The sequence below is a fragment of the Zea mays genome, chromosome 2 (genome assembly GCF_902167145.1).
Source record: "Zea mays cultivar B73 chromosome 2, Zm-B73-REFERENCE-NAM-5.0, whole genome shotgun sequence".
In the NCBI taxonomy this organism is placed as follows: Eukaryota; Viridiplantae; Streptophyta; class Magnoliopsida; order Poales; family Poaceae; genus Zea; species Zea mays.
The window spans coordinates 229,504,183-229,576,271 of record NC_050097.1 but is presented as its reverse complement, the minus strand read 5'-3'; the positions used below and the strand labels follow the sequence as shown (position 1 = coordinate 229,576,271).

Here is a 72,089-nt window from a genome sequence, read left to right as displayed (position 1 = left end):
TCTTAAGGATCCACTCATAGTAAGCTTTTCTGCAAAAGAGTCTTTGAATCTTGATAAACTTTACCATGATTCCTAAAGGCTAGCATATCCTTGAGAGTCTTTTTCCTTTGACGGGTAAGACTTGTGAAAGTACACTCCGTACTCAGGGTTTTCAAACCCATGTTGTTGTAGGTGATGAAACTGCTGAGTTCTATTGTTTCTGTTCCAAGGTTGTTCCAAAGTAGGAGGAAGAAAACTAAGACCTACCTGGGTAATGTGTTTTGCCTTCCTATGATGTAATAATAAGTTTAAGCACTCAGGACCTGGTTATGTAATAATCAACTCTTTCTATATTTTACTTATGAATGTAAATTATGTTATTATAATCCTTTTCGCTTACTCCGATGATGTGTAATGTCTGCGTTATGGGTTAAGCGCTCTTGGGCGATATGATAGAGATACAGGTAATCGGACCTACCGAGTCTTTGAGCGCACCTGCAGGACTGTCTGAGGTCCTTAGGACAAGGACATATATGGGTGGGCCTAATACCTTGGGAGGTTCCGTGACACTCCTCCCCTAGCACGGTGGGTTCGTCGTCGGAGATGGGCGATGTCTCCACTCTCCCCTGGATGAAGTGGACACCCGAGAAGAAAGGGGTGGGAGCAGCGGTGCATCCTTTCCCATTCTCCCTTGAGGGCATAGTAGCCGGAATGATTGTTGGCGGCGCTCCCTAGCCCCTGTATGGAGCATTCATCTCTCTCTATCGAGTGATTTGTGTCCACACCTTAGTGGGCAAGGTGGACATTGGAGTTCGCCACGCCGGGGAGGCCATGGCCGATCGAGCTTCAGTTACCCGGGGATACCGGGCTTGGCCTTGTGTGGGACCAAGCTCTGTTGCTCCACTGGCGGGGTTCTCACTAGTGTAGTTTCTGGTCTCCCCATGGCTTCCTTTGGTGATCCCAAGGGAGATTTCCTCCCAGGTGGAACCGCTATGTGATGCAGAGTCCCCTCCATGTATACGTGTCACACCCGGATTTAAGGGATAAAGTCGGGTGCGTCTCATATGTGCGCCAAAGAAGAACAACACATATAATGACCAAGCGTATAGAGATAAATGTCACAAATATTATTACATAGCGGAAGTGTCTTACAAAAATAAATGATAACAATAAAGCGAACTAATAATTATTCATTGGCGCCATCAAGCTGACTCGGAGATGCCACCTAGATAAGCTCGTACTCCTCGTTGTAGACTTCCTCTTGGACTACCTGCTCTTCACCTGTGGGGGAGTTTATATATTGCAAGGATGAGCTCACAAAAGATCATAGCTAACAAGTTGTGGGGAATAATGTGCATGAACTCACCAAAGGTGGGAGTTCATGTGTAGTGTAAGGCTGATCAACAATTAATGGTTAAAGCTGAGCATTGCTTTTAATAAGTTGGTCAAATTTTATTAGCAGTTACTAAATATAAGTGTATACCAACCCAAAGTAATAGTAGATCAAAATTAATAATAAACCACAATGCGATGCAAATGACAAATTGAATTTAGTTCCATAAATTAATCATGTGAGTGTCTGAGCCGCTCATGACCATGAGCACGGCTGATATACCAGTTTTACACTCTGCAGAGGTTGCACATCTTTACCCACAAGCCATGGTTAGATGTGGGTGGTGCAACTGTGACTTCAAACCTATCCCCATCAGGACTAGAAAGTTCTACTGTTCCTCTAGCACAATGTATTACTGCATTCCACTGTTTTAACCAGTTCATGCCAAGGATTAAGTCTATTATACTTTCTTCTAGCACTACAGGCATAGCCCAAAACTTTCTTCCTAAAATTGTTAATTCTATTCTATGACTCATATATGTTGCTTCATAAGCCCCTTTAGGTGTAATGACTATCATAGGTCTATGCAGGGCAAGGTAAGGTAGACTATTTGCAAGAACATAACGAGCAGATATGAATGAATGCGAAGCTCCAGAATAAAAAAGTATAGTAGCTAGCATGGAATTAATGAAGAATGTACCAATGACGATGTTAGGACCATCCTCAGTAGCTTCAACATTGATTTGATTAACCTTAGCGATGCTATAGCCACGGTTGCTTCCTAGAGTCTGTGTCTGCTTGACTTGAGAATTACCACGAGCCGGTGTGTTGGGGTTCCTCTTCGGACAAACATTAGCATAGTGACCAATCTCGCCACACTTGAAGCATATGGTGTCTGTAGCAGTGCCCTGTCCTGTAGGTCTCGCCGGGGTGACAGTGGGGGCATCCTGACGAGTATGCGGAGTCTGCGGTGTCGCCTGTGGTGTCTGCTGAGCAGGTCGCTGGTAGGACTGTTGCCCTCCTCCAGGACGAGCTGGTGTACCCTGGGGTGGAACATAGCGACGGCGGACGCTACTGCTCCCCTGTCCCTGGGTAATAGTCTTCCTTTTCATCTCGCCTAGCTGAACACGTTTGTGTTCAACAGCTATAGCCTTGTCCAGAAGCCTCTGGAAAGATGAGAAGGTGTGAGATACCAGCTGGTACTGGAGTGGCCCAATGAGTCCCTCCATGAACTGCTCCTGCTTCCTTTCATCATCAGCAACCTCGTCGGGAGCATACCTTGACAGCTGAATGAATTTATCATGGTATTCACTAACTGTCATGTTGCCTTGCTTAAGTGACAAGAATTCCTTCTTTTTAATTTTCATCAAGCTTGCAGGAATATGATAGTTCCTGAATTGTGTAGAGAATTCTGCCCAGGTGATAGTGTTGGCAGCAGCATGGGCAGCACAGTAAGAGTCCCACCAATCAGCAGCGGGGCCAGTGAGACGACCCGACGCATAGAGCACTTTCTCCTGATCAGTACATTGAGCAATGTTGAGCATTTTATCTACTGTCTTTAGCCAGTCATCAGCCTGAAGAGGATCTGGAGAGTTGGAGAATGTAGGTGGCTTGTGACTCATGAATTCCCGGTGCTTGTCCCGGGGTGGAGCTGGTGGTGGTGGAGGTAGTGGTTGTTGTTGCTGCCGTTCCAGTCGTTCCTGCCGGAGTTCCTGTCGCATTTCCTGCAACTCCTGGCGCATCTCCTGACATTCTTGTCGCATCTGAGCCATTTCTATCATGGTGTTTGCCATTTGTTGCAGCAGTTGCATCTGAGTGGCAGCTACTAGATCTACTCCAGCCGGTGGAGGGTTCGGTGAAGGATTCATCTCTGGTTGAGGTTGGTTAACAATCTTCCTGCGACGGTTATTGGCAGGTAGATCGATTATGCCTCCCTTCCTGCTATTGACCATTTAGGTTAGAAACACATGGTAAAATAGAATTGCAGATAAGACGAGTAATTACGAGACATGATCTTTTGGGGTTTTACTAGCTCAGAAGATTATTGTGTCACCTACTAATACTAATACATTATCTTATGGTGGTACAAGCTAGAATGCCCTGCTATACTATTTCAGTTAATCAAAGAAGCAAATCAAGCATTTATCATCAGAACAAACATCCAAACACTTTAGATAGAGCAAATATTTTTGTCTTAGGTCTCCTATCTCTTTAGGGAGTCTTAGATGTAGGATTCCAAGGTGTGAAATTTGTCTTGTCTTTCTAGAGTTGCAAGATAAGAGTAGTCAGTGTAGAACAGCCAAAGGTGAGAAGGATCAAGAAAAGTATGGAAAGAATCAGAGTAAGGTAAGTAGGTAAGGGTTTTGTCCAGTTCTATCTAGGTTTCATCCTACGGTCAACATTTCCTCCGATACCACTTCTGTCACACCCAGATTTAAAGGATAAAGCCAGGTGCGTCTCATATGTGTGCCAAAGAAGAACAGCACATATATTGACCAAGTGTATAGAGATAAATGTCATAAATATTATTACATAGCGGAAGTGTCTTATAAAAATAAATGATACTAATAAAGCGAACTAATAATTATTCCTTGGCGCCATCAGCCTGACTAGGAGACGCCACCTAGATAAGCTTGTATTCCTCGTTGTAGACCTCCTCCTAGACTACCTGCTCTTCACCTGTGGGGGTTATATATCGCAAGTGTGAGCTCACAAAAGATCATAGCTCAAAAAGTTGTGGGGAATAATGTGCATGAACTCACCAAAGGTGGGAGTTCATGTGTAGTGTAAGGCTGATCAACAATTAATGGTTAAAGCTGAGCATTGCTTTTAATAAATTGGTCAAATTTTATAGCAGTTACTAAATATAAGTGTATACCAACCCAAAGTAATAGTAGATCAAAATTAATAATAAACCACAATGCGATGCAAATGACAAATTGAATTTACTTCCATAAATTAATCATGTGAGTGTCTGAGCCGCCCATGACCGTGAGCACGGCTGATATACCAGTTTTACACTCTGCAGAGGTTGCGCATCTTTACCCACAAGTCATGCTATCCATTTGCCAAGGGGTCTAGAAGTCCCATTCATCTCTACCGAGGAGACGAGGCAGGGTAGCGCTACGAGACCTTTCCAAAGTTCCACTAGTTCGAGAAAACCCGCTACGGATTCAGGAATAAAGAAGCATAGGAATCTGAAAGGGAAATTGGGTTAACCATTTCCTATAATTAATTTTGGGGTTGACGACCAACGCAAACCTATGGACTAACTAGTTTGTCTAGAATTTATGTGTTAAAGGTGCATAAGGTTCAACACAAACCAATAAAAGAATCAAGTTAGGGACACAATTTAATCGGAGCAAAAGGACTTGAGTGTGCTGAAGAATGGCGCACCGGACTGTGTCCGGTGCACCAGGACCGTACAACTCAAACCAGCCACTCTCGAGAAAACGAAGGCGCACTCCGCTATAATTCACCGGACAGTCCGGTGTCCGGTTAGCCAGTGGGCAACGGCTATCTGCACGCAACGGTCGACTCTGCAAAGTGCTACAGTGAGCTACAGTGCATGGCAGAAGTCAGAGCCGCGAAGTCATATGGCACCGGACTGTCCGGTGCCGCAAGAAGACAAAGCTCCAACGGTTGGGTGACGTGGTGGCGCACCGGAAAAGGAACAGTGTCTGTCCAGTGGCGCATCGGACTGTCCGGTGCGCCCATCGCCAGCAGCCTTCCCTAATGGCTACAAGATGGTTGGTGGCTATAAATACCACCCAACCGGCCATTTCAAGGTGTGGGAGCCCAAGCAACATATCAAGGCATATAATTGACATATCCAAGCCCTACCAACCACCTCCATTCATTGATCTATCTCATACACAAGATTTAGGCCACAAAAAAGCCTCACAAGTGCCACAAAAGAGAGATCAAGCAAAAGAGAGCTACTCGTGTGAGTTTAGCGATAGTGCCTTGTGAGAATCATTGAGAGAAAGTGTGTTCTTGTGATCATTTAAGCGTGGAGTTTTGACTCCCATTCATCTTCCTCTAATATTTTGGAGACTTGTAAAGCTAGCAAGAGACACCTAAGAGTGTGGTGGTCCTTGTGGGGTCTTAGTGATCCTTGAGATTAAGAAGAAGAGCTCGCCGGTCTTGGTGATCGGTAGATAGAGGGAAAGGGTTGAAAAAGACATGTCCTTAGTGAACTCCTCAACAGGGATTAGGTTCTTGGTGAACCAAACCTTGGTAAAACAAATCACCCGTGTCACTTGTGTTTATTGCTTGTGATTTGTTTGTATTCTCCCTCTCTAAGTTCTCTTGCATTATTCCTTGCTAATATTATTTTGTGTTGCTTCAAGTTAAATTCTCATTTAGAGAAGCAACTCCTTGTAAGAAAGAACTTGTGTTATTCCTCTTCTTATCCAAGCCCTCTTGCTTTATTTTCCATAAACTTATTAGTTGTACTGATTTGTTAATTTCGCATTCTTTGAAAACAATGCTATTTGCAAGCAAAGGACTTAGTTTTATATTCCGATAATTGTGCATCTTGCTCTAATCACTGATCAAGGGATCAAGTCCGGGTTTAAAGTTATAGTTTTCAGGTTTCGCCTATTCACTCTAGGCGACTTTCAGAATCCCCCGTCCGGAAAGCTAGGCAGTCCGACCCGAGAACCTCCCTATACTCTGCAGCGACGCCTCCCCGCTTGCCTCTTTCCGGTAATGTAATCCTTCCCTAGTTTTCCTAATTACTTGGCCAAGGGTATCCCATTCCACCCTTGTGGTAGCACTGTTTTCCTGGGTGGTTCTCCATGTTCCAATTAACATAGTAATCTTATCATGAACAATAAATAATCAATAGTAATAATAAAGAATGATCATGTGTCAATTTTATATCAACACCTAAAACCACATATAGCAATAGCAAGACTACCCAAAAAAGTTCAGTGGTGAATAAGGCATATGGTAAAGCAGACTAGGGTGACCTATTGGGTCCCATCAAAATTGAGCTTAAACATGCCATAGTGACTATAGAGAACATTATTAGGTAAATAAAAGTGGTCAAGGGCACAACTTGCCTTCAACGAGCACCTGCTCAGTATTTTCCACCTGCTGGGTACGGGGGTCCTCGGTTGCTTGCTCGCCTACTCGCAACAATACAAACAAACATGGTAAAGGAGAAATTAACAACACACCAAACAGAAGAATATAATGCATTATAATATTCTGCGTATCGTAACGAGACCACGAGTTCGAGAACCACTAAATTCGAGCTACGGTTAAAGAGTTATGATTTTCCAAAGTTTTAAGTGGTTGATATAGAATAAACCAAATGAATAATTTTAATCTATATTTCATGATAAAACTGAGTTACCAGTTGATAGACAATATTAATAAAAAATTATTGCAACTAGAATGAATCAAAAAGGAGTTAAATGGATTTACTATGATTTAAACAAGTTTCTAGAATTATTTTAATATAAAAATCATTTTCTGTTTTAATTTATTGAATTCGAGATTAACTTGGATTGCGTCCATAAAAATGAAGAAGTCCAGGGGTTGTTTTATGAATTTCCAGGGCACGGACGTAGCTACTTTACATACAGCGTGGACGACGGGTTAGTTTCTATTTTTCACGGGGGCTCTTACGCAAAGTTACATCCTCGAAGGGATATAACCAGATCTCTAATGCCCGATCAACATTAGACGTCATGGATTAGATCGGTCGTTAATAGAACCGGTATCTTATGTAGACCACACGATCTAAGATCCACGGTCGATGATCGCGCATGACCCTAACCTACCTCGAACCGCTTGATCTCAGACTGATGTCTTGGATTTAATACGATGAAGGGATATCCTTTGATCAAATCACAGCCATAGACCTAGGGTTCAGCTGTGTATATTTTAAATACTCGAGACAAGACTGTACTCGTCCAATCTAGATCGGACGACACAGATTCATCCGTGCTGAAACGTTTCCTCTACCTAATCCGAGCCGACCGCGACCAGATCAACGGTCCGAACCATCACAGATCCCCATCTAATCTCATCCGTCCACTATGGAACGGACGGTAGGCGGCTATCGTCTTCTCCCCGTGGCGGCCGAACGCGCCACCGCCCTTCCCCCCCACAGCGGGGCTCGCCGGCGAGCAACCCAAAATAGCACTACAGGTACTCCCCCGACCGGCCCAAGGATCCAGAAGTACTATAGCAGATTACGAACTAGATGTTGTGCAATTACCGCTAATTATCGCAGGGAATGGTCTGGTCCGCGGCGACGAGCGGCATCACCGTGATACTATGACTCCGGTGAGAAATTCCGGGATCCCCGATTGATTTCTCCGCCCGACGAGGACATAGACAACTTCCCCATGACATGGCTGAGCTCACGAACCCGAGTTTGAGGACCTGACGATGCCAAATACGCGATGGGAGTCCGGCGGCCCAATACCCTCACTGCCTGGCAAACTCGCCGTGACTCTCAACATTCCTGGGTGTGATTCGGGTGGAGGAGTTAGGAGGACGAAGGTTTGGGGGGTTTGTATTCCCATGGATGAAGCAAGAACCCATCCGGGCAGCCCCCAAAGCTCCGGCAACATCGACGAAGGTGGTTACGAGCTCCGCCAGCTTCGGTGGTGACGGCAACCCGCCAAGTGGGCCCAACCGGCAGTGACTGCCCAACCGAGAGGGGCTGGCGAGTGGGCCCTAGCTGCCAGTATAACGCGCGCACGGAAAGAACGGCCGGTGAGGCTGCCATGTAGGACCAGGCTGTCGGCACCACTGCGGGGAGACGAGAGCTGAGCCGCGCGCGTAGATGACTGGGCCAAAAAGTGAAGTGGCGGCCCAGCTGGCTGCTTCTTCCTTTTTTCATTTATAATTTCTATTCTTCCTTTCTATTTCTATTTTCAAAATTCTAATTTTCCAAATTTAAACTTATCTCACAAATTTGAATATAAATGCAAAAATACAAGATCTCAGCATGAGATGCATATTTCATTATTTATTTATTTGTTAATTGCCTAACTTATTCCCATCAATTGTATATACAAACAAAAGAAAATGTAACCAAATAATCTCCTAGGGCTCCATCATCCCAAATTACCAACATGTACATACATTTATTTATTTATTTTATTATTTTTCTCCTATACAAGTTTTGGGCTTTACACTGTGACACCGGAGATGGTTTCGAAGCAGAAGACTGCTCCTGGGTTGAAGGTGATCATGCTCTTGAAAGTGACTGCCATGGAGTCAGCGCTCATCAATGTCGCCCCCCCCCTACCTAGCGCGCTAGCTGTTGGTGTTTGTTACCCGACCGCACACCACGGGGTTACCCTCGTGATGCTTTTGGGCAGGACAGCGTCGTTAATCGTGACTCGATGGTTCGTGCGGTGGCACGATGGGAGAAACACACAAGCTTGTATAGGTTCGGGCCGCGCGAGAGGCGTAACACCCTACGTCCTGCGGGGACCTTGGTATTGTGATGAGATTACAAGCTGTGAACTATGAGAACGGTGGGATGAGGCAAGATGAAATGGTAGGGGTGCTTTTTGGCCATATATACACGGCCAAGGATAGCTATCCCCGCACAAGTGGTAAACGTAATATGTTCGCCAATCTCCCGATTTGTAGCGAATTGTCCTCCTACATCTTAGGAACTCACTACGCTCATCCGCCCAAGTTACCGCCGGAGACTTAGCATGTCGGGTGGGCGCAAACGTCATGCCTGACATACACGTGCTCTCGTGGCACCTAACTCGGACATTGGCCTTTACTAGTTCAGAATGGGCTTGCTTCACCTGGTTACTTTCGGACGGCCCACCACAAGATGCCCCAGGGGATGCCTGCTAGGTGGCCCTAGACGTGTTTTCATGCGCGTGTGGACTCTGTAGATATCCATCCCCCACACCGCCGGACAGGGTCATCTCCCAACTCGCGAGCAACAACCGAGGTGTGAAATCCGATTCTGATTCCCATCTCGTTTGCTCTAGGGTATAAGTTAGGACACCCCCGTTGTCCAACAAACCCTAGCTAGGTACAGAGATAACCAACCACCGAGAATCGAGAAAGGGAGACAAGGGTGTGTAAGCGGTCACTCGTCGATCCGCGCAATCCCCATCGATGTGACCCCGTGGTTGGGTTCGGGGCGATCACTGGTGCATATAGAACCTAGGCATGAGTCGACTAACCGGGAGCATCCATGGAATTGCACTAATTGCTCATCGAAGCGACTTAAAATCTCAGACGTTGATCGTTAATCCAAGATCCTATAGAACATACCAGTTCGTTAATAAGATCAATTGTGCACATATGAGACACACTTGGATTTGCCCCTTAAATTCAAGTGTGACAGATTCCTCGCCATCTCGCTTCTATGCGCAACAATACATACAATCAAGCAAATAATGGATATGGTAACATTACACCAAAGATGAAAACAATTCACACATTATTATTTTACACGTCGCTACGAGATCATAGATTCGAGAACAACTAAAATCGAAGTTATAGTTAAAATGATATGGTTTTTGGAAGTTTTATGTGATTAAGTATTGAACTATGTTATTTTGATTAATACAAATTATGTGTAGAAAAGATATTCTAAATAAATAACAAATTTAACTTTTAATTCAAGTTTTATCTTGATTAGAAATCTTATTTTAGTCAAATTATAGATGGGTCAAATTAAAATACTATACTTAGATTAGAAAAGTGAATCCCATAAACTTAGGTTAAACAAGTATAGTTACTTATTTTTGAAAACATGTTGCGTGATAAAAATAATGTAACTAAAGTTTAGGCAATATTATTACGAACTTAACGCAACTTGAACGAAATAAAACAGAGTTAAAATGAGCAAGATATGATTTATGCAAGTTTTTACGCATTTTTATATTAATTCTATACCTAAAATAACTTCTAGGGTTTATTTTGAAAATACCAAGGATCCATCTGCAATTTATTTGCACACGAATAATCGATGGGTCTATTATGTAAAAACTCAGGGACGCTTTCGTAGTTATAGTCTACTGTTATAACCCTGAGCGGATCTAGAGCCATGCAGCCACCGAACCACGACTCAGATTAGAGACCGAACCGGTAGCACACTCCACCGTTGGATTCCAGATCAACAGACCAGAGACATCCATGTCATTGCCACGATCGTGATCGCACATCCATGATCGAACCACACACATCGCCCCTGTCAAACCATTACCTCTCATCTAATCTGAAACGTTCCGTTTGATTCTAAAATCATAGAGATTGATGAGAATTAGAAGGGATCTAGAGAAATTTGACTTGTACTGAATTTAATCTCGCTCAATCCCTATAAATTAGCACACAACTAACATTGCCTAAATGGAACAGCCTGGGACTCCTCCACTCTGCCCGATTCCGCACTGACGGCGGCGCTGCCCATTGTCGCGACGGTCATGCGCCGGCAGGAAATCACCGCAGTGCCGCCCTTGTGGTCGAACATTCCTATACCGACGAGCATTATATGAAGCGGTGGACAGGGCAAAATAGAAGAACGCATCCATGCCGACAACGAAGTGGAGGCCGAGGCTGGCCACGTCGATGGCGCCTCTGCGGCGGCTTCCGTATTCCGGTGAGCGATTACCCATGCCCTACTGCTCTAAGATGGACACCACGAACTGCTACGCAGGGAGGGGGAAGATGGTAGCGAAGGCCAGGGGAGTACCTGATGGCGCGGAGGCTTCGATTCACGGCGAATCGCGGCACCGGGGCGGAGATCCTGCTCCGTTGAGCAATACCCTGGGTACAAAGTCTTCACCGCGCCTGATTCCTTCGCGTACAGGTTCCTAGCGACCCAGGAGAACTCCGGCTTTTGACGGTGGCGGCGACTTCTTCTCTCTCCGCCCTCTCTGACCGTGGTGAGGCATTCGGAAGAGATGCTCTCTGCGTTTAGATGGCTCGAGAGGAGGCGCAGGCTCGAGTTATATAGGGTGGAGGTGAAGCCCCGGGTGATCGGATCCCGTCCAAATCGAGCGCAACAGTATTCTGTTGGAGATTTTGTTTTCAGGCGAGAAGCGAGAGATGACACGCGGGTCCCTGAGATCATTGACTCATTGAGGTGGCGGAAAAAGAAAAAGAAAGGAGCAAAGTTGGGCCGGCGGGTGAGAGTGAGTTGGGCCGGCCTACAAGGGCGTTAGTGGGTCGAACGGGCGAGCGGCCCACATGGGTGTTGTATAAGGGAAGGGATAGGTCGGCTGAGTGAGGAGGTTTCAGCCTAGAACGGTTGCATTCCTTTTCTTTTCATTTTTTTCTGTTTTCCTTTGCTATTTTCTAATTTCTTACTCAAATTCAAATTTAAGTTCAAGAATCAATATGAATACAAGTCAGTATGAAACAACCAAATAAAATACCAGTATGAAATGCAAAGTTCATTTTATTTATTTATTTTGAGAATTTAATATCAAATGCATAATTCACACAACCAAAATTTAAATAACCTTTCAATCTTGGGAACCACATAAACTTCTTCAAACCTTATTTTAAGGGTTTACAAATCCTACCCCCTTAAAGAGAATCTCGGCCTAGAGATTAGTACAGAGATAAGAGACTCTAATTTTGCTGTTCATTTTCTTCTTCACAGACTTCTTCATTTTGCGAGGAGGACGATGGGACTGGGACTGAAGTCGGTGCCAGGTGGAGGCGGAGCACGATGTCGGAGAGGACGACGATACCGAAGTCGTCTTCCTCATCATAAGAGTCGAAGTCGACCATGCAGAGCTCCACAGTGGAAGTGGGCAGTGGAGTAGTAGCAGTCGTCGAGGTCAAAAGACACGGAGTGGGGCGAGCGCCAATGCACCAGCCTCGGCGGGCACGGGTCCTGCGAGGGTGAGCGTGGCAGAGAGATGGGTGACGGCGAGGTCGAAAGTGGCCCTAGTCGAGCTGCCGCGAGGGTAGGGACGGTCGTGGCTGCCAGAGAAGTGGTCACCGGTGATCGAAGGGAGAGGGAGGTATGTGTTGCGCGAGTGCTTGGCGGTGGGGAGGTCGTGCGGGTAGTGGAGCCACGGGAACCAACGCGGGAGGGAGCAGGAGGGCGGCAAAGCGCGCCGGCCAAAGATGGTGAGTCCTGAAGGCTAGCCAAAGATGGCCAGTGATGGGAAGGCGATGGCGAGCGAGAAGCAATAGCGAGGTTGAAGAAGAGGCTTTTGGAACTTGGAAGCTGTTTGGCACTAGTAGAAAAGAGCTAAAAATCGGCGGTATGTTCAAATTTCCACTGAAAGTTTCGGTTACCAAACGTCAATGAAAACACAAGTGGGGCGACATTTTTTTACACAGAGTTTTTTTTATAGAGCACGAGTCGTTTACCGGGACTGTTGGAGTTGCTCTTATAAAGAGATACTAACAATTCAATTGTTTAAAATTATATTAGTAGCCATAACATATAATTTATGTAGATTATCACTTTAGATATATTTATAAATTTTAACTTAATATTTGACACATATGTGGAACCATAACTGCATATATAATTTGCCAGTCCTTTAAGATTATTTTGTAAAAAAAATCAATTCAAATATTGAAACCCTCGTGAGATTACTATTTTTAATGATTGCTAACGCTATTATAGTAGTTCTGACCAATATTCTATACGACGTAATATCTTTATTTTATGAAAGTGCAAAGAAAGAGTTAATAGAAGATATACTTCCAATTAAACTCCCAGAGAATATATAGGAGTGGTAGTTGGAGTCGATCACGTAACCGCCCCGCGCGGCCGCAGCTGCGTCGTAGATGTCAATATAATCATCCTTCAAGCTAGGGCGTCGCCCTCTAAAAAAGTGAACTTTCGCCAGGATTCGCCGCGTTATATTCAACTTAGGTTAGAGTTCATCTGTTAGCTGTAGGTCAAGCTCATATATGGAGTACGGTACCAGATTGATTGATGCCGGCCTTATTGTCTCGGCAATCGCCGCTGCCGTCGTCTACTTCCTGTACGGCAGCCACTTGCCCAACATGCCGGCGAGGAGACGGCGAGCCGTGGTCGCCGTCGTACTGCTAGTCCAAGTCGGGGTGCTCCTCTCCGCCGACCGCGACTTGACGAACATCGCCCTGCGCCTCGATGTCGAGGAGACGGAGTCGAAACTGTTGCGGATGGAGGAAATCAAGCGTATGTAACATATTCTTGAGATTTTTTTTAGTATATGTATTGATTGTTGGAGGGATGAAAAACGTGTACATATTCTGATATTAATGTTTTAAATTTTTTATAGTGAATAAATATGATATAGAATCTGCTATACAAATTGATATTTTTGTTTCTAGTATTGAGCTTGTACATATTTATAAAACATAAACCTTAAATTTATTTTATATATTTTTAAATAATAAATATAAAATTTGGTATCATTCAGATATGGATATGAATACTTTTTCAATTTTTTTTGTTGTAGGGAGCAAACAACGTATAAATTAATTTATACAAAATTTTGTTTTTATATGTAATAATGTGATTGATAACATAAGAAAAAAATAACATCAAATCCCGTTTATATCTATTTTAAAATATTGGATTTTTTTCTAAGAGTTCGCGTAGCCGTTTTTATCCCAAACTCAACATGTTTCTTTTGACCCTAGACGAGAGCAGAGTAATATTCTAGATCCTTGGATGCATGCAGAGGTTTACGGGAATCGCAATCACGACGTCGTGAGTGACTTGGCTAGTTTGCTGTCTAAGGATCCGACGAACTTCAAGATGAGTTTCACCAAAGCTAGGAGCCCAGACGGCACCGAGAACTCTGAACTGACCGTCACAATGAAAGATGCCCATGTTGATCAGCCTCTGGCAGATGCTGATCTGCAGCAGCCTGCAGCAGATGAGGACCACACGGCGGAAGAAACCATGGTATATATAGATGAGCTTTGCCGTCGATCTTGCGTACAGAAACGCCCAAATATATATGTCAATGTCTTTTGCATTTTAATTTTCTTGTGTTGGCAGAAGGATCGTCCGAAGCTAAACGACCACGAGGTTCCACTGTCGTCGAATGGAGACGGGATCGGGGAAGAGAAGCCCAACCCATAGAGAGTGTTCTCCATCCCCCAAGACCACGTCTTGTTTCTCGACTGCGAGGACGACGCCGAGCTCACGTGTCACACCCAGTTTTAGGAGACAAAAATAAATACATAACATATATGTGTTATTATTCATTTTTCAGACATAGGTTAACGTCACAAGTGTAATATATCAAAAAGACAATGCAATAAAGACGTAAATGAAAGTATAATAACTTTATTACATCATCCAGATTTAAGAGTATTAAACAGTATAATCATCAAAGTACAATAGAAATATCATGACTAATATCCCACAGGAAGATGATCAGAGTGTTACTAGACTCAGTACTCATCGCTATTGTCAAAGTCTTCCTCATCAACTTCTCATCAAAAATTTAGCAAGGGGTGAGCTCACTTACGGTGAGGGCTCAGCAAATGGGGGGAGTATGTCAGGTTAACAAGGTAGACTATGGTTAAGTGATAAGCATTTTAGTTGGTCAATATTTTATTAACAACCCCTAACTTACTAATTGTAAGTTTATCCCAAAATCCCAATTAATTCATGAGCATATGAGTATACATCAAAAGCACTTAAATGAATTCACTTAAGCAAACCACTTAAAAATCACAAGATCGCGATTTAGTCTCCATCTTTAAGTTTAATTATTATATGAGGGTCCGGGTTGCTCTTAACCGTGAGCATGTCTGACATATCAGTTTTACACTCTATAGAGGTGGTACAACTTTATCCACAATCCATGTATCCCCTCTAACCTGGGTTGTACAGACCCTTAAACACTACCAAGGTGAATGGCTAGGGATCCACTAGGAGGCTTTCACAAAAAAACAATTAATACAAAACAACCTGCTAAGGTTTCCAGATTAGTGTGGAGGCCCTCTCGTCGAGGCAGCTTAGCCAAGACTATGTCCACATGTTAACATGAGCTGCCACCATTGTCGCCCCCACCCCCTCTTGCCCATATTTTAGAAAAGGTTGCTAAGCACATTAAGGTAATTACCAAAGATAGAGCCATGATAACACTAGTGGTTGCAATGTTATCTTGGATGGTCACTCCATGTTCCGTTTAATACAACATGATCTTGTTTAATCATCGGATTAACAACAATAGTCCATATTTCATCTCCGGAACAATAGTATCTTTAAAAGAGTGATATCATAATGATAAAGTTGAGCAATAGCATAATTACTAAGCATAGTATTCATCCCAGGTTAATCAAGGAATAAGGTTGGTATTTCTAGGTAATCCTATTTAGGCAAAACCCATCAAAATTATGCACATATCCAAAAGTAAAACTTATTGAATATGTTATTTGGCTACAATAAAAAAATGCAGAGAGAATCAACTTGTCTTGTTCAAAAGTGTCATGCGGGTCGTCCTCAAACGTATTTGGGTCCTCTACCACACAGTCGACTTCTATTAGTGTCGCATATCGCACATACAAAAGAAAACATTCACCAATAAATAAACATACACCATTCCATAAATAAAACATACATCATGCAAATTATGCTTATAGAACGAAAACATCTAAACATAAAATTTCATTCGTAACTATAATGTAAACAAAAATACACTGGTAATCGCTCTATTTGCTTATGACATGAAATATTATTTATTTTACTTCACTATTTCTCTAGAAAAGACCATATGGTAAGTTAACTAGGGAAACCCATACTATATAAATTCATTTATATTAGTATAGATGTAGCGTTAAACAAACTCTATGGGGTAGATTTATTATTTCTACTAGAAAGCACGCATGTTATGAATCCTTTTACTTTTTCATCTAAAAAAACTTTATTAAAACAATATAACGTTGTTTATAAGTCACATAATTTATAGTTTATCATGGGCACTAAGTTAAACTATTATTTAGGTTACAGTATACATGATCACTAATTCTGTTATTTCAACATATTTAGAAAAGCATTACATAACGTTATTTAATATTGCTTAGCATAAGATATATGATCACGAGAAACCTAAATATAAACTAAATCATATTTCATAAGTAAAATATCTAGTTTATATTTTCTCCTAATTTTAATTAAGAAAAGCGTAGTCTACTTTCCTTCTAAATACTTGTTTAGAACATCTATTTTTAAACATCTATAAACAAATTATGAGAACATGAGCTCCAAACAAACATTCTATCATGATCAGCGCATCATTATAAGGCCACTAAAACATCAATCCTTCTATTCGTATTCTAAACAACTAACTCCAAAATAATTTTAACGGTCATAAACAAATTAACATGCACATACGATAAATAACAGAAACAGTAGTTCATCACATACACTCGATATTAAGCGTTCAGTATTCTCATGATTTCGATTTCAAGATATATACAAATTTAAACAACAAATCGCCGCAGGAGATCTAAACTGAATTAAACATAGTTTAGAAAATAGAACAAAATCTATGTCATCTTCAACCTTGCTCCACTAATTCTTGCACAGGGACGAAATCGAAGAGCAAGGGGTCGGCCAGGGAGCAGGGGCGCGGCTAGCGGCAGGGCAGGCGGCTAGCAGGGCAGGCGGTCGGCGTGCTCTGGTCGGTCCTCGATAGTGGCGCTTCGGCGGTCCTGGACGGCGGCGGCGCTCCGGTGGCTCCGGTTGGCGATTAGCAGGGCGTCGGCGAGCGTGGCGAGAGAGGAGAGGGTGTGGGGCGAGCTAGGGTGGCCGGGGGAACAGATTCATGGGGGCTTGGCGTCAATATTTATAGAGAGAAAGGAGAGGGAGAGAGAGAGACGGGAAGGGAGAGGTCGGTGGCCGCCATTAATGGTGTCGTCCGTTTCCTCGGAGTGAATGGGGAGAGGAAGTGGGGGAGAGGAATGGAGAGAGAACGACGCTAGTGCTCCACTTGCGAGGGAAAGGGAAAGGACGGGGAGGTGGAGGGGCACGGTCGATTTGTCTGCCCGTGGCGACGGCACGCTGGGCGTGTGTTCGTGCTGCTGGAGGAAGGGTCCCCTGTGGTGTGTACTGAGCTGGGCGCTGGCCTCCTCCAGTGCGAACCGGTGTACCCTGGGGTGGAACATAGCGAGGACGAACGTTGTTGCTCCCCTGACCCTGGGATATTGCCTTCCTCTTCATGTCCCCCAGCTGAACACGCTTGTGTTCAATTGCTAGGGCCTTATCAAGCAGCCTCTGGAATTATGGAAAGGTGTGAGCCACTAAAGCATACTGCAGAGGTCCATTAAGGCCCTGTTCCAATCTCGCGAGATAAACTTTAGCAGCTATTTTTTAGCTACTTTTAGCCATTTATAATCTAAACATGAGAGCTAATGGTGATAATTGAAACTAAACTTTAGCATTTCAATTCATATAGCTAAAGTTTAGCAGGAAGCTAAAGTTTAGCTCATGAGATTGAAACGGGGTCTAAGTCCTTCGATGAAGTGTTCTTGCTTTCTCTCATCTTCAGCCACTTCATCCGGTGCATATCTGGATAGCTGAATGAATCTGTCGCGGTACTCGCTGGCTGACATACTCCCCTGCTTCAGCGACAGAAACTATTTCTTCTTTATCTTCATCAGTCCAGCTGGTATGTAAAAGTTCCTGAACTGAGTAGCAAATTCCGCCCATGTGATAGTATCAACAGCATCGTAGGCAGCGGTGTAGGAATCCCACCAATCAGCAGCAGGACCAGTAAGACGACCCGAAGAATAGAGAACCTTCTCCCAGTCAGAGCACTGTGCAATAATCAACATCTTCTCCATGGACTTCAACCAATCATCAGCGTGCATAGGATCTGGAGAGCTGGCGAACGTCGGTGGCTTGTGGCTCATGAACTCCCGGTGCTTGTTCCGAGGTGGAACTAGTGGTGGTGGTGGTGGAAGTGGTGCTTGTTGTTGTTGCACCCTTCGCTCTTGGTGCATCTCCTCCCTCTCTTGGTGCATCTCCTGACGCTCCTGTCGCATCTGCGCATGCATATCTGCCATAGTATCAGCCATTTGTTGCATCATCTGCATCTAGGCTGCAACTACTGGATCAGTTCCGGCTAGTGGAGGATTCGGAGGATTCATCTCTGCTTGTTGTTGTTGTCGTCTAAGTACCCTCCGGTTGAATAGGTTGGCAGGTAGATCAATTCTTCCTCCCTTCCTGGTATTGACCATCTGAGTTAGAAACACATGTTACAGAAGAATTGTAGACAAGGCAAGTAATTACGAGACATGTTACTTTGGGGGTATTATTAGCTAAGTAGATTAGTGTGTCACCTACTAAAGCTAATACATTACCTTATGGTGGTACATACTAAGATGCCCAACTATAATGTTTCAATCAATCAAAGAAGCAAATCAAGCATTTATCATCAGAACAATCAACCAACATTTTTAAATAGAGAAAATAGTTTTAATTTTGTCTTAGGTCTCTTATCTCTTAAAAAAGTCATAAATGTAGGATTCCAAGGTGTGAAATACATCTTGTCTTAGAGTAGAAAAGATAAGAGTAATCAGAGTAGAACAACAAAAAGTTGAGACAGGATCAAGATAAGTATAGAAAGAATCAGAGTAAGGTAAGTAGGTAAGGGTTTGTCCATTTCTATCTAGGTTTCGTACTACAGTCAACATTTCCTCTGATACCGCTTCTGTCACACCCGGATTTAAGGGATAAAGTCGGGTGCGTCTCATATATGCGCCAAAGAAGACAACACATATAATAACAGAGTGTATAGAGATAAATGTCACAATATCATAAAAGTATTTATTGCTTGCTAAGGCTAAAGATCTTGATGTTTGCAATGTTACTATTTCCGATCTTAGAGATAAAAATGATATATTGTGTCATAAGATTGTTGAACTTAATTCTTGCAAACCCTCTACATCTATTGTTGAACATGTTACTATTTGCACTAGATGTAGAGATGTTAACATTGATGCTATTCATGATCACATGGCTTTAATTAAACAACAAAATGATCATATAGCAAAATTAGATGCTAAAATTGCCGAGCATGAAATTGAAAATGAAAAATTTAAATTTGCTCGTAGTATGCTTTATAGTGGGAGACGCCCTGGCATTAAGGATGGCATTGGCTTCCAACCGGGAGGCAATGTCAAACTTAACGCCCCTCCTAAGAAATTGTCTAATTTTGTTAAGGGTAAGGCTCCCATGCCTCAAGATAACGAGGGTTACATTTTATACCCTGCCGGCTATCCTGAGAGCAAAAATAGGAGAATTCACTCTAGGAAGTCTCACTCTGGCCCTAATCATGCATTTATGTATAAGGGTGAGACATCTAGTTCTAGGCAACCAACTCGTGCTAAGTTGCCTAAAAGGAAAACCCCTAGTGCATCAAATGATCATGATATTTCATTTAAAACTTTTGATGCATCATATGTGTTGACTAACAAATCCGGCAAGGTAGTTGCCAAGTATGTTGGGGGCAAACACAAGAGCTCCAAAACTTGTGTTTGGGTACCCAAAGTTCTTGTTTCTAATGCCAAAGGACCCAAAACTGTTTGGGTACCTAAAGTCAAGAACTAAACTTGTTTTGTAGGTTTATGCATCCGGGGGCTCAAGTTGGATCATCGACAGCGGATGCACAAACCACATGACAGGGGAGAAGAAGATGTTCTCCTCATATGAGAAAAACCAAGATCCCCAACGAGCTATCACATTCGGGGATGGAAACCAAGGTTTGGTCAAAGGTTTGGGTAAAATAATTATATCTCCTGACCATTCCATTTCCAATGTTTTTCTTGTTGATTCATTAGATTACAATTTGCTTTCCGTTTCGCAATTATGTCAAATGGGCTACAACTGTCTATTTACTGATGTAGGTGTCACTGTCTTTAGAAGAAGTGATGATTCAATAGCATTTAAGGGAGTGTTAGAGGGTCAGCTATACTTGGTAGATTTTGATAGAGCTGAACTCTGCACTTGCTTAATTGCTAAGACTAACATGGGTTGGCTCTGGCACCGCCGACTAGCCCATGTTGGGATGAAGAATCTTTTCAAGCTTCTAAAGGGAGAGCACATTTTAGGATTAACAAATGTTCATTTTGAGAAAGACAGGATTTGTAGCGCATGCCAGGCAGGGAAGCAAGTTGGTGTTCATCATCCACACAAGAACATCATGACGACCGACAGGCCACTGGAGCTCCTACACATGGATCTATTCGGCCCGATTACTTACATAAGCATCGGCGGGAGTAAGTACTGTCTAGTTATTGTGGATGATTATTCTCGCTTCACTTGGGTATTCTTTTTGCAGGAAAAATCTCATATCCAAGAAACTTTAAAGGGATTCTTGAGACGGGCTCAAAACGAGTTCGGCTTAAGAGTCAAGAAAATTAGAAGCGACAATGGGACGGAGTTCAAGAACTCTCAAATAGAAGGCTTCCTTGAGGAGGAAGGCATCAAGCATGAATTCTCTTCTCCCTACACCCCTCAACAAAATGGTGTAGTGGAGAGGAAGAATCGAACTCTATTGGACATGGCAAGAACCATGCTTGATGAGTATAAGACTTCGGATCGGTTTTGGGCCGAGGCGGTCAACACCGCCTGCTACGCCATCAACCGGTTATATCTACACCGAATCCTCAAGAAGACATCTTATGAACTCCTAACCGGTAAAAAGCCCAATATTTCACATTTTAAAGTCTTTGGTAGCAAATGCTTTATACTTGTTAAAAGAGGTAGAAAATCTAAGTTTGCTCCTAAGACTGTAGAAGGCTTTTTACTAGGATATGATTCAAACACAAGGGCATATAGAGTCTTTAACAAGTCCTCTGGACAAGTTGAAGTTTCTTGTGACGTTATGTTTGATGAGACTAACAGCTCTCAAGTACAGCAAGTTGATCTTGATGAGATAGGTGATGAAGAGGTTCCGTGCATCGCGCTAAGGAACATGTCCATTGGAGATGTGTGTCCTAAGGAATCCGAAGAGCCTCCAAATGCACAAGATCAACCATCCTCCTCCACGCAAGCATCTCCACTGACTCAAAATGAGGATGAGGCTCAAGATGATGAAGGAGAAGATCAAGCAAATGAGCCACCTCAAGATGACGGCAATGATCAAGGGGAGATGCAAATGAGCAAGACAAGGAGGATGAAGAGCAAAGACCGCCACACCCAAGAGTCCACCAAGCAATCCAACGAGACCACCCCGTCGACACCATCCTCGGCGACATTCATAAGGGGGTAACCACTAGATCTCGTGTTGCACATTTTTGTGAGCATTACTCTTTTGTTTCCTCTATTGAGCCACACAGGATAGAGGAAGCACTTCAAGATTCGGATTGGGTGGTGGCAATGCAAGAGGAGCTCAACAACTTCACTAGGAATGAGGTATGGCATTTAGTTCCACGTCCTAACCAAAATGTTGTAGGAACCAAGTGGGTTTTCCGCAACAAGCAAGATGAGCATGGTGTGGTGATAAGGAACAAAGCTCGACTTGTGGCCAAGGGACAGGGATGAAAACGGGACGGATACAGCCGGATATAGGGTCATCCCGTATCCTACCCTAATGTATTTATCTCGGATACGGGACCGGATATGGGTACTTCAGATTCGGGACGGATACAGGACGGGACCGGGTAATAATACGGGCGGATAAGAAACCGATAACGGATACTAATCGGGTAGGTACCGGATAGTTGTCGGGTAGTTCGTATCGATGGCATTAATTGCCCAACCATCCAACAAACACATAAATTAAGCAATACATAATCATGTATATGATAGATCAAATGTGGAACCAACAACACAATATTAAAAAAAATCGACAGCATGTCCCCTCTTTTAGGCATAATCCACAAGTATATAACAGATAGATAGTAGATAAATGACATCATTTAACATGTTCAAGTGTTCAACACTTGCACATCACAAAATGAAACAACACAAATCACAATAGATAGAGTCATATGATCATGTCCAGTTCAGAACAACATAACAAGTGAAGAAGTGCAAACAAGAAAATATAGTTCCACAACATTACAACAATAAATAACAAGTTCAACATCATCCATTCCATGGTAACTTGAAGTCGAACATCTCAAGTCCCAATTGCAAAATCATCCTCCAAGTCAACTCCATCCATAGCTTCAGTTAAGGTTTTAATTTCAATCTCCAAATCTGAAATTAATAGAAAACATGTTATTGATCATGATGATGATGTGGATCATTACGCTATAAATATAACAATACCTTTCTCTGAAGCAATCTTCCAATCTTTACAACAAACCAATGCCTCAATAATTTCTGGTTTGAGCCTTGAACGGAATGCATCAACAATGCGTCCACCAGAGCTAAATGCAGACTCTGAAGCAACAGTAGAAACTTGCATAGACAAAACATCACGAGCAAGGGTTGAAAGAATAGGAAAATTTGTGACTTGCCCTTTCCACCATGATAGGACATCAAATGTTGCTTCATTGTCATTGACCTTCACTAGGTCCTCATTCATGTACAAATCCAACTCTGACACCTTCTTGTCATTGCTTGTTGTTACATACAACTCATCAAGATCAACCTCATCATCATCCTCATCCACCAAAGTATTTTTATGTCGAACAAACTCGCTCTCTTTTGAACTAGCACCTTTTGAGGTTTTTGTGGTTGATTTTGCAGTGATGACTGATGAATAATATGTAAATAATTCATTGATAACATTCATGAATACCAACTTCTCTAACTCAGCTTTATCAATGTCATACATCTTAGATATATATAGCTCAACCATCCTATGTTTGTATCTAGGATCAAGAAATGCTCCCACTGCCAAAGCTACATTATTCATTTCCCAATATTTATCAAACTTCTGTCTCATAGAAAATGCCATCGTGAAAATTGTTAGATCACTGCTATCACACCATCTTGCAATAGCCATCTTAATCTCAGAAAACTTGCGAAAGAAATGATTTGCAGTAGGATATGAAGTGCCAGAAAAAAGCAATGTGACATCATAGAATTTTTTCAAACACTTGCTAATATTTGCAGCATTCAACGACTCAGTGCTTGAAGGATTGATATGACCATATTTGTCCTTATCTTTTTTAGCAAGACGATCAAAAGCATTCTTATAGTAAATGGCATCTCTAATCATGATTTATGTGGAGTTCCATCTAGTGGCAACATCTAAGGAAAGAGCCTTTTTAGGGTCACAATCACATTCTTTAGCACACTTCTCAAATGCCTCCAATTGCAAAGGTGATCTTTTGATAATTGTTACAAACTGCCTAATGTTTCCAATGACACTTCCAATGCATGATAACCCATCTCTAGCAACTAGGTTCAGTATATGATTTGCACATCTAACATGAAAAAAATTTCCATCACAGACAAGCAGCTCTTTGCAATTTTGAGTCACTATCTCAACTGCTACCTTGTTTGCAGCAGCATTGTCCAAAGAAAGAGCAAACATTTTCTTATCAAGGTTCCAATTCAACACATTTGCATAAAAGGTATCACTCAATTTTATTCCTCCATGGCTACCTTCTACATGCATAAAGTTGATAATCCTTTTTTGCATATTCCAATTATCATCAATCCAATGTGCAGTAACACACAATGACTTGTTCTGAATAGATGTCCATGTATCCATAGTAAAACTAACACGACATGCAAGTTTACTAAATTGTGCATACAATTGATTCTTTTCCTCCTTATAAAGATCCATGACCTCTTTACGAACAGTAACACGATTCTTCATAGGAAATGATGGCCTTAATGATTTAATGAATTTCACAAAGTACTTGTGCTGAGCAATACTGAAAGGATATTCATGCATGATGATGGCATAATATAGAAGTCTCACACTGACATTCTCATCATATTATATGTTCCTATGGAATTTCCACTCTGAGTAAGGATTTGCTGGCCTTTCAAGATTTGATGCTTCAACTTTAAATGGTTACTAAAAGCCTTTGTACCATTACCACTTTCTGCCTTAGCTTTATGTGTACATCTATTGCATTTAGCCCATGGTTGCTTAATAATCGAACCATCAGATTGTTGAACCTCTAACTCATACCTTGTGAAGTGACCCCAAACCCATGAAGTGAGTTTTTTTTCCATTCTTGACATCATTTTCTTCTTCGTTGTCTCCAATACTTCCTTGAGCAGTTGCACTTGCATTTGCGCATTGGCTACCACTTGGAGTGCTTGCACTTGCATTTGCGCTTTGACTTGCACTTGCATTTGCGCTTTGACTTGCACTTGCATTTGCGCTTTGCACAGCTGTAACAAGTACAAACTAATGTTAATATACAATTACTAGTTGCATAGAGCCTGCGAAACTAATTTGTGCAAATTGAAAATATACAAACCTTTTGCAAATGATGGCACTAAAACAATAGCTCTATCCTTGTTTGATCCTACTGACTTGGATGCCTTAAGCTTGCTCACAGGAGTAGTGGTTCGCTGTTTGACCGCACGATTCTCTACACCCATGAATTTCTTCTTCTTTCCAACAAGAGGGGTAGCAGCAACATTAGCACCATCAGAAGGTTCACCAGCAACTTGGTCATCGCAGCGAGCATTGCCATCATCTATAATTGGGGCTTGCACTTCATTCTCATTAGACCCATTCTCAATATCAACTCTAACATCCACATCCATAGCACTGCAAATCACAAATGAGTACAAAAATTCAGTCCTTGGTGTCGTGTACTCGTGTTTGGCTGTTTGCTACCTCTACTTGGAAATCACAAATGAAGTGAAGTACCTTGTACCTGGCCGGCTGCTCTGCTGTGATGGTGTGGGCGGCCGCTGCGAGGCAGTGAGGTGGGGGGCCAACGGCGAGGCAGTGAGGTGGGGCCGTGGGGGCGGTGGTGTCGACGGCCTTCCCTTCCAGAAGCTGCTCGAGCTCGAGTGCTCGACTGCTCTCGTCCTCGTCCACGCGCCAAGTGCTAGCGCAGCGGTGAGCCGGTGACCGTGGCGGGCGAGAGTGCGTCCACCAGAGCGGCGGGCGGGAGTTCGTGGCGGGAGGCGGCGGCCGGGAGCACAGGAGACGGGACGACGTTCGTGGCGGGCGCCGGCGGCCGGGAGCAGGGAATGGCGTCACGGCGGACCGGCGGTCGACTGGGTGACTCCTGGCCTGGAGGGCTGGGTGTGCGTGTGGCGCTCGGCGGCTGGATTGGATGCCTGGCTAAACTCTAAACACCTGATGCTTGATGGGCCGGCCGATCAAGCAGCCCAACAGCCAACAGGAAGTAGGCCCAAGCTAAATCCAGAAACCGGGTACCCGCCCGAATAATACCCGTATCCTACCCGGGATTTTCGGGTACTGACCGGGTAATAGTGATTCCGTATCCTACCCGTATCCGAGAGCCAATATTCGGGTAGTACCCGTATCCGTCCCGCCAAATAAAATACCCGTTTCCGTATCCGAAAATTCGTCCCGTTTTGGTACCCGTTCCGGGTACTCGTCCCGTTTTCATCCCTACCAAGGGATACTCCCAAGTCAAAGGTTTGGATTTCGGTGAAACCTATGCACCCGTAGCTAGGCTTGAGTCAATTCGTATATTATTGGCCTATGCTACTTACCATGGCTTTAAGCTTTACCAAATGGACGTGAAAAGTGCCTTCCTCAATGGACCAATCAAGGAAGAGGTCTATGTTGAGCAACCTCCCGGCTTTGAAGATAGTGAGTACCCTAACCATGTGTATAAACTCTCTAAGGCGCTTTATGGGCTTAAGCAAGCCCCAAGAGCATGGTATGAATGCCTTAGGGATTTCCTTATCACTAATGGATTCAAAGTCGGCAAGGCCGATCCTACTTTATTCACTAAAACTCTTGAAAATGACTTGTTTGTATGCCAAATTTATGTTGATGATATTATATTTGGGTCTATTAACGAGTCTACATGTGAAGAGTTTAGCAGGATCATGACACAAAAGTTCGAGATGTCTATGATGGGGGAGTTGAAGTATTTCTTAGGATTTCAAGTGAAGCAACTCCAAGAGGGCACCTTCTTAAGCCAAACGAAGTATACTCAAGATATTCTAAACAAGTTTGGGATGAAGGATGCCAAACCCATCAAGACACCCATGGGAACCAATGGGCATCTCAACCTCGACGAAGGAGGTAAATCCGTGGATCAATAGGTATACCGGTCGATGATAGGCTCTTTACTCTATTTATGTGCATCTCGACCGGATATTATGCTTTCCGTATGCATGTGTGCAAGATTCCAGGCCGACCCTAAGGAAGCTCACCTTACGGCCGTAAAACGAATCTTGAGATATTTAGTTTATACTCCTAAATTTGGGCTTTGGTATCCTAGGGGATCCACTTTTGATTTGATTGATTAATCTAATTCTGATTGGGCAGGGTGTAAAATTAATAGGAAGAGCACATCGGGGACTTGCCAGTTCTTGGGAAGATCCTTGGTGTCTTGGGCTTCAAAGAAGCAAAATTTCGTAGTTCTTTCTACCGCCGAGGCCGAGTACATTGCCGCAGGACATTGTTGCGCGCAACTACTTTGGATGAGGCAAACCCTTAGGGATTATGGTTACAAATTAACCAAAGTCCCTCTTCTATGTGATAATGAGAGTGCAATCCGCATGGCGGACAATCCCGTCGAGCATAGCCGCACTAAACACATAGCCATTCGGTATCATTTTCTTAGGGATCACCAACAAAAGGGAGATATCGAGATTGCTTACATTAATACTAAAGATCAATTAGTCGATATCTTTACCAAGCCACTAGATGAACAAACCTTTAACAAACTTAGGCATGAGCTAAATATTCTTGATTCTAGGAACTTCTTTTGTTGATTTGCACACATAGCTCATAAGTATACCTTTGATCATATCTCTTTTATATGCTATGACTAATGTGTTTTCAAGTCTATTTCAAACCAAGTCATAGGTGTATTGAAAGGGAAATTGGAGTCTTCGGCGAAGACAAAGGCTTCCACTCCGTAACTCATCCTTCGCCGTCGCTCCGAGCAACTCTCCATCTTTGGAGGAGAGATCACTCTTCTACTTTGGTATATTCTTCACTCATTTATTTATGACCAAAGGGGGAGAGAATAATTCTAAGGGCTCTAATGACTCCGTTTTTGGCGATTCATGCCAAAGGGGGAGAAAGTATTAGCCCAAAGCAAAAGGACCGCACCACCACCTAATTTTAAAAGAGTTTTTCAATTGGTATGATTCTCAATTGATAAATTTCAAATTGGTATCTTATTGTGTTCAAAAGGGGGAGAGAACGTAGCATTTCAAAATTGATATATCAAAACCCTCTTGAACACTAAGAGGAGAATTTTATTTAGGGGGAACTTTGTTTAGTCAAAGGAAAAGCATTTGAAACAGAGGGAGAAAATTTCAAATCTTGAAAATGCTTCGCAAAATCTTATTCATTTACCTTTGACTATTTGCGAAAGAACTTTGAAGAGGATTTACAAAAGAATTTGCAAAAACAAAACATGTGGTGCAAGTGTGGTCCAAAATGTCAAAAATTGAAGAAACAATCCATGCATATCTTATAAGTATTTATATTGGCTCAATTCCAAGCAACCTTTGCACTTACATTATGCAAACTAGTTCAATTATGCACTTCTATATTTGCTTTGGTTTGTGTTGGCATCAATCACCAAAAAGGGGGAGATTGAAAGGGAATTAGGCTTACACCTATTTCCTAAATGATTTTGGTGGTTGAATTGCCCAACACAAATAATTGGACTAACTAGTTTGCTCTAGTGTATAAGTTATACAGGTGCCAAAGGCTCACACTTAGCCAATAAAAAGACCAAGTATGGGGTTCAACAAAGAGAGCAAGGGATAACTGAAGGCACCTCTGGTCTGGCGCACCGGACAGTGTCCGGTGCACCAGGGGACTTCACGCTGAACTCTTCACTTTCGGGAAAATCCAGAGGCACTCCGCTATAATTCACCGGACTGTCCGGTGTACACCGTACAGTGTCCGGTGCCCCAGGGAAGAGCGGCTCTGGAACTCGCCAGCTTCGAGAATTTGCTCCGCTATAATTCACCGGACATGTCCGGTGTACACCGGACTGTCCGGTGAGCCAGCAGAGCAACGGCTACTTCGCGCCAACGGTCACCTGCAGGCGCATTTAATGCGCGCCAGAAGCGCGCAGAAGTCAGGCACGCGCGAGACGGTGCACCGGACAATCTACAGTACTTGTCCGGTGTACACCGGACAGCTAGGCGGGCCCAGAAGTCAGAAGCTCCAACGGTCGAATCCCAACGGCCTGGTGACGTGGCTGGCGCACCGGACATGTCGGGTGTGCACCGGACTGTCCGGTGCACCATACGACAGTCAGCCACCACCAAACGGCTAGTTTGGTGGTTGGAGCTATAAATACCCCCAACCACCCCACATTCAAGTCATCCAAGTTTTCCCACTTCAACTACTTACAAGAGCTCTAGCATTCAATTCTAGACACACCCAAGTGATCAAAATCCTCTCCAAACTCCACACAACGCCCTAGTGATTAGTGAGAGAGATTTGCTTGTGTTCTTTCGAGCTCTTGCGCTTGGATTGCTTTCTTCTTCCTCTGATTCTTTATTGCGATCAAACTCACTTGTAACTGAGGCAAGAGACACCAATCTTGTGGTGGTCCTTGTGGGAACTTTGTGTTCCAAGTGATTGAGAAGAAAAGCTCACTCGGTCCGAGGGACCGTTTGAGAGAGGGAAAGGGTTGAAAGAGACCCGGTCTTTGTGACCACCTCAACGGGGAGTAGGTTTGCGAGAACCGAACCTCGGTAAAACAAATCCACGTGTCTCACTCCTTATTCGCTTGCGATTTGTTTTGCACCCTCTCTCTCGCGGACTCGATTATATTTCTAACGCTAACCCGGCTTGTAGTTGTGATTATTTTTGAGAATTTCAGTTTCGCCCTATTCACCCCCCTCTAGGCGACTTTCAATTGGTATCAAAGCCCGGTGCTTCATTAGAGCCTAACCGCTCGAAGAGATGTCGGGAGAACTCGCCAAGAAGGAGATGGAGACCGGCGACAAGCTCGCTACAAGCCACGGGAAGGCTTCATCGGGAGAGTCCCGCAATAAGGAGAAGAAGAAGGAGAAGAAGAAGGAGAAGAAGACTTCTTCTCACAAGTCGCATCGGAGTGGCGACAAAATAAAGAAGATGAGGAAGGTGGTCTACTACGAGACCAACACTTCATCACCATCTACCTCCGGCTCCGACGCGCCCTCCATAACTTCTAAGCGCCATGAGCGCAAGAAGTTTAGTAAGATCCCCTTACATTATCCTCGTACCTCTAGACATACTCCATTACTTTCCGTTCCATTAGGCAAACCGCCAACCTTTGACGGTGAAGATTATGCTAGGTGGAGTGATTTAATGAAATTTCATCTAACCTCACTCCACAAAAGTATATGGAATGTTGTTGAGTTTGGAGCACAGGTACCATCCGTAGGGGATGAGGATTATGATGAGGACGAGGTGGCCCAAATCGAGCACTTCAACTCCCAAGCCACAACCATACTCCTCGCCTCTCTAAGTAGGGAGGAGTACAACAAGGTGCAAGGACTAAAAAGCGCCAAGGAAGTTTGGGACGTGCTCAAAACGGCGCACGAGGGTGATGAACTCACCAAGATCACCAAGCGGGAAACGATCGAGGGGGAGCTCGGTCGCTTCCGTCTTCGCCAAGGGGAGGAGCCTTAAGATATGTACAACCGGCTCAAGACCTTGGTGAATCAAGTGTGCAACCTCGGGAGCAAAAAGTGGGATGACCACGAGGTGGTTAAGGTTATTCTAAGATCTCTTATTTTCCTTAACCCTACTCAAGTATAATTAATTCGTGGTAATCCAAGATATACACTAATGACTCCCGAGGAAGTAATCGGGAATTTTGTGAGCTTTGAATTTATGATCAAGGGCTCACGGAAGATCAACGAGCTTGACGGTCCCTCCACGTCCGAAGCTCAACCGGTTGCATTCAAGGCGACGGAAGAGAAGAAGGAGGAATCTACACCAAGTAGACAACCAATCGACGCCTCCAAGCTCGACAATGAGGAAATGGCGCTCGTCATCAAGAGCTTCCGCTAAATCCTCAAACAAAGGAGGGGAAAGATTACAAGCCCCGCTCCAAGAAGGTTTGCTACAAATGTGGTAAGCCCGGTCACTTTATAGCAAAATGTCCTATTTCTAGTGACAGTGACAGGGGTGACGACAAGAAGGGGAGAAGAAGAGGTACTACAAGAAGAAGGGTGGTGATGCCCATGTTTGTCGTGAGTGGGACTCTGACGAAAGCTCTAGCGACTCCTCCGACGACGAGGACGTCGCCAACATCGCCGTCACCAAGGGACTTCTCTTCCCCAACGTCGGCCACAAGTGCCTCATGGCAAAGGACGGCAAAAAGAAGAAGGTTAAATCTAAATCCTCCACTAGATATGAATCCTCTAGTGATGAAAATGCTAGTGATGAGGAAGATAACTTGCATACTCTTTTTGCCAACTTAAACATGCAACAAAAAGAGAAACTAAATGAATTAATTAGTGCCATCCATGAGAAGGATGATCTCTTGGACTCCCAAGAGGACTTTCTAATCAAGGAAAACAAAAAGCATGTTAAAGTTAAAAATGCTTATGCTCTAGAAGTTGAAAAATGTGAGAAATTATCTAGTGAGCTAAGCACTTATCATAAGACTATAGACAACCTTAGAAATGAGAATGCTAATTTGTTAGCTAAGGTTGATTTTATGGCTTGTAATGTTTCAATACCCAATCTTAGAAATAATGATGATGATTTGCTTGCTAAGATTGAAGAATTGAACATTTCTCTTGCTAGCCTTAGAGATGAAAATAAAAAATTGCTTGCTAAGGCTAAAGATCTTGATGTTTGCAATGTTACTATTTCCGATCTTAGAGATAAAAATGATATATTGCGTTCTAAGATTGTTGAACTTAATTCTTGCAAACCCTCTACATCTATTGTTGAACATGTTACTATTTGCACTAGATGTAGAGATGTTAACATTGATGCTATTCATGATCACATGGCTTTAATTAAACAACAAAATGATCATATAGCAAAATTAGATGCTAAAATTGCCGAGCATGAAATTGAAAATTAAAAATTTAAATTTGCTCGTAGTATGCTTTATAGTGGGAGACGCCCTGGCATTAAGGATGGCATTGGCTTCCAACCGGGAGGCAATGTCAAACTTAACGCCCCTCCTAAGAAATTGTCTAATTTTGATAAGGGTAAGGCTCCCATGCCTCAGGATAACGAGGGTTACATTTTGTACCCTGCCGGCTATCCTGAGAGCAAAAATAGGAGAATTCACTCTAGGAAGTCTCACTCTGGCCCTAATCATGCATTTATGTATAAGGGTGAGACATCTAGTTCTAGGCAACCAACTTGTGCTAAGTTGCCTAAAAGGAAAACTCCTAGTGCATCAAATGATCATGATATTTCATTTAAAACTTTTGATGCATCATATGTGTTGATTAACAAATCCGGCAAGGTAGTTGCCAAGTATGTTGGGGGCAAACACAAGAGCTCCAAAACTTGTGTTTGGGTACCCAAAGTTCTTGTTTCTAATGCCAAAGGACCCAAAACCGTTTGGGTACCTAAAGTCAAGAACTAAACTTGTTTTGTAGGTTTATGCATCCGGGGGCTCAAGTTGGATCATCGACAGCGGATGCACAAACCACATGACAGGGGAGAAGAAGATGTTCTCCTCATATGAGAAAAACCAAGATCCCCAACGAGCTATCACATTCGGGGATGGAAACCAAGGTTTGGTCAAAGGTTTGGGTAAAATAGCTATATCTCCGGACCATTCCATTTCCAATGTTTTTCTTGTTGATTCATTAGATTACAATTTGCTTTCCGTTTCGCAATTATGTCAAATGGGCTACAACTGTCTATTTACTGATGTAGGTGTCACTGTCTTTAGAAGAAGTGATGATTCAATAGCATTTAAAGGAGTGTTAGAGGGTCAGCTATACTTGGTAGATTTTGATAGAGCTGAACTCGACACTTGCTTAATTGCTAAGACTAACATGGGTTGGCTCTGGCACCGCCGACTAGCCCATGTTGGGATGAAGAATCTTCACAAGCTTCTAAAGGGAGAGCACATTTTAGGATTAACAAATGTTCATTTTGAGAAAGATAGGATTTGTAGCGCATGCCAGGCAGGGAAGCAAGTTGGTGTTCATCATCCACACAAGAACATCATGACGACCGACAGGCCACTAGAGCTCCTACACATGGATATATTCGGCCCGATTGCTTACATAAGCATCGGCGGGAGTAAGTACTGTCTAGTTATTGTGGATGATTATTCTCGCTTCACTTGGGTATTCTTTTTGCAGGAAAAATCTCATACCCAAGAAACTTTAAAGGGATTCTTTAGACGGGCTCAAAACGAGTTCGGCTTAAGAGTCAAGAAAATTAGAAGCGACAATGGGACGGAGTTCAAGAACTCTCAAATAGAAGGCTTCCTTGAGGAGGAAGGCATCAAGCATGAGTTCTCTTCTCCCTACACCCCACAACAAAATAGTGTAGTGGAGAGGAAGGATCGAACTCTATTGGACATGGCAAGAACCATGCTTGATGAGTATAAGACTTCGGATTGGTTTAGGGCCGAGGCGGTCAACACCGCCTGCTACGCCATCAACCGGTTATATCTACACCGAATCCTCAAGAAGACATCTTATGAACTCCTAACCGGTAAAAAGCCCAATATTTCATATTTTAGAGTCTTTGGTAGCAAATGTTTTATACTTGTTAAAAGAGGTAGAAAATCTAAGTTTGCTCCTAAGACTGTAGAAGGCTTTTTACTAGGATATGATTCAAACACAAGGGCATATAGAGTCTTTAACAAGTCCTCTGGACAAGTTGAAGTTTCTTGTGACGTTGTGTTTGATGAGACTAACGACTCTCAAGTAGAGCAAGTTGATCTTGATGAGATAGGTGATGAAGAGGCTTCGTGCATCGCGCTAAGGAACATGTCCATTGGAGATGTGTGTCCTAAGGAATCCGAAGAGCCTCCAAATGCACAAGATCAACCATCCTCCTCCACGTAAGCATCTCCACCGACTCAAAATGAGGATGAGGCTCAAGATGATGAAGGAGAAGATCAAGCAAATGAGCCACCTCAAGATGACGGCAATGATCAAGGGGGAGATGCAAATGAGCAAGACAAGGAGGATGAAGAGCAAAGACCGCCACACCCAAGGGTCCACCAAGCAATCCAACGAGACCACCCCGTCGACACCATCCTCGGCGACATTCATAAGGGGGTAACCACTAGATCTCGTGTTGCACATTTTTGTGAGCATTACTCTTTTGTTTCCTCTATTGAGCCACACAGGATAGAGGAAGCACTTCAAGATTCGGATTGGGTGGTGGCAATGCAAGAGGAGCTCAACAACTTCACTAGGAATGAGGTATGGCATTTAGTTCCACGTCCTAACCAAAATGTTGTAGGAACCAAGTGGGTTTTCCGCAACAAGCAAGATGAGCATGGTCTGGTGACAAGGAACAAAGCTCGACTTGTGGCCAAGGGATACTCCCAAGTCGAAGGTTTGGATTTCGGTGAAACCTATGCACCCGTAGCTAGGCTTGAGTCAATTCGTATATTATTGGCCTATGCTACTTACCATGGCTTTAAGCTTTACTAAATGGACGTGAAAAGTGCCTTCCTCAATGGACCAATCAAGGAAGAGGTCTATGTTGAGCAACCTCCCGACTTTGAAGATAGTGAGTACCCTAACCATGTGTATAAACTCTCGCTTTATGGGCTTAAGCAAGCCCCAAGAGCATGGTATGAATGCCTTAGGGATTTCCTTATCACTAATGGATTCAAAGTCGGCAAGGCCGATCCTACTTTATTCACTAAAACTCTTGAAAATGACTTGTTTGTATGCCAAATTTATGTTGATGATATTATATTTGGGTCTACTAACGAGTCTACATGTGAAGAGTTTAGCAGGATCATGACACAAAAGTTCGAGATGTCTATGATGGGGGAGTTGAAGTATTTCTTAGGATTTCAAGTGAAGCAACTCCAAGAGGGCACCTTCTTAAGCCAAACGAAGTATACTCAAGATATTCTAAACAAGTTTGGGATGAAGGATGCCAAACCCATCAAGACACCCATGGGAACCAATGGGCATCTCGACCTCGACGAAGGAGGTAAATCCGTGGATCAAAAGGTATACCAGTCGATGATAGGCTCTTTACTCTATTTATGTGCATCTCGACCGGATATTATGCTTTCCGTATGCATGTGTGCAAGATTCCAGGCTAACCCTAAGGAAGCTCACCTTACGACTGTAAAACGAATCTTGAGATATTTAGTTTATACTCCTAAGTTTGGGCTTTGGTATCCTAGGGGATCCACTTTTGATTTGATTGGTTATTCCGATGTTGATTGGGTAGGGTGTAAAATTAATAGGAAGAGCACATCGGGGACTTGCCAGTTCTTGGGAAGATCCTTGGTGTCTTGGGCTTCAAAGAAGCAAAATTCCGTAGCTCTTTCTACCGCTGAGGCCGAGTACATTGCCGCAGGACATTGTTGCGCGCAACTACTTTGGATGAGGCAAACCCTTAGGGATTATGGTTACAAATTAACCAAAGTCCCTCTTCTATGTGACAATGAGAGTGCAATCCGCATGGCGGACAATCCCGTCGAGCATAGCCGCACTAAACACATAGCCATTCAGTATCATTTTCTTAGGGATCACCAACAAAAGGGAGATATCGAGATTGCTTACATTAATACTAAAGATCAATTAGCCGATATCTTTACAAAGCCACTAGATGAACAAACCTTTAACAAACTTAGGCATGATCTAAATATTCTTGATTCTAGGAACTTCTTTTGTTGATTTGCACACATAGCTCATAAGTATACCTTTGATCATATCTCTTTTATATGCTATGACTAATGTGTTTTCAAGTCTATTTCAAACCAAGTCATAGGTGTATTGAAAGGGAAATTGGAGTCTTCGGCGAAGACAAAGGCTTCAACTTCGTAACTCATCCTTCGCCGTCGCTCTGAGCAACTCTCCATCTTTGGAGGAGAGATCACTCTTCTACTTTGGTATATTATTCACTCATTTATTTATGACCAAAGGGGGAGAGAGTAATTCCAAGGGCTCTAATGACTCCGTTTTTGGCGATTCATGCCAAAGGGGGAGAAAGTATTAGCCCAAAGCAAAAGGACCGCACCACCACCTAATTTTAAAAGAGTTTTTCAATTGGTATGATTCTCAATTGATAAATTTCAAATTGGTATCTTATTGTGTTCAAAAGTTTCTATGTATTTGATATAGGATTAATTAGGAAATCAATTCTATTGTTGTTTTCATGACAAAACAGAGGTATTATGTGATAAAAATAATATTATAGAATTATAGAAATTGGAATGAACTCATTTGGATTTAATATGAAATTTCCATGAATTAAATGGGTTTCTGCAATTATTTTTAAACTAAAAATCAATTTCTAAACTCCTTTTCCCTATTTTCTTTATTTCCTGGACTGCGTCCCATTTTCCAAAAAGATCAGGGGCCAAGCTATAAATATTTTTCTAGACTCAGTGAACATACAGAGTGGACGGCAGGTTAAACACAAAAGACGTCTTAGTTGAAGTTGTACGCTATTCAACATGAATCACATTGGTTAGAGGGTGGAAGGCTAGGCATTCTGCTTAATAGATCCAAGGTTCGATCCTTGAGTAGCCATGGTTTGATTTTTTTTTTTGCGGGAGGGCAGAACGGCAGACTACTCTTACCTTCTTAATAAGTAGTATAGATTCTTTTCTGTTTTGTTTTTCCTTCTTATTTTGAATTTAAATTTCAAATTCAAATCCTGTGATAAATTATCCTCAGATTAAAAGTACAGTTTGGACATGCCCAAAATGTGATACATTTATTTATTTATAAATTTATTTTGTGTTGCATAATATTTATCCCCTATTTTATTTATATTTTTTTGCAATTCCCTAAAATGCACCTTTGTTTTAAATTCAAATTTCCATCTCATTATTATATTTATGTTATTATTATTTTTATTATCAAGTGCACAAACAAGCAAAACTCCATCATGATGTACAATTTAGTGGTAGAGACAACACATATGTATAAAGGAAATAATTTCACCTTTTATATTTTTTTACAAATTGGGTATTACACCAAAAAACTTTTGTCATGGAAGGAGGCTATATATTCATATTGGTCCATCTTCCTCACCCCCGAAATCCACAACTCAAATTATTCAAAGTGAATCATTTTTACATGAGCGCGAACTCGATGGTATACAAGTGATTTTATGGTGCGATTGAAAATACGAAATAGGCTATCGAGAATGCTAGACAACTCCATAAGTCTGGGGACTAAACAAAGAAGAATATTTACGAAGTTGATATATTTGGGACCTCATTTATGAGATTGTTGGAGCATGATTTTCGGTTAATAACATCCTTAATTGATTTTTAGGGATTTTTTTTGGAACTGCTAGAGATGCTTACCACAGCCTATGTTCCATCCTATCCTATCTGCTGAAACTTTCGAGCACCCTACCCTAGCGCTCATGCGTGGCTGGCTCGTCTCCTCTGCTGGAGTCCCCTTTACTCCTGGAAGACCCACCCGTCTCCCTGTACAACTACAACCTCATAGCCAGCCATCATTGTCCGTCCGGTGCTCCCGATTCAGAGGCAGTGCAGAAAGACGGCCATCAGACCGTCACATGCCAGCTAGCTCTTCCTGCCGCGCTCCGTGGAATCGATGGCCGAGAGAACGCCTTTACTCGAAGTCTGAAACGGTGGCACCTATCCTAGGATCATGGACACGGACGTGAATCGGTGGACCGGGCGGCGGGGGCTCTCATGGTGCCGCTGCCGCCCCTTCCAGGTGCTTTTGCTTCTTCATGCCTGCATTTACAGGTGTTCGTCTCTGCCGATCTCATGGCACCTGCCGTATAGCTTTTCTTGGGCATCATTGCCTGCCGGTTTGCCAACACTTGTTTTCTTCGTGTGTGTGTGTGTGTTTTTTTCCCACTCTTCGTGTCCAAGAATATGCAATGTTCTTGCAGCACTAGCAGAACATTTACAGACAAAAACGAACACACGCAGACGAGAGACGAATTCTTTCCACTTCTCTAGACAATTGCCGAGCCTTGGATGCTGAAGAAACAGCGAACACACCGGAACACCTTCTTACAGTTTACTAGAGTGCAAAACCCACCCCCTCGCACGCGCAGAAGAGCTGCTGCGTCCAGGAAACCAGTGACTTGCCTTCAGATCAAGAGCCGCACCAGAGCCAGCCAGCCAGCCATTGCTCATCACGAGAAGGTTTCGGGCAGAGGCTGGCCCTGCAGGAACGCTCGGAAGAGCACGAGCGACCGGCCGGGCTGCGAGAAGGGCGCCTCGTGGGAGGCGCCTCTGACGGTGGCGAAGGACAGCGCGCCGCCTCCGTACACCTGTGTCCATCCTCCAACCTGCGCAGGGAGAATGAGATGCCACAGTGAAGATGTTCAGTCTGCAGCTAGATGCACTGGCAAAGCCAAAGTTCTAAGGCGTTTCATCACCTGCTGCCCTTCGAACCAGACTCTGTAGGGGGTGGTGGTCTTGAGCCCCATGCCACGCGCCAAGCTCTGTACCAGGGTCCGGCTCCCCGTGAGAGGGATCACCGAGTCCTGGTCGCCGCTGCCAAAAAAAAAAAACAAGAAACAATGCTGAATGTTAGAACCTTTGCTGCACTTGCAAATCTCAAACAACCCTTTTCATAATTCATACGCATGCTATACCTGTAAACCAGCACTCGGATCCCGGATCTCACGAGCGATCCGACGACGTTGATGGTCGGGATCTGCAGGTTGAGCAGCTCGTACTGGAGAACGCTGCAGCAGAAGCGGGACGTTAGCCATGTCTCCTTCAGACGGAACCGAACCGGTCGCACTTGCAGGCTGTGCAGCTGTGTCGAGCCGAATGGATAGGATACCTGCTGCAGACCGCCCACTTGTCGACGCCGACGAGCCTCGCGTGCAGCGCCGCCTGCACGTCCCGCCGGTTGAGGTACCTCACCGTCTCGTCCTCCACGCACACGTCGACCCGCTGCCCGACCTGCTCCTGCGCGCATTCCATTTCCGCATCAGAGTCGATTCTTCTTCTTCTTGTTCGTCAGGGCAGACAGACGAGACGGCGTATAATACGTACGTGCGGCGAGAGGGTCTTGGACTGGGAGAGCACGGACGAGAGGAAGACGTCGAGCGTGACGTCGTACTTGTCGACGAAGCGGCTGGTCTCGCGCGTCACCCGGTTCATCACCCTGGCGCACAGCGGCGACAGCGCGCCGCCGTAGTACTCGGCGACGTAGCGGGAGTAGTTGCAGGCGGAGGTGAAGGCGCGGAACGTGGCGTCGGAGATGAGGCCGTGCGACCAGAAGTACTCGGCGCGGGAGTTGAAGTCCGTCGCGAACTCCAGCACCGGGTTGCCCAGCTGATTCGGTTCACGGACCGACGGCCGATGCCCATCGTCAGATCAGAGGCAAAGAACGAGCAGAGTTTCAGTGCAGAGACAGGTCCAGGGTTCAGGGTTGCTTACGGCGACGCCTTTGAGGTTGAAGATCCTCTCCTCCTTGTTGTTGAACTCCACCATGGCCTCGGCGAGCTGCGGGATGTAGTGCCCTGCATAGCATTCCCGAAACCGAAACAGAGGCAGCGTTAATTAATAGCATGTTTCTCGATCGAAACAACGACCATGCTAGCTGAATGATAGCTGTGTATATTGTATATACTCCCTGTCCTCCTACCTGCGTAGCTTTCTCCGGCGATGTACAGGTCCCTGCCCCTGTACTGTGGGAACTTTTGGAGCCACCTTTGCAGGAACACCATGTTGTCCATGGCTTCATTGGTCCAGACCAGACGTGCATGCAGTGCAGAGGTGGTGGAGAAAGTTAGAAGGGATCATCATCACTCCCAGTCACACGCACTGCTGCCGCTGCTACGTACTGCTACTGCTCAAACAAAAAGATAGAGAGCATGGCAGCATGCCCCTCTCCTCCCCTCCCCTCCTTGCGTGTCACTTTTCTTACACACACCACCACCACCATTTTTCTTCAGCGCAAAACAAACAAAAAAAATCGCTGTTTTTTTATGCTTCGCTCTTGCTGCAGCAAACAGCACTGCTAGGAGCAGACTGTAATGTAACTGATGAACAGTGATAAAAGCTAACTAGGCCGCAACGCAAGCATGTAGATTGAGCATTCCGAGCAAGTACCTGTCATCTTGTCATCCACGCCCTGGTAGTAGGCAGCGTCGGCAGAGTATGAGTAGCCAACGCCAGCCGGCGTCTCCAGGTATATCACATTGGCCTCTGCAGTTTCCATGTTTTTATTTTTCTTTTTCTTTTTTGAGCAAGCAAGAAACAGCACTAAAAACTCACACCAAAAACCACCAGCAAGAACAGAGACAGAGAATGCAGTGAAGGAATTGGAACGGGCAGCAAGCAAAGGGATGCACATTCACCGTACGATACGTACGTACGTACGTACCTTTGTTCCAGCTGTATTCGTTCTTCACCAGCACCTGCCCACTAGGCCGGAACGGCCCGTTCTCTGAGAAGGCCCCTACGCCCAGCGACGAGCACCCAGGCCCTACAGGACCAGAAGGAATCTCAGAAAGAGCAAAGATCGGACGGGTAGATGACAAAAAAAAAACTTGGATCGAGCAAGGATTTCCTCTTTCATCACCAAGAGAGAAAGAAAAAAAATGTCGAACAAGAGCTGCAAAGAAGAGAACTCACCGCCGTTGAGCCAGAGGACGAGAGGCTTGGAGGCAGGGTCGGGGGCATCGGCCTCCACGAAGTAGTAGAACAGGGCCCGCTTGCCGCCGCCGTCGCCGTCCACGCCGACGTAGCCGGAGTACTGGCCGAAGCTCACCTCCGGCTGCCCGGGGAGCCGCGTGATCCTGTCCGCGGCGGCCGCGGCGGCTGCGCAGGAAGCCGGACGGCAGAGCGCGGCCGCGACGAGCACTAGCGCCAGCGCCAGTGGCCTGGTAATGAAGGAGCTCGCTGGAGCTAATGGCGTGGCCATGCCGCCGATCGGCCGATGGACAGAGATAGTGTGTGTGTGACTGGAGAGGGAGAGAGAGAGAGACAGGCGTGGAAGAGTTAAGTGTGCTCTTTTGCCTTGAGAGCACAAAAAAATAGTTTCAAAAGCTGAATGATTCAACGGGACGAGGAGGAGGTGGGGAGGGAGAGAGTGGGAGTGGCGGATGCAGGGAAGGGAGGGAGGGAGGGCCTGTGCTTGGCCTTGGAGCTGGAGAGGACGGAAAATATATATAGCAGTAGCAGGGGAAAAGGAGATGAAAGGTACGCTTTGTTAGGGCTGTTGGCGTGGTTTGTCAGTCCTCTCTAAACAAACATAGATGCAGTCACATGTGATCAGGATTAAGTTAAGGGTTGGAGCAACAGTTGCTTAACGCTTCCCATTTTTTTTTCTCTGAACGTCGATTGGGTTCAGGATTAAGATGATGCAGCAGCGGAGCAGCCCCATGTGCCTAGTTTGACGAACAAGGTAAGCATCGTAACCACAGTCAGATTAAAGCCACAGTAAGTCGCAGCGAACGGAGCTTTTTTTGCACCGGATGGACATTGACTTTCTCAAATTCCTTTTTCTTTTAGGCCTAGTTTGGATACTTTGGGATTAGAGTGTTTTGGTGGGATTGAAAAAGATGTAAATCCCTAATAGATCAAATATTCTCTCAATACATCTCAATTCACTCCAATCACATTTATTACTAGAGTACCTAAAGTAGGCCTTAATGTTCTGCCCACCAGTTTTAAATCACACCACTAGAGTACGTTTGGAGAAATATGCCTGACCTGAGCCGTGAACAAATTGTTTAGCAGGTCATCACATGACATGAAAGCGCGCGCGTCGAGAGGGACAAGATGGGCCCAAGGGGGGCAAAAGCCTTTGGTGCATTACAGAAAGTAGGCCTTTAGGGCTTCCACAGTTGCGCTTTCGTTTATCCGGCTGCTCGCCCTCTGCGCAGTAAGTAAGTGGTGGGGACTTCGTCCCCGCTTGTCAGCGTCATGATTCACACAGGCCAATGTGACCAATTGTTTCCTTCCATCGACTACTAGTTTCTCTGTGAGAAGAAAACTATTCAAGTGTTCCATCGACTAGTTGCATTCACAACCACAGGAACGGGAAATAAAAATCCCATATATTTTAAAGAGTGTGTGTTTTAGGCTTTTAGCTACATGCCACACTGAAGTTCGGCCAGAATTGTGGGTGGGGTTGAACCGTTGAAGTTGAAGCAACCGTGGGTGTGGGGCGCATTTCGTCCACGTCACGGCACGCCTTTCAACAGACATAACGGCAGCATAGTTGAAGTTATACAGTTGCTGTGTTCACGTGGCTGCTTAGAACCTAGGAAGTGGCCCTAGAAACAAACAGACGAAAAAAAAGAGAGTAAAAAGTAAACATAACGGCATCATAGTTGAAGTTATACAGGATGTAATAAGTACCGAAGATGAAAAATACAAACTGATGAAAATACAGTCTGTGTTAATTTTACTTGAACAAACCTTTCTAGAGCACTGAAGAAGAAGGAAAAAAAAACTCTGAAAGTTAATAATCATGGAATTTCATCTGTACGGTACAGAAGAATGTAGCGCGTACAACGACACATGCATCCGGCTAGTAAGTATAACCCAGAGGGCAGGCAGGAGGCAAAAGGCACACGGACAGGAAGGGGCAGGAGTGAGTGCAGAGGCAAAAGGCCGTGGTGGTCTGGAGTGGCATGTGACCCTGCGCTAATTACGGTTTGCAAATGGACGCGAGCGCCTGTTTTTTCCGTGGAGCGACATCCGGCTTCTGTCTGTCTGGTACCACGCCTTTGGTTTCTTGCCCAGGGGTCTTGTCCGTCGAGCATCTATCTATCTATCTCTCTGACTCTGTGTTGCGACGGCAGCGAGGCTGGCTGGCTGACTGCCTGAGTGATTGATTGGCTTTTAGCGCTGCTGAGACCACTGTCTCGCAAATTTTCAGGAAGGAAACAGTATTACAGATGCGAACACCAAGATTCCCCACCCGAACCATAAAGAAGAAACGGGATCTTCACAAGCTACGCGTGCATCAAGAAACTCTGCCGGTAACACAGCAGCCGGCAGTTACACAATGCTACTTACAAAGCTAGAGGGACGACAAGCCCCTGCTGTGTTATGAAAAGGATGAACAGGCAGGCAACCCCGTGCAATTATTGAGCTAACACAAGCTGCTCCCAGCTTTAGGACAAAAACTAATCACGCTCAAGCGCAAGGGGACGTCTCGGTGTCTAAAAAGATGGCGCCACATATAAATTAAATCTAAGGTAAGGCGTGTGTTGTGGCCGTCCCGGCCCACATGCTCTCCCAGGCTTTAAGAGTAGTAGTAAGTACTACGCAAAGCCTGAAAACTGCAGCGGATGTTCTATGGAGGGGGTCTCCGGTTAGACGATTTCAGTCGTCTAAACTGAGATCACTTCTCTAAAAGTGCTTCATCTAAACCTAAATTTTATTTCATTCGAATATTAATTCATATAGGTAGGGCCTTGGCGACCTTCAACTCATGCTGCTGCCTTTTGGAGTAAAGCCGGAGGAGATCGCTTGCCTTCTGGAACACCTACTTTAATTTGCAGTCTGCGCGCTAGCAGGTACTATTGTTGATGCGCTGCTAATGAAGTGGTTTACTGATCCTGTGCTAGCTAGTACGTATACATGAAGTTGCATTATTAGGGCCCGGGGCTATTTAGGACAACCGCTGGATGTAATAACTCGAGCTGGCCCAACAAGCTAGCTCCTTAGCTTAGTTCGTTAAGATATTGAGTAAGAGGGCTGCCTCACCCCGTTCGCCAACTTAAGCTCTATTTCATTTAGCTCGTGGACACTCTATTTCATTTAGCTCGTGGACTATAGCAAAAAAAAAACATACTCCCTCCGTTCATAAATATATATGACACCGTTGACTCTTTTAAAAAAACTTTAGTCACTCGTCTTATTCACTAAGGGCTATTTTGGAAACTCAAATCCCCTTCAAACTAGTCCTAAGATAAAACTGACAATCACTACCGGTCTCCATTACTGTTAGAAATCATACCAAGCGCTACCGGACACATCTGCTTTACGTTGATGTCATTACGCGTCCTAGGCATTCCAAAGAAAACATGCCAAATCCAAAGATCTTTTGAAGTCATGCTTCTAGTATAATTGTAGGTTCATGCACATGTCCACTGTACATACCTTGTAATGCAGACGGGCAATTTTTCCACCTCCAGTGCATGTAATCTATGGACCCAAGCATACATGTAAAACATCTACTCCCATTAACTGCAAGTAATCTAGCAATGTCATATTCGTCGGGCTCTCTCAAGTACTCATCTCCAAAAACTTGAACAATAGTTGTGACAAACCTTCATAGACTTTCAACAGCAATACTCTCACCAATCACCAATGTGAATGTAATCATCTGTAGCATCAGTTGTCATTCCATAAGTTAGCATCCAAAAAAGCAGCAATAACCTTCTGCAAACTAGATAACCCAAGCTTTCCTGTTGCGTTTCTTTTTTGAACAAAATATTCACCATGCTGCTCAATAGCATTGAGAATGCGTATAAAAAGTGTACGCCGCATTCAAAACCTATATAGATATATTAATCAAACCCAAATCAAATTATTACAATTCAAGGTAACCAACATGGAATAATTGATTCCATACCTTTGCCTAAAATAACTTGAGCTATAGGTTGGATAATCTGCAAAATAATCTTGATATAGCCTCGCATGTCCTTCCTCTCTATTACGTCGAACAGTTTGACGGCCATGAACAGAACTGCGGCGTCTCGATTCTTCATCAAACTGATCTCCATCAATGACCAAATGCACGACATTGAAAAAGAATTCTTCTTCGTCATCTGAGGATGATGAATCCAACACCTGCTTAACAAGCCTGCTCTGCTTTGTCGACTCATCAATTATTATTATTTTCTCTCTTGGCCTTTTCGTCGTTCCTCTCACCCGTGGCGTCCTACTAGCATATCCCCCACTCGATGTACATGTACGTACGTATCATGCATGTATGCCATGTCATTGCCCAGTAGGACGTCCAAGCTAGGACGAGAGACCCAAGGGCAGCTGCAATAATTCATCCATCCGAGACGAGAACGACACACGTCTCACATGCATGCATGCTCCCTTTTTTCTTGTCTTGGGATTCCAAGATTCCAAAATCCCAGGTGGAGGTTGCATTGGTTGGGTGAGGCACCGAGCGACCAGTACAATGTGCCGTGGTGGCATGGCATGACAGCGGCGGCTAGCGGCCGGCAGTGCCAAGGTCGCGGCAGGGCATGCATTGTCAGCAGCAGTCCAGAGGCCCTCCTGGTACGTGTCGTAGTACCAATAAAAAAAGATTCCAGCCAATTCCTGCACGACGGTTTCATTCATGACTATCGATGCTATCTACTATTTCAAACTCTACTATATAAATAATATAAAACCATGCATATGGCCATATACATTGTAAACTATATTACTATATTAGTATAACATAGGTACGTTGTAACGGTACACCAATCATATTTGATGTTATAATGCAACAATCATTTGATATCCGATGGTCTAATGGTAAGCCAGTGCGATAGACCCTCTTAAAAATAAATTTAAAACTAAAGTAGAACCTCCCTATAAAAATAAATTTAAAACTAAAGTAGAACCTCCCTATAAAAATAAATTTAAAATTAAATTTGACATATAGCCCACATACCAGATATTAAACTATGTATACTGCAAAATGTATGAGTTGAAAAGAATACATACCCTTTTTTATAGCTCGCTCGGCCGCTCGTCCTACTTCAGCTAGTGACGTGGTACTATCCAGGAGCGCTGCATGTGACTTTATTTCATATTGGGCTTGAGAGTTTTCTCATAGCCCATCTAGGAGGTAACGACCTCATTGTTAGTTGAGACGTGAGGGACAAGAAACATATCTACGCGCTTCGTATGTGACACATGGCGCACGCACAAAACTCGTGCTTTAAAAGAGTATAGAGATAGTATCGTCCGGGAGTACTGCGTTGCGTGTGGGTACGTTCGCGTCATCTTGGACTTGGGTGTTTTCTTATGACCCGTCTGGAGGTAACGGTCTAGTTGTTAGGTGAGATATGGGTGGATAAAAACAGATGCTTCGCATGTGACACACGGCACATGATATACGAAACTTGTGCTTTTTAGGAGTAGACACCTTATAGAGTGGAGCTTAAAATAAGATAAGAGATACGATAATTAAGGCTGCTAGCTAGGTCATGTATTTTAATTAATTATAGTAACTTGTACTAAGATAGGAGTACACAATCCCCACGCCGTCGACTGTAGGATTATACTTGGCCTCCCTCAGACAATAGATCGGATTGGCAAAATTTGATGTGAACACTTTAATTCTTTTCACACTAGATATGTTGCCCTTATTTAATAGACTGTGTTTGATTCAAAAGCTGGTGTAAATATTATTTATTTTGTTATGACTTATTGTATCGTCCTTGAAGATACTTTAACAATAACCTTTTTATTTGTTATTTGTGTGAAAAAGTGAATAAGATAAATAGTCAAATATGATATCTAAAAATTAAAAAACGTATTTCTGCTTTAGGAAGCCTGGTGTTTTTACACGTAGATGTGCTGCAAAACCCTGTCATCTCAAATCCTATCCAAATCTGCATGGATGACTGACCTCTCTCTCTCTCTCTTCCAAATCACTACGGGTATATGTCACTAGTGTATGGAGCGCGCCCATGGGCGCGTGTGAAATTATGGTGTAAAATCTTGTTTTATAAGCATGTAAAACTTGATGCTATGTCATGAACACTTGCACATGTAGAATAATCGTTATTCAGGACATGAGTGCATAAGTATCAGGCCAAATGCAAGCTTTTTTGGCAGCAGCTGTCAATGGAATTGTAGCATTTATGTCAGCTGGAGAGTGAACTGAGACTATAATACATATTAAGTAGTATTAAAGTAGTGTGCACCAAGAGCTGGTAACAATATGTTTCTAGGCGCTGCTTCAATATATACAGATCAGAAATAGTCCAACAGCTGGTTTATATTTATACAGATACATCTCTCCAAAAGTGTTGTTGCTCTTGATGAGTGGTGCAAAATGGGAACCACCATCTGCTATATATCTTGTATAATGCGTGAATAGTGACAGTGCATCTATAACCTTGTGGCTGCATCACAAAAGAGAAAAAAAAGATGCAGTATATCACATTGTTGATGTACAAAAGAAGTGGAATATAGGAGCAGGTGACAGTGATTACAGGAAACATGTCTGGATCTATATAAAGCAACTCCTCGACATTTTTGTCTTCGTAGTTTGGTGGCTAGGAATTCTGAATTTCTTCTTCGGTTGCAGTGGGTTGTATCAGTTGTAGCTCACTGTTTTGTAACCTTCAGATAATGTCAAATTTTGGATGAGACAAGAGCAAGTGTTAGTGCAAATATCTATTTAGTTCTCTTGAAGAATACTTTTTGTGGTGTCATATTCTGTATTAGTTGTGTATATATGGAAAATAATGATAAGTACAGGCTTCAACCACAACTTCGGCTCAAATTATGGAATTGCTATGTTATTAGATTATTGTAGCTAACTGTAAAATTACGACTACAGAGAAGCATATTTGTGAACGGGAAAAAACAAAAAAAAGAGAAAGGAACAGCCAGTGTTGCAAGGTATTGTCTTCTATCCTATCTTGTTGTACCTGCTGTAGTAGACCTGTGCTTCAGGAATTGAGGATTAAAGTACCATGAGCTTGCTGTAGTACCAAGAACATTTGAAATACATTAAAAATGAGGAAGTGATTGGAGGCCATCTACTCATTTCTATATATCTTTGAAGGGTGAAGGTTAGGCTCTTCCTCAGCTGCTTCAGAGCCTCCTGCTTTTTCTGAAATGCATGAAGAAACAATAGAGTCGGCTCTGAGAATTGTCAAGCAGTCAGCATGCTTCCAACACATTTTCAGTTAATGATTCGTAATAATTGTTGCAATCATGTAGTCATGTGTAAATAAAGTGAATATTTAGCTGATATATTTATATTGTTGAATCGAGGTGTTTACATGGTTCAAAGTGTTGCTTTAGATAACAGAAGAAAGTATTTATAAGAATATAGCAAGAAAAAAGGTAATATGAGGATCAATAGGTTAACAATAAAGGGGGAGGGGCGTGCAGGGCGCTTATGTTATTTGACCATACCTGTTGTCATTAAGTGTCATAATCTTTGCTAAATTGAAGATGCATTCGTCCAGCGAGATGAGCAGGCATGTAGAATCGGTTAGGATAACAGGCAATCAGAATCAGTTAGGATAACAAATTAGTAAGTGAATAATAATGTACATAAACATATATATTGAGAAAAGACCACATATATTGAACACATGCACAAGACATCAATTTGAACCGGTTTATCACAATTTAAGGTCTTTGTGAGTTGTTAACTTGGTATACTATACAATTTTGGCTTGTTATATTGAATCTGCATTACAAAACTTAAGCACGATATCTTTCCAAGGTGTCGTTTGGTAGGCATGGGATTTTAGCTTTGGATAATGTGCCCATTATCTTATATTATCAAGGTGTAGTTGGATACTCAGATTTTTGTCTAGAATCTAGATACAAAATGAGACATGTTTGGCATATTATGATTTTTTGTGCTAGATTCTAAGAATCTCAACAAACCAAATAGGCCCCAAGTAGCATAGCATGATAGAAGTTGATTTCATATGATTATGAAGTAGGACCTCGGGCAATAAACCAGCTAGTCAGCTACTGACTTTGATGTTAAGATTTTAAGTTGTTATAATGTCAAAGATGTTATGTAACTTGTAACAGCTTTGAAAAATTATATTTTAAATTTACATGTTAACAATATTGTATTATAACAGCCCTGGGAGTGACAAATTTTATAAAAGACATAGTACCATGTCAATTATCGAATTCATACATGTTAAGAATATAAAGATGTTGTAATAGTCGTTATCCTCTCAGAGGTATTATACCATATATAACAGATTTTGAACTTTGATCTTAACATGTATGATCAGACATGCTTTGTAAATTGTTTAATGACAAATCTAATCATACATAATAAGTATGACAGTTATGAGTATGATAAATTTTAGTTTTTTTCTTTTTCATGCAAATTTGGTATAGCTACAAACCATTTGCCAGCCATGCAAATAAAAAAATAATAGCTACATATATGATATTGTCCCTGCATACATGTCGGGCATGAGGAGTACCTTCATAATTTTAGGAGTTGTGGTTAAATCATGTTTTGACATTGAATAGATTTATTGATAAGAAACATCAATATTAACAACTAATGTATGCATGACAATAGAGGTGGTGATCCAATTACACCCATCACCAGAATAAACGTTTCTTGTGCACAATGTTTCACATATTTCCTCATACCATATTTTCTATGTTCCTAATAATTGTTCTATATTGTAGAAACTTTTAGTTTACTTCTCAGCCTACATATGTAGAACACAGATGCAGATACCGTATACGATGGTGAGCTGAAGTCTTTCTCTCTTTTTTGAGTTAGTTAAATGTGCATCATATATATTATTCACAGATGCAGATACCGTATATGTTGGTGAGCTGAAGTCTTTCTATCTTTTTTTAGTTAGTTAAATGTGCATTATATATATTATTCGTTTTGAGTTAGTATAAACTGATTTCTTTCTAGCTTCCAGGCAACGACGATGGCGTACTTTATAGTAATTAATTTAGTCAACATCACCAGTCCGTATCTGATCTAGTAATCTGCTGTTCAGGTGAGAATCCCTTTTTGTCCCTTTTCTTCACAGTGAAAAAATGGTATTGTAAGTGCCCGTTCTAAAAAATAAAGAGGAACTAACCTGTTTTTTCGTATGAAGCTATAACTCTTTAGGATGGATCTGGCGCTGCGATGTCACATTCAGTAAAAGTTTCGGAGAAGATGAAGGTTGTAGGGAGGAGGAGAATGGCTCATACCTTTTCGAAGCATCAACCCAGGTCGCCCAGCCCAGCCCTCGCGCGTACTGAAGCATCCGAATCAACGTCCCTCGCAGTCTCCGTCTTGCTCCGCGGTTGGCACCAGCACCGCAACGAAGAGGCACCTGAAGACGCTGACACTGCTGTGCGCGGAGGGGGCGAGGAGCCGAGGAGTGACATCGTGAGAGTCATGGGCGGGGCCCACCCGAACGCGACGAGGGACGGGGAGGGCACGGACGACGAAGCATAGCCGGAGCTGGAGGAGGTGACCCAACACCAGATCCCGAGAATGGGGCGGAGGAGCCTGCGAGCGGCGGCGGGGCAGCGGGCAAGACGGTGGTGGCAATGGCAGGCTGAGGCGGAGCGTGAGAGCCAGCGGGAGCGCCATAGAGAACATGACGGCGGTGAGGCGGCAGCAGGAGCATGCGGACGGCGGGACGGGGTGGAACGGTGGAGATTTGACACGATCCCCTCAGTGCTCTCCGGAAGATTCCCGTGCACTCGTGGAGATTTGGAAGCGGACGTTGCTGGATTTTGGTTTCATGCGTTCTGTGGCCGTTGACGCCGGATCGTGCGGCTGATATTGAAATTACTGACGTGGACACCACCAGAGAGCCCGTTTCTTACCGGCTTTGTAATATAGGAAATGTCATGTCATGACTTATTAGTCCTCGTGCAACGCTCCTTCCTCTCGGCATGCTAGCTGTGCGTGTACGTTACATTCTTTCTTACATTGTACTGTACATTTTTATTCGCATGCTGCAGAATTGGAATTGCAGACAGATACAGACGACTGATCGTCTATTCGTCTGTCTGTCTCTGATGGTGTCATCGTGTGTGTGTGTGTGTGTAAGGAGGACCTGCCGCCTGCGTCCGCGCGCTTGGACATGAATATTGCATTGGTTTGTTTGGACTTGCATGGGAACAAATTAAAATTCCCTCCTGAATGCGTCACAGACTCAGTGTCGCATACAATACACTAGCGACGACGCCACCGATGGGGGAAAAAAATTTGGTGCTGTTTGCAGTCCCTCGCAAAAAAAAAGAGGACTGACCCTGTAGATCCACCAAATATCGGGAAAAAAAATTGGTGCAGACGGCTGCAAACTAGAATGTTTGCAGTCCCTCACAAAAAAAGAGGATTGACCACACCTGTAGGTTCACCAGATAATGTTTTAGTTGTGTTAATGCTGCTGCGGGTGGGGCCAAATCTCTTTTTTTAGAGCGCTGCTGCGGGTGAGGTCAAACTTTTTTTTTGTGAGGGGCTGCAAACATTCTGGTTTGCAGCGGGTTGCACCAATTTTTTTTCCCACCGATGGACCACGGCGCGCGATCGTCGGCGTGGTCTGTTCCCGGCCGGATTCGCTTCGGGCAACCTTCTATCTACTAAAACAAAGCAAAGGCTGGTCTGCGAGCCAACGCATGTCATGACTGCATAAGTGAGTGTATTACCCAATACCCACTAACGCACGTACCGTACGTACAGATTCAAAAAAAAAAGCGCGGTACTAGTATATTGCTCCCGGTGGCATAACGCAGGCTGATGGTAATACATATATACACAAGCGGTGGTGACACTCCTGAAATACGACTCTTTATCAAGTGTTTAGCGCTTTACCGAGTGTTGATAATGCAGCCCGTTCCATTAGTGTGACTTAGGTGACACACACGTTTGATTTGTACTGTGCATTTTTTTTAAAAAAAATTTAAGAATAAATGATTTTATACAAACAATTACTATATAAACAACAGATAAACCATACTCATGCACACATCCAACTGTATATGGAGCGTAGAACTAGACATATATATAACATAGACCCGTCTTATAATTTAAGCAATCCCTACGTAGTGGGGCTAGAAATTAAAGCCTACGTACCCTGCAGCTGGCTTCAGTTAGCAGTGCATGCACGAGTAGGGATACGTGTTTGGATATATGCCTTTTGTCCTCTCTCTCTCTCTCTCTCACTCTGTTCTCTCTCTGACGTGTATGCTCTTTGAGAATTTGGCTTGGCGTCGTGGCATAGGCAGTGACTACAGTCCTGTGTCCTCGACAGCGACTCTGCCCCTACTACATCTGCTGTTCGCGCTGCACCTAGTACACCGTGTGTGTGTGAGAGAGAGAGAGTGCACCCAGGCCGGTGCTGTCACCTGTGCTGTGCCTGCCGCGGGCGGGCTGCGTCTCTGGCCGGCTCGGCGCCGCTGCGCGTGCTCGCCTGTGTCACTGTGCGTGCGTGCATGTATTGTAGTCCTACGCACGTAGTAGAGGAGGCTGCCGATACTGTGCGCGCTGGAGAACGAGAAGCAAAGCAACAGGCGCAAGAGCCAACAAGCATCGACGAGAGTTTTGTATTTCTCCCAGTCCCAGCAGGCGGCGCCCCTCTCTATTATTCTCGGAGAGTGTGTGTGTGTGCCTGTTTATCCATCGCGCTACTGCATGTTTATCCATCGCGCTACTGCATGTTTGAAATAGTGTAGTGTTATATATACTCTCGACATCAACCGCTCAGTGTTTGCCTTCTGCATCGTCCCATAGTGCATGAGGGGAAGTGACGTAAAAAATGCATGGGCATGCATGCATCAATGTATGTTTGTTAAAAAAACAAAGTGACATGCATGTCTACAAGTTAGCAAGGGGTACGTAGTAACTCCTATGTTACTATATACTCGTCGGTTGTCCGTGCGTTGCGACGGCTTACAACAATACCCACGTAAAATATCCATCAAAAAATTTCAAGATTTTTTATTTGATTGTCTCCGCTCTCTGTATAATATATTTTTTGATTTGGCTAACTGATGTTATTGTTTACTCCATGCAAATATGTCTTGGTACAACACGACCAATGAAGTGAGCGATTAGAAGAGAGTCCACAACGATTGACTGAATGAACAGAGATTATAAAATGATATAATTCCATCATACAGAGACCAAAGAGACAAAATAAGAGAAAGTTTGTGAGATCAAGTTTATAAAATAAGTCCCATGAAGTCAAACTTATAAAAAAGATAGATCAAAATATGGAGTGATTGCTAAAGTCAGGCATCAATAAAAACTGGATGCGCTCCATATAAATTATGCTAATTCGTAGCAATTACTAACGTTTAAAACCAACAAATAACCTTTCATTTTGCTGTTAGTGTGACAAATCATTGCTGCTCCATCCAATTCAGCAACCTCAAACATCATGTAGTCCATTGCGCCAATGTGGTCTCAGAAACGACCTAATGCTTGAAAGAGCCAAGAACGTCGTGACGTGCTTGGGCTGTAGCCTCGGCCCGTAGTGATGGCCGGGCCCGACACGATTATTTTTTATTTTACAAAAAAACGTATATACCTATATATAATTTATATTCAATATTAAAACATTTTAGCGTGATGTTCTACTGGTTAGTCAGTTTTACCCAGTGTCTCCCGCTCTTCTTTCATCTGGGCATAGGTTCGAACCCCACCTCCTGCACCGTTTTTTAACATTTTACGCTGATTTAATTAAATAGATCGACGGGCTAACGGGCTGGCCCGACACAGTTAGCAGGCCGCCATGACGTGCCTGTGCCATAGTTGTGGCCCGCGTGTATCTATCCCGTGTCGGGCGTCGTTACGCCGATTTAATTAAATGGATCGACGGGCTAACGGGCTGACCCGACACAGTTAGCAGACCGGCATGACGTGTCTGTGCCATAGTTGTGGCCCGCGTGCATCTAGCCCGTGTCGGGCGTCGTTACGCTGATTTAATTAAATGAATCGACGGGCTAACGGGCTGGCCCGACATAGTTAGCAGGCCGGCATGACGTGCATGTGCCATAGTTGTGGCCCGCGTGCATCTAGCCCGTGTCGGGCATCGTTTGGTATCTATAGACGTGCAACGGATTAATTTGAAATAGCTGTGAGGGATTATTTGTAAAAAAATGAAGCATGACGACCGTTGAAACTGGTGCTTTAAATATAGTATTATATATATTATACATGTACGCATGGCTGCAGGCTCGCGTGGTGGAAGAGTGGAATCAAGAGCAACTAACGTACGGCTGTCTGCAAGGACACGACATTCCACAACGTGAAGCTGTCTGCAAGGACACGGCATTCAAGCGCCCTGGAAAGTCACTACTGTAGCCCGCCTGGAACGAACGTGTCACAAAAGCCACCGCCGCTAGCTAGCATTTGGATGAACGTTACATACTTATGATAGGAACGAGGGTCTAAAAACCGTGCATACTTAGAACTCCGAGAACCCTTAATCAAATAGTGAATCGATCTAGGCGATCTCAATCACCACCGGATTCCAGCTCTTTGTCGAGTATATTTTATCGAGCACTCCCACTCTCAGCGAAATAAGACTCTCGACAAAGGCCTTGTTTATCAAGGCCGAGACTCTCAAGAAAGGCTTTACCAAGTGTCAAGCTCTCGGCGAAACGCAAAGCTCTGCAAAGGTCCATCAGCAGCCGTATATATATGTTTAAACTTGTCTAAGGCCTCTGACCTTACTTTAATATGATAAATATAACTGTAGCGAGGGTAATCATCTGTGAAGGTTATGAAAGAATCAAACACACCTACTGTTCTAACTGTAAAAGAACCATAAATATCTGTATGTATTATTTATAATACTCTCGTACTGTGCTTACCATTTTTCTTAATCTACTTCACAAATTTACCCTTAATGTAATCTCTGCATTGCACTAAGTCTGTACACTATAAAGGATGTAGAATCTCTTCTTTAACTAGACGCTCTATTCTCCCCACAAAATGTGGCACAAACGATAGTGTCATAATTTCAATGTGGTTTCTCCATCGTTCCTTTTTCTTTTCCTACCACTTCTGACTGGATCGTTTTCTGGTGTATCTAAGACGTTAACAATACCTTTGTGCAAAAGTAAATAAAACATGTCTTGTTAGATGGCGAGACCAACATCTTTATTATCAAACTAAATAATGCACTATCTATTATCGAAATGATAATGAATGTGTTGATCATCTAATCTGAAAACTGAAATAAGGTTCATCTCCTTGGAAGGAACATAGAGTACGTCTCTCAACAATAGTACAAATCTATCAGGTAAACTAAGACGTAGATCTCCAATGTCCTCGATTGTTGCTTCAACTCTGTTTTCCACTCTAATTGTTCTTCAGTCCTTTAGGAGCCTTTGGTTTGAATAGAGTCCCCGTAGAGAGTTGGCTACATGAATAATTGCGCCTGAGTTAATCCACCAAGAATAACTATGATACTCTAAGTATAAAGACTCATCTACAAATGTAACTTGGTCCTATCTAAAGTAACTTTTTATAGGAATGAAGATCTAACTGTGCATACTTAGAACTCTAAGAACCCTTAATCAAATAGTGAATCGATCTAGGCAATCTCAATGTATACACTAACACACACATATGGGAATTGCACATACCTTTCTGTTCTTAATTGAGGGCGATGGGAACCCTCCGGGAATGTGGGATTAGGGTTATGGACGCGAGGATTAGCGATGGCTTAAGTCCTGCGGGACCCCAATCCCTTTTATTGTGGCGCATGGTGAAACCAGGGGCTGCAATCATAAGGTTAGGTGCCCCCAGTATAGGGCACGATTTGGGGTGAGTTAGTTAGGTTAAGCCCACTTTTGGTCCCTGTTGACTTGCTGTAGAGGACATATCCTAACATTCTCCCCTTTGTTCTCTACATTCCTTACACTTAAATTTTCTGGATTCCATCACTTGACAAGTTTACACACAGACAACAATGTGTGACGATGACCGATTAAGTATCACCGCACTCATTGACTACAGTATGTTCCCTTGGAAAAAATACTTTACAAGGTTGCATTCTGTAGCCCCGTTGATTTAAGATCATAGGCACTCCATTAAACCCATGTCAGCTACATGATGTCTAAACACGCTGGGTGGAAGGCCTTTTGTAAGCGGATCCGCTAGCATGTGCTGGGTTCTAATATGCTCAACTTCAATGGTTTGATCCTGAATCTTCTCCTTAACAATATAACACTTAATGTCAATATACTTCGCAGCGCCACTTGACTTATTGTTATAAGAGAAAAATACCACTGACTCATTATGGCAGTAAATTCTCAGTGGTCTTTCTATGGTATCAATCACTTTTAATCCAGGTACGAATTTCTTCATCCATATCGCCTGCCTAGTTGCCTCGTATGTACCTACAAACTCAACGTACATTGTCAATGATGCTCTTGTTGTATGTTTGCAACTCTTCCAAGAATAGCTCCCCTAGAGAGTGTAAATACATACCCTAAAGTGGACTTTAGTGTATCTCTACAACCTCCCTAGTCAGCATCTGCATAGCCAACTATTTGAATGAACTAGATTTTCTGTATGTGAGCATGAGACCTTTAGTACCTTGTAGGTACCTTAGAGCCTTCTTTAGTGCTTTCCATTGTTGTATGCCTAGATCTTTCTGATATCTTCCAAGCATCCCGATAGTAAATGCTAAGTCAAGGCGAGTACAAAAGCATACATAATACTTTCGATAGTAGAAGCATATGGTACTAACTTCATCTTATTTTTCTCATACTGATCGGGGGCACTGATAATCCTCAAACTTATCACCCATGACTATTGGCACAGGCGAGGCCCTACATTTATGCATACCATACCTCATTAGTACGTTTTCTATGTAGGTCTTCTGTGAGAGTCCTAATTCCCTCTTATGTCTATCTCTCTGAATTTCTATTCTAAAAACATAGGAAGCTTCTCACATGTCTTTCATATCAAAGTTTGGGGAAAGAAACTTGTCGGTACCCTGAATCAGGGGTACCGCTTACTACAGTAAGAAGGCACGGTGCCCGTGCGGCAATCTCTAGCCGCGCGGTGAACAGCACCCGACCCCACACGTGGACGGTTCCAGGGGCGCCACGTGGCCAGAAAAGATGATATATCCCAGGGTGCAATCAGTTGGACCGGACCTCCATGAGGAAGCCCCGGACCCCCGTACGCACAGCCCGGACCCCCGAATACGGTTCGGGACTCCCAAGTAAGCATGTCGGGTCCCTTGGATGGGGTCTGGATCCCTCCGAGTAAGGTCCGGGCCACCCATAACGAGGTCCCGGGACAAGGGATACCCTGGCCTAAGCAAGGGTCCGGTACTGACACTTGTCCAGGCTTTATCCTGTGCGCTTGCGCTCCCCGCTCAGGCGGAGACCCGATGCTGCCACATGGCTTGTTGCCCGTGATGTAAGCCAGCGGACAGAGCCTGATGTAAGGCCTCTGGGTCGCGTGGTCTCTGCACTTATTACGGAGAGGACGCGCCGCCTGTCCATCCTGCTGATAGGCGATGTGCCGCCTCAGCATTTATTGTGACCTATCCACTCAGCTGGGAGGCGGCGTCCAGGCCATCCTGCAAGCGGAGTGCCTGTCCAGTCCATTGCCAAACAGTACGCCCGTGCTGCAAGGTGCACTGTGGCCATCATCACTTATGCGTTGCCAGGGAAGCTTCCCCTGCACGCCAGTACCACGTAGATCGCGGATGTCAGGGTGCAAGAAGATTGCTCCAGCAACTCCAAGTATTACATCCATTATATTCCTGGGCCCACATGTCGGGGCTCAGCACCCTTGTATGCGCCCCCTTTGAGCTATAAAAGGGGAGGCATGCAACGTTACAAGGGGACGGACATACGGACACACGGACACAGGGACACACTTAGACAGACTTAGATCCAGCTTAGGCTCACAAGTTCATACAAGCTCTCAAGCTCAATACATTACACAGTGGAGTAGGGTGTTTGTCGGGTACCGTAATTAGGGGTACCCCCAATACTCCTTAACATGGCTGGAAAACATCTTCAGAACAAACCATAAAGACTGATAGGCACGGTTCAAGTCAAGGCCTTGTCTACCAAGGGACGCGATCTCGTCTCGCCCGAGCCCGGCCTCGGGCAAGAACTGCAGTCCCGGATGGATTCACGCCTCGCTCGAAGGCCTCCTCAGGCAGTGGGCGCACCCTCGGCTCGCCCGAGGCCAAGCTCGGGCAAACTTTGTCGTGCAGCAACCTTGGCCAAATCGCCTTACCAACCGACCGTATCGTATGCGCATTTAATGCGGGGATCGCCTGACACCTTATCCTGACACGCGTGCCTCAGTTGGCAAGGTCGAAATGACCGCAGTCACTTCTCCCCTTTACTGACCGTTCTGACAGGAAAACAACACTATTCACCCTGTTCCGACTACTGTGCCAACCGCCAGGGTAAAACTAACGACAGTAAGTCACGACCTCCCCCGAGTTCAGCCTCGGGCGCTACAGAGATCTCTGCCTCGCCCGACCTTAGGCCTCGGCCTCAGCCTCGGCCTCGGGAGAAGGTCTCCACCTCGCCCGACCCCAGGCCTCGACCTCAGCATCGGCCTCGGGAGAAGGTCTCTGCCTCGCCCGACCCTAGGCCTCGGCCTCAGCATCGGCCTCGGGAGAAGGTCTCCGCCTCGCCCAACCTCGAGCCTCGGCCTCAGCCTCGGCCTCGGGAGGAGTCACAACCTCGCCCGACCTCAGCCTCGGCCTCAGGAGAAGTCTCTACCTCGCCCGACCTCAGCCTCGGACCGACTACGCCACAGGGGATACATCATTACCCTACCCCTAGCTAGCTGCCTCAGGCTACGAAGGAACAAGACCGGTGTCCCATCTAGATTACTCCGGCAACAGGTAATGATGGTTCCCTGCATGCGTCCATGACGTCGATTATTCTCAACTCCCTACGAAGGCAAAGAAACGTCAGCAGGACCCCGGGCCGCACCGTCAGCTACGCTTCTACAGGGCTCAAGTACTTCTCCGCCGGCCACGTTAGCACATAGCTACACCCCCATGTACAGCTGGACCATCTCCTTGTATCTATAAAAGGTGATGTCCAAGGCCTTCCCAGGGGGAGGCAGGCAGAGAAGGCGAGGGCGGAGGCGAAGGAGGCCAACTCAGACGGCTCACTCCAAGGCCAAACCCTCTCTCTCATGACGCTTGTAACCCCTACTATGAGCACCCCGGTGCAAGATAATATAAGCCACATCCTCCCTCTTGTGTTTCATCTTGCATCAACCCATCTAGGCAGGGACACGCAACATCAAATTCACTAGTCGGTTGAGGGTCCTCGCGGGTCCAAAACGCCGACAGTTGGCGCGCCAGGTAGGGGCTCGCTGCGTGTTGGCAATACTTTCCCGTTGAGTTCTAGATGGATAATCTTCAGCAACCTCTTCGGCCCGGGATGGTGCTCCGCTTTGGGAGTCTCGAGTTCATGTCCCCCGACGGCAGCTACGACATGGTACTCCTCTCCCCGCAGCACGACAACAACGACGGTCATCGTCTCGCCCGGCGAAGGTGAAATCGACGACGACTTCCCCCCATGGCGGAAGAGGAACACCCGGGTTTGCCTCGCCACCCTCCTCGCCGGAGGAGGAAAAGACGGAGCAGCCGTGGCCAGGCAGGAGGCGACACCTTGTCGGCTGTCAGACCAGAGCGAGTTGACCATGCCGGCACCCTTGCGGGGGACATGTCGGGTGTTATCCTCGCACCTGAGACAACGACGGGTGTCGCTTCCCCGCAACGTGCCAACCCCAGGCGGACTAATGACACCAGCACCCTTGCGAGGGACTTGTTGGGCATTAGTCTCGCGCCTGAGATAACGACGCATTCCGTCCCCAATGCGACTTCACCACCGTCCGTCGACCAGGAGATACCATCTGTTTCCCATCCTGTTCCCTTTAGATTCAACTTCGATCCACCAAGCGACCCCGCTTCGATGAGCACTTTCGCAAGGGCATATCCTGACCTTCTAGGGTACCATATGTGGTCAACTTGGGACCGACTGACGGCCGTCTCTACCTCCGGACCCGCGGGTTCCGAGGAAGAGGACGACCCCAACTTCGGTTGGGATTTCTCCGGACTCCATGATCCCAGTACCATGCGAGACTTCATGCTTGCATATGACCACTGCCTCTCCGGCTGCTCCGACGATGACCACAGCCTTGACGACGAGGGTTATGGCCCAAGTCGCGAGTGTTTCCACATCGATCAGGGGGATCATGACGAAGACAACCAACTCGGCATGCCAGAAGATGACGATGCCCCTGTGCCTGCGTCTCGCGTTGAGATCCCGCGGGAGCTAGCTGTGGTCCGAGTCCCTGTGGGGGGGTCAAGACACATAGCTCGAGCAACTCTGCGAGATGCAGGCCAAGCTCGATGAAGAAACGGGGCGACTTGTGTAGCTCCAACAAAACATCAAGCAGGAGTGGGCAGGCCAAGCACTCGTCGGAGGAGCGCGTCATCGGACCCGAGACGTCCAACGCTGTATCATTGACGATGCCAGGGCAGGGCTACCCTCGGCCTTCAGCGGGGCCGGCCAGAACCTAGCTGCAGCGGCGATGCTACTTCGAACAATGTCGGAGCCATCCACCACCGAGGGGCGACGTATCCAGGGCGAACTCAAGGACCTCCTGGAAAATGCCGCTGTTCGACGAGCCGAGAGCTCTGCCTCCCGAAGGCGAGGAGGCCCCTCGGAGCATCATGCAGCGTCCTCCCGACGCATATGCGAGGCCTCGGTCGACACCGAGCACATAGGAGACAGAACACCTGCAGCCCGGGATCGCCTCGGCGACGAGCAACACCGTCGCGACCGTCGAGCCCGCCTCGAGGAGAAGGTGCGCCGAGGCTACCACCCCAGGCGTGAGGGACGCTACGAGAGTGAGGAGGATCAGAGTCCCTCGCCCGAACCACCGGGTCCGCGGATCTTCAGCCGGGCCATACGACGGGCGTCGTTCCCGGCCCAGTTCCGAGCCCCGACTACCATTACCAAGTACTCAGGGGAGACGAGGCCGGAGTTGTGGCTCGCGGATTACAGGCTGGCATGCCAGTTGGGAGGGACGGACGACGACAACCTCATCATCTGCAACCTCCCTCTGTTCCTCTCCGACGCTGCTCGGGCCTGGCTGGAGCATCTGCCTCCTGCGCAGATCTTCGGCTGGGACGACCTAGTCAAGGCCTTCGCTGGAAATTTCCAAGGTACGTACGTATGCCCTGGGAACTCGTGGGATCTCCGGAGCTGCCGCCAGCAGCCAGGGGAATCCCTGCGAGAGTACATCCGGCGGTTTTCAAAGCAGTGCACCGAGTTACCTAACATCACCGACTCAGATGTCATTGGGGCATTCCTCGCCGGCACCTCTTGTCAAGACTTGGTGAGCAAACTGTGACGCAAGACTCCCACCAAGGCAAGCGAATTGATGGACATAGCCACCAAGTTCGCCTCTGGTCAGGAGGCGGTCGAAGCCATCTTCCGGAAGGACAAGCAGCCTCAGGGAAGACAGAAAGAAGACGTCCCCGAGACGTCCGTCCAGCGTGGCACGAAGAAGAAGACCAGGAAGAAGGCACAAGCAAAACGCGACGCTATTGACGCAGATCTTGTCGCTGCTGCCAAGCATAGGAACCCTTGGAAGCCTCCCGGAGGGGCCAACATGTTCGACAAGATGCTCAAGGAGTCGTGCCCCTATCACAGGGGTCCCGTCAAGCACACCCTTGAAGAGTGCGACATGCTCCGACGTTACTTCAATAAGGTCGGGCCCCCAGTAGAAGGCGGCAAGGACCAAGGCAACAACAATAAGGGGGGCGACAAGGAAGAGGAGTTCTCGGAAGTCCACAACTGCTTCATGATCTACGGTGGACAGGTGGCGAATGCTTCGGCTCGACACCACAAGCAAAAGCGCCGGGAGGTCTGCTCGGTGAAGGTAGCAACGCCAGTCTACCTAGACTGGTCTAACAAACCCATTACCTTCGACCAAGGCGACCACCACGACTGCGTACCGAGCCCAGGAAGGTACCCGCTTGTCGTCGACCCTGTCATCGGCAACGCTAGGCTCTCCAAGGTCCTCATGGACGGAGGCAGCAGCCTCAACATCATCTACGCCGAGACCCTAGGGCTCTTGGGGGTCGATTTGTCCACGATCCGGGCCGGTGCAGCACCTTTCCACGGGATCGTCCCAGGCAAGCGTGTCCTGCCCCTTGGGCAACTTGATTTGCCCGTCTGCTTCGAAACTCCCTCCAACTTCCAAAAGGAAACCCTCACTTTCGAGGTAGTCGGGTTCCGAGGGACCTATCACGCGGTGTTGGGAAGACCGTGCTACACCAAGTTCATGGTCGTCCCCAACTACACGTACCTCAAGCTCAAGATGCCAGGCCCCAAGGGGACCATCACCGTCGGATCCACATACCGCCACGCTTACGAGTGCGACGTGGAATGCGTGGAGTACGCCGAAGCCCTCATCGCCGACCTGGATTGCCTCTCCAAAGAGGCGCCCGACACGAAGCGGCACGCCGGCAACTTCGAACCAGCCGAGGTGGTTAAGTCCGTCTCCCTCGACCCCAGCAGCGACGCCAGCAAGAAAGTCAGGATCGGCTCCGAGCTCGACCCCAAATAGGAAGCAGTGCTCGACGACTTTCTCCGCGCAAACGCCGAAATTTTTGCGTGGAGTCCCTCGGACATGTTAGGCATACCGAGGGATGTCGCCGAGCACTCACTAGACATCTGAGCTGGAGCCCAACCCGTGAAACAGCACCTGCGCCATTTTGATGATGAAAAGCGCAGAGCCATAGGCGTGGAGGTCCACAAGCTAATGGCTGCATGGTCCATCAAAGAGGTATTACATCCAGAATGGTTAGCTAACCCTGTACTTATAAGGAAAAAAGGTGGGAAATGGAGGATGTGTGTAGACTACACTGGGCTAAATAAAGCATGTCCAAAGGTCCCCTATCCTCTACCCCGCATCGATCAAATTGTGGACTCCACCGCTGGGTGTTAAACCCTGTCTTTCCTCGATGCCTATTCAGGCTATCACCAAATCAAGATGAAAGAATCCGACCAGCTCGCGACTTCTTTCATCACACCCTTTGGCATGTATTGTTATACTACTATGCCATTTGGCTTGAGGAATGCAGGTGCAACATACCAAAGGTGCATGAACCATGTGTTCGGAGAACACATCGGCAGAACGGTCGAGGCTTACGTCGATGACATCATTGTCAAAACAAGGAAAGCCTCTGACCTCATCTCCGACCTTGAAGTGACATTCAGGTGCCTAAAAGCGAAGAGCGTGAAACTCAATCCCGAGAAGTGTGTCTTCGGAGTCCCCCGAGGCATGCTCCTAGGGTTCATCGTCTCCGAACGAGACATCGAGGCTAACCCGGAGAAAATCGCGGCCATCACCAACATGGGACCCATCAAAGATTTAAAAGGAGTACAAAGGGTCATGGGATGCCTTGCGGCTCTGAGCCACTTCATCTCGCGCCTTGGCGAGAAAGGATTGCCCTTGTACCACCTCTTAAGGAAGGCCGAGCGCTTCACTTGGACTCCCGAGGCCGAAGAAGCCCTCGGAAACTTAAAGGCACTTCTTACTAATGCGCCCATCTTGGTGCCCCCCCGCTGCGGGAGAAGCCCTCTTGATTTACGTAGCCGCAACCACTCAGGTGGTCAGCGCCACGGTCGTAGTCGAGAGACAAGAAGAGGGGCATGCACTGCTCATCCAGAGGCCAGTCTACTTCATCAGCGAGGTGCTATCCGAGACCAAAATTCGCTACCCGCAAAACTAGAAGCTACTGTACGCAATGATTCTAACACGGCAAAAGCTGCGACACTACTTTGAGTCTCATCCGGTGACTGTGGTGTCATCCTTCCCCCTGGGAGAGATCATCCAGTGCCGAGAGGCCTCAGGTAGGATAGCAAAATGGGCAGTGGAACTCATGGGGGAAACACTCTCATTCGCTCCTCGGAAGGCCATAAAATCCCAAAGTCTTGGCAGACTTCCTGGCTGAATGGGTCGACACCCAATTGTCGACAGCTCCATTCCAGGCCGAACTTTGGACCATGTACTTCGATGGGTCGCTTATGAAAACAGGAGCAGGTGCTGGCTTGCTCTTCATCTCACCCCTCGGGAAACATGTGCGCTACGTACTTGAAAGGGAACTGTGCTCTTAGGCCATTTCTAAGTATTTTGGTGATTTAGTGCCCAACACAAGTGCCTAAGTGTAAAATGGTGGACAAAGTACAAATCAAGGATAAAGGTATGTTTCTCAAACTTAGTACATTGTTTTATGGACTAATGTATTGTGTCTAAGTGTTGGAAACAGGAAAAATCCAATTGAAAATGCCTTGGCTCGAGCAGCCAGTTTCTGCTCAGTCTAGGAGCACCGGACTGTCCGGTGGTGCACCGGACTGTCCGGTGGGCCATTCACAGGCGAACTCGTCGCTCTCGGGAATTCATCGGCGACGTACGGCTATAATTCACCGGACTGTCCGGTGAGCCAACGGTCGGCCGCGCAATCTGCGCGGGGCACGTGGCCGAGCCAACGTCTAGAAGGGGGCACCGGACTGTCCGGTGTGCACCGGACATGTCCGGTGCGCCAACGGCTCTCGGGCTGCCAACGGTCGACTGCGCCATTTTTGGAAGGAAATCGGGCACCGGACAGTGTCCGGTGTGCACCGGACTGTCCGGTGCACCAGTCGACAGAAGGCAAGATCAGCCTTCCTAGAATGCTCTCAACGGCTCCTAGCTGCCTTGGGGCTATAAAAGGGTCCCCTAGGCGCATGGAGGAATTATACCAAGCATTCCTACAACATTTCTAAGCACCAAGACCTCGATTCCGCGCATTTGTTTCATTGTGATAGCATATAGAGCTCTAGTGGAGTTGTGAACTCATTGAGTTGTGTTGCGAGCTCTTGTTACGACTTGTGTGCGTGTCGACACTCTGATTCTTGTGTCTTATGTGCGTTGCTAATCCTCCCTTGCTTTGTGCTTCTTTGAGAACTTCAAGTGTAAGGGCGAGAGGCTCCAAGTTGTGGAGATTCCTCGCAAACGGGATTGAGAAAAGCAAGCAAAACACCGTGGTATTCAAGTGGGTCTTTGGACCACTTGAGAGGGGTTGATTGCAACCCTCGTCCGTTGGGACGCCACAACGTGGAGTAGGCAAGCGTTGGTCTTGGCCGAACCACGGGATAACCACCGTGCCATCTCTATGATTGATTTCTTGTGGTTATTGTGTTTTGTTGAGACTCCTCTCTAGCCACTTGGCATTTACTGTGCTAACGCTTAACCAAGTTTTTGTGGCTTAAGTTTTCAAGTTTTACAGAATCACCTATTCACCCCCCCTCTAGGTGCTCTCAATTGGTATCAGAGCCGTTCTCTTCACAAAGGGACTAATCGCTAGAAGAGATGGATCCTAAGGGGAAGGGAATCGTGATCAACGACAAAGAGAAGGAGTCTTTCGTCAATGAGCCGAAGGATGACAAGCCTACCGACTCGGGCTCGGGCCATAGACGGAAAGATGGGAAGAAGAAGAAGACAAGGCGCATCAAGGAAATTGTCTACTACGACGACAGCGATGAGTCTACCTCTTCCCAAAAGGACGACGACCACAACGACTACGAGAAAAGAAAACCGGTTAATTCGAACTTTTCTTTTGACTACTCTCGTATTCCGCAAAGTACAAATACTCCTTTGCTCTCCATTCCACTTGGCAAACCTCCTCACTTTGATGGAGAGGACTACAGATTTTGGAGCCACAAAATGCGTAGTCACCTGTTCTCTCTCCATCCGAGCATATGGGAGATTGTGGAAAGTGGAATGAAGTTCAATAGCTCGGACAGTCCTATTTTCATTAATGAACAAATTCATAGAAATGCACAAGCCACTACTGTGTTGTTAGCCTCCTTGTGCAGGGACGAGTACCATAAAGTGAGCGGCTTGGACAATGCCAAGCAGATCTGGGACACCCTCAAGATTTCTCATGAGGGGAACGACGTCACCTTGCTCACCAAGATGGAGTTGGTGGAGGGCGAGCTTGGACGGTTCGCGATGATAAGGGGCGAGGAGCCAACCCAAACATACAATCGGCTCAAGACCCTTATCAACAAAATAAGGAGCTACGGAAGCACACGATGGACGGACCACGACGTTGTCCGACTGATGCTAAGGTCCTTTACCATTCTTGATCCTCATTTGGTGAATAATATTCATGAGAATCCCAGGTACACCAAAATGTCGCCCGAAGAAGTCCTTGGAAAATTCGTAAGCGGGCGAATGATGATCAAGGAGGCGAGGTACGTGGACGACGCGTTGAACGGTCCAATCCATGAGCCTCAACCCATTGCTCTCAAGGCAACAAGGAGCAAGGAGGCGTTACCTAGCAAGGTAACGCAAGTTGAGGCGGCAGGGCTAAACGATGAAGAAATGGCCCTCATCATCAAGCGCTTCAAGACAGCGCTTAAGGGACGCAAGGGACAGCCAAGCAAGACCAAAGCCAAGGGGAAGCGCTCATGCTTCAAATGCGGTAAGATTGGTCATTTTATTGCTAACTGTCCAGACAATGATAGTGATCAGGATCAAGGGAACAAGAGGGAGAAGAAGAAGAACTATAAGAAGGCAAAGGGCGAAGCACATCTTGGCAAGGAGTGTGATTCAGATAGCTCCTCGTCCGACTCCGACAATGAAGGACTCGCCGCCACCGCCTTCAACAAGTCATCCCTCTTCCCCAACGAGCGTCACACATGCCTTATGGCAAGGGAGAAGAAGGTATGTACTCGAAACTCTACTTATGCTTCTTCAAGTGAGGACGAATCTAGTGATGAGGATGAAATAGATTATTCATGTTTATTTAAGGGCCTAGATAGAACCAAGGTAGATAAAATTAATGAATTAATTGATGCCTTGAATGATAAGAATAGGCTTTTAGAAAAACAAGAGGACTTGTTGTATGAAGAACATGACAAATTTGTAGAAGCACAAAAATCTCATGCCTTAGAAGTTAAGGGAAATGAAATGCTTTCTTGTGAATTATCTTCTTGCCATGAGACAATTTCTAGCTTAAGGAGCATTAATGATGATTTGAATGCTAAGTTAGAAATAGCTAGTAAATCAACAACTTGTGTAGAAAATGTTGTTATTTGCAATAGATGTAAAGATTTTGATATTGATGCTTGTAGTGAACACATAGCTTCTATTGCAAAGTTAAATGATGAAATGGCTAGTCTTAATGCCCAACTTAAGGCTAGCAAAAGTGATTTTGATAAACTAAAATTTGCTAGGGATGCCTACACGATTGGTAGACACCCCTCAATTAAGGATGGGCTTGGCTTCAAGAGGGAAGCCAAGAACTTAACAAGCCATAAGGCTCCCATCTCCGCCAAGGAGAAAGGGAAGGCCCCTATGGCAAGTAGTACTAAAAAGAACCATGCTTTTATGTACAATGATAAAAGACAGTCTCATAGGAGTTGTAATGCTTTTGATTCACATGCCTATGATTCTTATGCTATGTTTGCTCCCAGTTCTTCCTATATGCATGGTAGAAATATGCCTAGGAAAAATATTCATCATGTGCCTAGAAAGAATATTGTTCATGTTCCAAGGAAAGTTATGAATGGACCCTCTACAATTTATCATGCTTTAAATGCTTCCTTTGCTATTTGTAGAAAGGATAGGAAGATAGTTGCTAGGAAATTAGGGGCAAAATGCAAGGGTGATAAAACTTGCATTTGGGTCCCTAAGACAATTGTGACTAACCTTGTAGGACCCAACAAGAGTTGGGTACCTAAGACCCAAGCCTAAATTTGCCTTGCAGGTTTATGCATCCGAGGGTTCAAGCTGGATTATCGACAGCGGATGCACGAACCATATGACGGGGGAAAAGAAGATGTTCACCTCCTACGTCAAGAATAAGGATTCCCAAGATTCAATCATATTCGGTGATGGGAACCAAGGCAAGGTGAAAGGTTTAGGCAAGATTGCAATATCAAATGAGCACTCTATCTCTAATGTGTTTTTAGTTGAGTCTCTTGGATATAATTTACTATCTGTCAGTCAATTATGTAATATGGGATATAATTGTTTATTTACAAATGTAGATGTGTCTGTCTTTAGAAGATGTGATGGTTCACTAGCTTTTAAGGGTGTACTAGACGGCAAACTTTATTTAGTTGATTTTGCAAAAGAGGAGGCCGGTCTAGATGCATGCTTAATTGCTAAGACTAGCATGGGTTGGTTGTGGCATCGCCGCTTAGCACATGTGGGGATGAAGAACCTTCACAAGCTTCTAAAGGGAGAACACGTGATAGGTTTGACTAACGTGCAATTCGAAAAAGATAGACCTTGTGCAGCTTGTCAAGCAGGTAAACAAGTGGGAGGAGCACATCACAGCAAGAATGTGATGACCACTTCAAGACCTCTGGAGCTGATGCATATGGACCTCTTCGGACCCGTCGCCTATCTGAGCATAGGAGGAAGTAAGTATGGTCTAGTTATTGTTGATGACTTTTCCCGCTTCACTTGGGTGTTCTTTTTGCAGGATAAGTCTGAAACCCAAGGGTCCCTCAAGCGCTTTCTAAGGAGAGCTCAAAATGAGTTTGAGCTCAAGGTGAAGAAGATAAGAAGCAACAACGGGTCCGAATTCAAGAATCTTCAAGTGGAGGAGTTCCTTGAAGAGGAGGGGATCAAGCACGAGTTCTCCGCTCCCTACACACCTCAGCAAAATGGTGTGGTAGAGAGGAAGAACAGGACGCTCATTGATATGGCAAGGACTATGCTTGGAGAGTTCAAGACCCCCGAGCGTTTTTGGTTGGAAGCCGTGAACACGGCTTGCCACGCCATCAACAGGGTCTACCTTTACCGCCTCCTCAAAAAGACTTCATATGAGCTGGTAACTGGTAACAAACCCAATGTGTCTTATTTTCGTGTATTTGGGAGCAAGTGTTATATTCTTGTGAAGAAAGGTAGATCTTCTAAATTTGCTCCCAAAGCTGTAGAAGGGTTTTTATTAGGTTATGATTCAAATACAAAGGCGTATAGGGTCTTCAACAAATCATCGGGTTCGGTTGAAGTCTCTAGCGACGTTGTATTTGATGAGACTAATGGCTCTCCAAGAGAGCAAGTTGTTGATCTTGATGATGTAGATGAAGAAGACGTTCCAACGGCCGCGATACGCACCATGGCGATTGGAGATGTACGGCCTTAGGAACAATTGGAGCAAGATCAACCATCTTCCTCAACTATGGTGCTTCCCCCAACCCAAGATGACGAACAGGTACCTCAAGTGGAGGCGCATGATCAAGGGGGAGCACAAGATGTTCAAGTTGAAGAGGAAGAAGCACCTCAGGCACCTCCAACCCAAGTTCGAGCGACGATTCAAAGGGATCATCCCGTCGACCAAATATTGGGTGATATTAGCAAGGGAGTAACTACTCGTTCAAAATTAGTTAATTTTTGTGAGCATTACTCCTTTGTCTCTTCTATTGAGCCTTTCAGGGTAGAAGAGGCCTTGCTAGATCCGGACTGGGTGTTGGCCATGCAGGAGGAACTCAACAACTTCAAGCGCAATGAAGTTTGGACGCTGGTGCCTCGTCCCAAGCAAAATGTTGTGGGAACCAAGTGGGTATTCCGCAACAAACAGGACGAGCATGGGGTGGTGACAAGGAACAAGGCTCGACTTGTGGCAAAAGGTTATGCCCAAGTCGCAGGTTTGGACTTTGAGGAGACGTTCGCTCCTGTGGCTAGGCTAGAATCAATTCGTATTTTGCTAGCATATGCTGCTCACCATTCTTTCAGGTTGTATCAAATGGATGTGAAGAGCGCTTTCCTCAACGGGCCGATCAAAGAGGAGGTGTACGTGGAGCAACCCCCTGGCTTCGAGGATGAACGGTACCCCGACCACGTGTGTAAGCTCTCTAAGGCGCTCTATGGACTTAAGCAAGCCCCAAGAGCATGGTATGAATGCCTTAGAGACTTTTTAATTGCTAATGCTTTCAAGGTCGGGAAAGCCGATCCAACTCTTTTTACTAAGACTTGCGATGATGATCTTTTTGTGTGCCAAATTTATGTCGATGACATAATATTTGGTTCTACTAATCAAAAGTCTTGTGAAGAGTTTAGCAGGGTAATGACGCAGAAATTCGAGATGTCGATGATGGGCGAGTTGAACTACTTCCTTGGGTTCCAAGTGAAGCAACTCAAGGACGGCACTTTCATCTCCCAAACGAAGTACACGCAGGACTTGCTAAAGCGGTTTGGGATGAAGGACGCCAAGCCCGCAAAGACGCCGATGGGAACTGACGGACACACCGACCTCAACAAAGGAGGTAAGTCCGTTGATCAAAAAGCATACCGGTCTATGATAGGGTCTTTACTTTATTTGTGTGCTAGTAGACCGGATATTATGCTTAGCGTATGCATGTGTGCTAGATTTCAATCCGATCCTAAGGAGTGTCACTTAGTGGCTGTGAAGCGAATTCTTCGATATTTAGTCGCTACTCCTTGCTTCGGGATATGGTATCCAAAGGGGTCTAACTTTGACTTGATTGGATGTTCAGATTCCGACTATGCTGGATGTAAGGTCGATAGGAAGAGTACATCAGGGACGTGCCAATTCTTAGGAAGGTCCCTGGTGTCGTGGAACTCTAAGAAACAAACCTCCGTTGCCCTATCCACCGCTGAGGCCGAGTATGTTGCCGCAGGACAGTGTTGCGCGCAACTACTTTGGATGAGGCAAACCCTCCGGGACTTTGGCTACAATCTGAGCAAAGTCCCACTCCTATGTGAGTATGTGACAATGAGAGTGTTATCCGAATAGCGGAAAATCCTGTTGAGCACAGCCGCACAAAGCACATTGACATCCGGCATCACTTTTTGAGAGACCACCAGCAAAAGGGAGATATCGAAGTGTTTCATGTTAGCACCGAGAACCAGCTAGCCGATATCTTCACTAAGCCTTTAGATGAAAAGACCTTTTGCAGGCTGCGTAGTGAGCTAAATATCCTAGATTCGCGGAACTTGGATTGATTTATAGCATACATGTGTTTATGCCTTTGATCATGTTCCTTATGCATGTTGTTGCTCACTATGGTGCTCAAGTTGTACAATCACTTCCCGGACCTCACAAGTCCTTGTGCAAGTGATGCACATATATAGGGGGAGTTGTGCTACAACTTGACCCTTTGAGACTAACCATTTGCTTGAGTTTTCTTGATTTAGTCTCAAAGGAGTTTTGAAAGGGAAAAGGTGGACTTGGACCATGAAAGACTTCCACTGCACTCCGATGAGAGGGTAACTAATTCCAAGTTTATCTCACGTCCTCTTATTGCCTTTGTGTTCTCATTTGAAGATTTTGGTGAGGCAATGTGGTTAACGGGCCAAGATTGATCCCGTTTTGGTGCTTGATGCCAAAGGGGGAGAAAATAAAGGCCAAAGCAATAGATGGATCAGCTACCACTTGAGAAATTTTGAAAATAGTAGATTAGAGCTTTTGGTTTGTCAAAACTCTTTTGTTGTCTCTTATGTCAAAAGTTGGCCTCTTGTGGGGAGAAATGTTGATTATGGGAAAAAGGGGGAGTTTTTGAATCTTGACTCAATTTCTCTTGGAATGACTCTCCTTATGTTTTAACTAGTGTGTTTGACTTAGAGATAGAAATTTGAGGTTGATTTGCAAAAACAAACCAAGTGGTGGCAAAGGATGATCCATATATGTCAAAATTGAATCAAAACAATTTTGGGTTCTTATTTGAATTGATTTTGCACTTGTTCTACTTGCTTTATGTTGTGTTGGCATAAATCACCAAAAAAGGGGAGATTGAAAGGGAAATGTGCTCTTAGGCCATTTCTAAGTATTTTGGTGATTTAGTGCCCAACACAAGTGCCTAAGTGTAAAATGGTGGACAAAGTACAAATCAAGGATAAAGGTATGTTTCTCAAACTTAGTACATTGTTTTATGGACTAATGTATTGTGTCTAAGTGTTGGAAACAGGAAAAATCCAATTGAAAATGTCTTGGCTCGAGCAGCCAGTTTCTGCTCAGTCTGGGAGCACCGGACTGTCCGGTGGTGCACCGGACTGTCCGGTGGGCCGTTCACAGGCGAACTCGTCGCTCTCGGGAATTCATCGGCGACGTACGACTATAATTCATCGGACTGTCTGGTGAGCCAACGGTCGGCCGGGCCAACGGTCGGCCGCGCAATATGCGCGGGACACGTGGCCGAGCCAACGTCTAGAAGGGGGCACCGGACTGTCCGGTGTGCACCGGACATGTCCGGTGCGCCAACGGCTCTCGGGCTGCCAACGGTCGACTGCGCCATTTTTGGAAGGAAATCGGGCACCGAACAGTGTCCGGTGTGCACCGGACTGTCCGGTGCACCAGTCGACAGAAGGCAAGATCAGCCTTCCTAGAATGCTCTCAACGGCTCCTAGCTGCCTTGGGGCTATAAAAGGGTCCCCTAGGCGCATGGAGGAATTATACCAAGCATTCCTACAACATTTCTAAGCACCAAGACCTCGATTCCGCGCATTTGTTTCATTGTGATAGCATATAGAGCTCTAGTGGAGTTGTGAACTCATTGAGTTGTGTTGCGAGCTCTTGTTGCGACTTGTGTGCGTGTTGACACTCTGATTCTTGTGTCTTGTGTGTGTTGCTAATCCTCCCTTGCCTGTGCTTTTTTGAGAACTTCAAGTGTAAGGGCGAGAGGCTCCAAGTTGTGGAGATTCCTCGCAAACGGGATTGAGAAAAGCAAGCAAAACACCGTGGTATTCAAGTGGGTCTTTGGACCGCTTGAGAGGGGTTGATTGCAACCCTCGTCCGTTGGGACGCCACAACGTGGAGTAGGCAAGCGTTGGTCTTGGCCGAACCACGGGATAACCACCGTGCCATCTCTGTGATTGATTTCTTGTGGTTATTGTGTTTTGCTGAGACTCCTCTCTAGCCACTTGGCATTTACTGTGCTAACGCTTAACCAAGTTTTTGTGGCTTAAGTT

General features: G+C 45.2%; 2 protein-coding genes and 1 long non-coding RNA gene across 7 annotated transcripts; all 3 read right to left on the bottom strand.

The window, feature by feature from the left end:
• Window positions 1-1,069: 1,069 nt before the first annotated feature.
• LOC103648021 (uncharacterized) lies at window positions 1,070-11,349 on the bottom strand. 3 transcript variants are annotated; one of them, XM_008672521.4, is made up of 4 exons: window positions 11,010-11,349; window positions 6,382-6,447; window positions 2,013-3,250; window positions 1,070-1,260 (listed from the first exon to the last, which is right to left on the bottom strand). In XM_008672521.4, the coding sequence occupies exons 3-4, from the start codon at window positions 3,178-3,180 to the stop codon at window positions 1,205-1,207; spliced, it is 1,224 nt and encodes a 407-aa protein (XP_008670743.1). In that variant the 5' UTR covers window positions 3,181-3,250; window positions 6,382-6,447; window positions 11,010-11,349; the 3' UTR covers window positions 1,070-1,204. The 3 variants fall into 3 exon arrangements, with proteins under 3 accessions (XP_008670743.1, XP_035821428.1, XP_008670745.1); XM_035965535.1 differs by having other exon boundaries at window positions 2,013-3,991; window positions 11,010-11,346; XM_008672523.3 differs by lacking the exon at window positions 6,382-6,447 and having other exon boundaries at window positions 11,010-11,346.
• Window positions 11,350-37,316: 25,967 nt separating this feature from the next.
• LOC103648019 (serine carboxypeptidase-like 45) lies at window positions 37,317-40,589 on the bottom strand. The gene is made up of 10 exons (XM_008672520.3): window positions 40,055-40,589; window positions 39,804-39,905; window positions 39,530-39,625; window positions 39,063-39,155; window positions 38,855-38,937; window positions 38,468-38,749; window positions 38,253-38,380; window positions 38,059-38,151; window positions 37,840-37,957; window positions 37,317-37,749 (listed from the first exon to the last, which is right to left on the bottom strand). The coding sequence occupies exons 1-10, from the start codon at window positions 40,341-40,343 to the stop codon at window positions 37,594-37,596; spliced, it is 1,440 nt and encodes a 479-aa protein (XP_008670742.1). The 5' UTR covers window positions 40,344-40,589; the 3' UTR covers window positions 37,317-37,593.
• Window positions 40,590-46,274: 5,685 nt separating this feature from the next.
• Window positions 46,275-49,820, bottom strand: LOC103648020 (uncharacterized). Of its 3 annotated transcripts, none has more exons than XR_002749982.2 (4): window positions 49,331-49,820; window positions 47,543-49,260; window positions 47,050-47,234; window positions 46,275-46,738 (listed from the first exon to the last, which is right to left on the bottom strand). It is a non-coding gene; the product is annotated as an uncharacterized lncRNA (long non-coding RNA). The 3 variants fall into 3 exon arrangements; XR_563183.3 differs by having other exon boundaries at window positions 46,275-46,518; window positions 46,609-46,738; window positions 47,543-49,809; XR_563182.3 differs by having other exon boundaries at window positions 47,543-49,809.
• Between the last annotated feature and the right edge of the window lie 22,269 nt (window positions 49,821-72,089).

Bases quoted from the DNA above. Each gene is read 5' to 3' on its own strand.
- LOC103648019 (XM_008672520.3), bottom strand. From the start codon at position 40,343: ATGGCCACGCCATTAGCTCCAGCGAGCTCCTTCATTACCAGGCCACTG. The intron at 38,152-38,252 runs GTATCCTATCCA...CTTCTGCTGCAG, and splicing joins AAGTGGGCGGTCTGCAGCAG to CGTTCTCCAGTACGAGCTGC. The intron at 37,750-37,839 runs GTGATGAAACGC...CTCCCTGCGCAG, and splicing joins TCTGGTTCGAAGGGCAGCAG to GTTGGAGGATGGACACAGGT.
- LOC103648021 (XM_035965535.1), bottom strand. From the start codon at position 3,264: ATGGTCAATAGCAGGAAGGGAGGCATAATCGATCTACCTGCCAATAAC. The intron at 1,261-2,012 runs GTACATTCTTCA...ACTCCCCCACAG, and splicing joins TGGTCCTAACATCGTCATTG to GTGAAGAGCAGGTAGTCCAA.